This window comes from Vicia villosa, linkage group LG3, assembly GCF_029867415.1.
Source record: "Vicia villosa cultivar HV-30 ecotype Madison, WI linkage group LG3, Vvil1.0, whole genome shotgun sequence".
Classification (NCBI taxonomy): Eukaryota; Viridiplantae; Streptophyta; class Magnoliopsida; order Fabales; family Fabaceae; genus Vicia; species Vicia villosa.
The window spans coordinates 14,004,897-14,076,985 of NC_081182.1; the positions used below are offsets into that span (position 1 = coordinate 14,004,897).

Consider the following 72,089-nt stretch of genomic DNA (forward strand, 5'->3'; position numbering starts at 1 on the left):
GGTTACAATCAAGAGGAAGGTATTGATTATGAAGAGACATACGCTCCTGTAGCACGTCTCGAAGCTATTCGCCTCTTACTTGCCTATGCTTGTTCAAAAGACTTCAAACTATTCCAAATGGATGTTAAAAGTGCCTTTCTAAATGGCTATATAAATGAAGAAGTCTATGTTGCTCAGCCACCCGGCTTTGAGAATTACATGTATCCAACTCATGTTTATAAGCTGAAACGTGCTCTATACGGTCTTAAACAAGCCCCTCGGGCTTGGTACGAACGTTTGAGCAAATTTCTTCTTAGCCAAGGGTACTCTAGGGGTAAAGTTGATACTACTCTCTTTATTAAAAGAAAAGATAAAGATGTACTCTTAGTCCAAGTTTATGTAGATGATATTATATTTGGGTCGACTAATGCAAAACTTGTCAAAGAATTTTCTAAGCTTATGCAGAGTGAATTTGAGATGAGTCTCATGGGTGAGCTAAATTTCTTCCTTGGCCTACAAATCAAGCAACTCAGTCATGGAACGTTTGTAAGTCAAACTAAATATTGTACAGAGCTGCTCAAAAGATTTGGAATGAGTGAAGCGAAGGAGATTGACACACCTATGGCAACAAATACTAACCTAGACAAAGATGAGAAAGGTAAAGAGGTTGATGTGAAATTGTACCGAGGTATGATAGGTTCACTATTGTATCTTACTGCCTCAAGACCAGATATCATGTTTAGTGTGTGTATGTGTGCAAGATATCAATCTTGTCCAAAGGAATCTCACTTAAAAGCTGTCAAAAGAATTCTGCGATATTTACGTGGAACTACTACATATGGCCTATGGTATCCAAAGGGAAATGAGTGTTATTTGGTAGGATTCTCCGACTCAGATTTTGCTGGCTGCAAATCCGATAGAAAGAGCACCAGTGGAACATGTCATCTATTCTCAAATTCATTAATAAGTTGGCATAGCAAGAAACAAGTATCGGTTGCATTATCTACTGCTGAGGCAGAATATGTAGCTGCCGGAAGCTGTTGTGCTCAGATATTATGGCTCAAGCAACAACTTCTTGACTTTGGTATTAAGCTTGATCGTATACCTATCATGTGCGACAACACAAGTGCCATAAATTTGAGTAAGAATCCTGTCTTACACTCACGAACCAAGCATATTGAAATAAGGCATCACTTCCTAAGAGATCATGTAGAGAAAGGAGACGTTATATTTGAACATGTAGAGAGCAAGAAGCAACTAGCTGACATCTTCACCAAACCTCTAGCAACGGAGCAATACTTCAACATTCGTAGGGAATTAGGGATACTCGATATCTCTAATTTGGGCTAATTACATTTGTTTCTCTTAAAGTTATTCCTTTACTTTATATATATATTGATTATTCTCAAGTTAACATTTCTCTTAGTGTAAAGGTAGTTCATCATCAAGCCAGGAATCATTCCACATTGACTAAAGGCTTTCACTAAACGGTGACACCTACATATTGAGAAGGCGGTAACATGGTTGTTGTTCACTTCCAAAAATATCATTGATGCTATAATATGCTATCAATTAACATGCTTATAGTGACTTCATACATATATCTTTCTTACTCATGTATGTGTTTCATCTTTAATCATAGCATATCATATTCTAAACATACAAGCTCTAAGCACTTAGTTGTTTTTGGAATATTATGTATGTTGAAATGTACTTTTATACCTGCTTGGTTCTTATGCTATATCTATCTACCTTTTATCTATTATACTATGAATGCTAGTGTTTTATCTATTTTTATCTCGCCTCTTCTGTTCCGTTGTATTTCTTTTGATGTTGTCAAAGGGGGAGATAGGTGCTGAGTGTACGGGGGAGCTCAGTATGAAGTGTACGGGGGAGCTCAGTATGAAGCAACTTAAGCTCACGCATACAAGTCCGGGGGAGCCTTTACCACTTATTAAGCTCACACATACAAGTCCGGGGGAGCCTTTACCACTTATTGCCAAAGCTTCTACTACCGGTTTGCCATCATCAAAAAGGGGGAGTATGTGAATACAAGACCACACTCACAAAGATGTTTTTGATCCATGGCAAACTCCACAAGCAAACAAGCAACAAGGCACAAGCAGAAGAACTCAAAGAAAAGCAAGCATTGGTCACTCAAGACAGAGCAGGTCGACCCACTATGCATATAGGTCGACTCAATACAAGTAAAACAAGAAGAACTCAGAAAAACAGCAGTCAGGTCGACCTACTCTCAACCCAGGTCGACCTAAAGTGGAGAAATTTACACATCCTTCTGCTAGGTCGACCTACACAACAACTAGGTCGACCTAAACTGAAGAAAAGTCCCCAAAACGTATCTGAAGAGGATTCTGGTCGACCTACTTCCTTAACAGGTCGACCTAACTGGGAACAAATGTTATTCAAAGCAAATGCAGCTCTGTTAGGTCGACCTAAGCACTACAAGAGGTCGACCTATTTGATCAAAAATGCCAAAATTTCTGGTTTTCTCTGCTCCAACTGATAAGCTCTCATATATATTGTCCAAGGTTCATTATTGCAGTTTTCAACACCAACAACTGAAAGATACACAAAGGCTTCTCATCTTCGATCATCGACACAACTCCAACACAACTACACACAATCATTTTTGCGTTGAGGGTTTGCGTTCAAGATCGATAAAGTCCATGGAACGGAATTGAAGATTCCTAGTGGGTGAAGATTTGTGGGGTTTTTGGTGAATAAAATCTTAGGGTTTTGTCCTCCAAGATTGATGAATTTTGGGGGTTTTTATCAAGAGGCTTCATCAAGGATCCAGCTGAGTGTGAAGATTGAAGAACAAGTGTTCAAGCAATTCAAGACACTGCAGAAAGGGATCAAAGTGAAGCTCTTGGAAGACCTTGATCTGGCTCAAGATTAAGGGGGAAGAAGATTCAAAGGATCGATAAATTTGGTTTATTGTTTATCGCTTTGTTATCTTCTTTGTATAAACTGCTTTCAACATTAATGGAAGATTTCCCAATTTCAGTTTGGAATTGGGGGCAGACGTAGTCGTAGCGAGGACGATCGACGAACTGCCTAAACAAATATCGTGTTCTTGTCGCTTTTATCTTTTCATTTACGTTATGTTCATATTTGGTTATAATTGCAAATTGATCAACGATTCGAGTGTTAAAATTGTGAATTAAGAACTTGTATAAACATCACAATTCATCACACATTGAATCACCATCAATTTGATCATTATCACCAAGTGTTTGTGCTTTTGCTTCTTTCATTATTACTGCATTGCAAATCAAAGTTTATCAAATCAGAAGTTAATCGATTTTCTATAGTGAAACATATTGATTCGATAACATATCATTTCATTGTTAATCTCAATTATTTTGTGGTTTTAATCACATATACAACCCTTGCAATATCGGTCCGGAATAGACGCAAGTCGATTCAGAACCGCTTTAGCTTTAGTTCGAAATAATTCCGAAAAACTCTGAGAGATCTATTCACCCCCCCTCTAGATCCTTAGGCCAGCGTCTAACAGTGGTTTTTTCTTGATAGTTACTTCAAGATAGGTTGGCAACTAGGGAAAACCTTGCTAATTGTTAGATCGTTTCTAGTAGTAGGTTTGGTTGTGCAGTGTTTTTTTGTGAGATTCAGTTTGTAGATCATTTGTTTGTTTTGTGTGAGGTGGCCTCCTCGATCTGATATAAGGTCCTTAGTTTGATAGGTTTTCCTTTACCTCTCCAAGATTGATTCTAGGGGTGTTTGAGGTTTTACAATGTTTTAGGTTGGGTAATAAGACTCGTTTAGTTCTAGTGTCAATTTGGCATTTAGTGGTCTGGATAATATGAAAAATGCGTAAGAAAATATTTTTGTAGGGAAAACTTGTCGTTAAATCAATGGGTGACTTTGATTTTTGGTTTGATTTAAAAGTAGGCTTGAGCAAACTAACTTGTTTGAAGCATTTTAGAAAAATCGGTGCACTGTTTCAAGAAAACCAAATTATCTTATAAATAACAGAACAATTACCATTTTCATTAAATAATAAAAAAATCGATAACCATTCATATGAATCGATAACCATCCAAAACCCAAATTGTCATAAACTAGTGCCACTCTCTCACACAACTACCTCTCTCACCGGCAGAAAATTCTCTCGGGTCCTTTTAGAATATAGACTCATGGAAATTTACCTTCAGTAACACTTGATTGAATAGTCTGCTTCTAATTGAGTCTCAGAAAGTACATTATTATATATCCATATAAATCAAAAATGGTGGTGGTTCAACTAGGAAAGTTCAAATTTTTAAAAGTACATTATTGTATAATCAATTTCACAATAACTGGACAAAGACGGTGAATCTTCGTATCTTACAAGAGGTGATAGATTGATATAATTCTGTTACTTTCAACATACCATTTTGTGTTGAATACAAATGGGATAAGAAAGGTTCCGGTGATTTACTTTTGTTGGCATACTCTCTTCATGTTCAGCTTTTGCATGATAATAATATTGTTTTAAATGTTACTATTTTGAGTGGTTTTAAGTATCAAAGCATTGATGGAGAGCTTGTCGGTATCGTCGGTGATTCTTAGCTTATAAAAACTGATCCTGTTAATATAACTTGGCATTCTCCAAATGGTGTGAAAAAAGATTGAGTTGTTTGTTGTTCTCTCTCTAATTGGATTTAATATTTAGTAACAACACTCCACACAATTAACAAAATACTTTTCTATGGATTATATAAGACTAGTCAAAATGGTAAGTTGGTGAACATTATACTAGGTCTTTTTGTTTGATTTATTATTATTATTTTACTTTATTGAATATTCATAAAATCTGAGTTGAGATTTTTGTTTTTATTTACCAGTGAAGTTCACAGCGGATGAGTTACATCTTATGGACTACAAACTCAAAATTATGTTGACAACGGTATGGATTCACATGATTTTTATATTTGTGTGCAAATGTACTTTCCTGATTGTTGTCATGTTGCTCTCTTATCAATCTTTCTGGTAAGGATATAACTGAGCTTTGTTGTTTGCTTGAGAATAAATTATAAGTGTTATTAAAATAGATTCTTTTATTTCTGATATGAAAAAAAGCTTACAAAAAAGTGTATTCAATATTCATATATCTCCATGTTGAAGCATATCTTGGAGATACTCACATATCTCCGTGTTTATACACATGACATTTGATCAAATAGGAGGTGAGCATAATTTAAATGGCCACATGTCATGTTAATTAATGAAAAAAATTCTTTTAAATTGTGAGGTGTATGCTAAATATTTAATAGTGTAATGCCAATAGGGTGGAAATAGGCTGGGTGAGTCTAACCTACCAAAAAATTTAAAGTCTAAGTCTGGTCTGTAGCCTACCATAGGCTTATTTTTCAGTCTGAGTCTGGATTTTTCAAAGGCCTGATTAGTCTATTAGCCTGCTTAAAAAGCCTATATCATTTGAATATATGTAAATACCTAATTCAACTAATGTTTAAATATACTAGAGAATCAAAATTGCAATGAGATTAAATATTTATTTACATCGACTTATGTGAGCGTACATAGTAGTATAAGTTTTGTGAGATTATTTATTTGAGAGAACTTATGACTTTATCCATAATATTATTTCAACTTCTTTTTTTTACAAGTTCTTCAAGATAATTAGACTTCAATTTCGTATTTTAATATAAAGTACAAAATAAAATATAAAAAATAATAAATTTATTCATATTTATTAAAATAGGCTGGCCTGATAGGCTTAAAAGGTTTTTTCTATGGCATGCGGCCTAACTTATTTAACTAAATAGACTTATAAAAAAACCTAAACATTTTCTACTTAAAAAAAAGGTCTGGCCTGGCCTTGACTTGTGTAGGCTAGGCCGTAGGCCTCTGTTAGTTGGTCTGACATATTTTCACCCCTAAATGTCAAGCATGTGCACAAGCATAGAACAGAAAGGTATAGTCTTGAAGGATCATGCACTAAATACACTCCAAGACTTATAAAGGATCTTGAAGGATCTCTAAGATTTTTCTACCAATTATTTGATTAATTGCTTGTGAAAATTTATTATTTTTTAATTTATTTAAAGGGAGTTTAAAACCCTCACAATCTAACACGGCGTGACAAATTAGTCTACGTTAATGAAATTTAACGAGAGGTATAAAAATAAGGACGGAAAATGTTACGAGCACTATTGTTTGAAGAAATTTTTTTAAGAACTAAAATTGAAGATTGTCATATTTATAGGGATCCAGACATATTTAACCCTAAAAAATATAATTTGTGATTTGAATTTCCAAAAAAATATCCAAACTGAACCGCCAAGTATTTTTAATTAAGCATCCAAAACTGAGTCGTATCGTGACTAACTTTATCTTTGAATCAGATTAGTTTTTGTAAAAAAAAAATTGATTCAAAACGTGCCACCGACATAATTGATCCAAATTATATAATTAAAAAACAAATCTATTATTGTATGATCAAACTTACAAACAAAACAGAATATTGTGTGAGTTTTTTCAAATTGCATGATTAAAAAACAATTTTACTATTGCATGATTAAAAAACAATTTTACTATTGCATGATTAAACTTACTGACAAAATATAGTATTGCATGAAAGTATCAAAATTGTATGATTCAAATATTATAATAGAAAAATGTCACATATCCACCAAAAACTTTAAGACATTTCTTACATATTTAATATTTTACCCATTCATAAGTGATATGAGATTTAACCATCCATCCACCTACCTATCAAACAAGCATCCATCATGAATTTTCTTGTCTTCCATTATCATTTGCACACTAGTTTTTATATTTTAGAAGAACACAATTAATTTTCTTTTTCTAAGGTTTTTGGAATTATTTGTTTGGAAAGGTTTTTGATATTGATTTTAATTTAAATTTTAAATAACCTTTATATTTAAGATTAAAAAATGTATTGAAAAAATCATAATTATTAGTACGAAAATATGGAAATTTAATTCTTGTCACGGTGGTCAATTAAGTCCCAATCTAAAGCATTTTTAGTTTTAAGTTAGAACATTGAACCAATCTATATAAAACATCTTAGTGGTACATAAACCATTGACCTTTAGGCATGGTAAAGAGAGTTGTATATTTTCGTTAATAAAAAATTTACACTTTATTACTATGAGAGTCTATATATTTATTGAAAAATACATTCTTACCAACTTAATATTTCATACGGTGAACAATAAAATATTATAATAATATTTTTATTTTAAAAAAACAATAATTTATTATTTTTAATGGAGGGAGTAATAATATTTTTATTTTAAAAAATAATAGTTTATTATTTTTTTAATGGAGGGAGTAGAGAAACAAAATATGTGATTAACCAACTTTATAATATCATTAACCAACATTTTAAATTTCATTAACCAATTTCATAACTACTAAAAATCTAGGCAGTCAATTAACCAACTTTATAAATTTATTAACCATTTTTTTAAATTTCATTAACCAATTTCATAACTACTAGAAATCTAAGCAGTTTATTAACCAACTTTATAACATCATTAACCAATTTTTTATATTTCATTAATCAGCTTTCTTTTACTGCTAAAAATTATTTTTAATATCTAAGTGTTTATTAATTAATTTCATCACTTTATTAACCAAATTTTTATATTTCATTAACCAACTTTGTTTTGCCACTAAAAGTCACTGTTCACGGCACTGTTCATAAAAAATATTTTTTAAATAAAAAATATTATTCATCATATAAATACGGTAAACAGTATTTGGATGTTAAAATAACACACTTGAAACATAATCCCTCTAATAAACAGTCCTGTCGAATTTGTTATGTACTAAAGTAAAAAAACTCAATAGTTTGCAATGATGAAAATGCTTATAAATGGTTGGTTATTGAGATACACATGTCTATTGTCTTTTGTATTTCTAAATAGAGGTAGATTAATAGAAGTCATAATAAATAACCACCTGATTTAATCTATTGATGCTTGTTAAAGCCAAAGTAAGGAGAGTAATGGGTAATGTTTGACAAGTTTTCCATGTATTATGGATATTATGTTGCTATTTGGTTAGCCATCTCCACCTTGTAGAAAAGGCTTTGATAGCCGTAACTTGTCTCGAATGTTTTTATTCTTGAAAAGAAATAAAAAAACAATAAAGAATTTAACAAGAACTTTCCAACCTCAAAAGTATGGGCCAAATACACAACAACTATATTAATAAATTACTGGACTTATATATAACACCTACATAGAAATGCAGACCTTCGGTTAAAATCATTTGAACTTTTGTTAGCTCATCAGTGCAAGAATATATTACTATATCTATATATTGAGATAGAATTCAAAGGGAATAGTCAAATAAAGAAAATTAAGATCCGTTCAATCCTTCCATATTGCAATATAACTCATGTACGAGATATGGTTTCTGGCTAAGCCATGAATGTCAAAATTCTTAGCTGATTCACGTTGCGAAATCCTAACATGTGACATATAAATAAAAATAACCAATTAATCTTCCTCTTCCTTTGAGCAATGAGTGGAACGCAACATTTTTCTTACTGTCAGTGAATTCACTTCTTCAATTCAGACTTGATCTAGATTCTTGGAGCTTTTCCATTCATGGCAGCGTCTCCATTACTCACTATGAAATCTTGAACTTTTTGAGATTATACATTACTTCAAATTGGAATTCAAAAACTGATGAGCATTTCAGGCAACGTAACTTCCCAGTGATTTTAAATATCTGATTTTGTAAAGAACTAGATTGTGACCCGCGCGATTCGCGCCTATATATATTAATGGTTTCAAATTATTCAATCGGTCTTGTAAGTATTGAAAAGATAAGAAGCGTTTTAAAAGGTTATACTAAAACAATTGTGATGTTTAATAGTTATTGATAAATTAATATTGTCATAAAGAATCATTATTACAATGAAATTAAAAGTATTAAAAGAAATTAAAAAATATATATTGTTTATTGAAAAAGTAATAACTTTTATATTATTATTGAGAAGTCGTGGGTTTAATTTCTACTCAGATGTGAGGATCTCTCTAGTGCAGTGTTTTAAAAACCGGACCGGTCATCGAACCGGTGAGGGTGTTGTGTCACTGGTTTATCGGTTGAACCACTGGGTCACTGGTCGAACCACACGACCAAACCGGATTAAACCAGATAACTCGGTTGAATAGACTTGTCATTATATAGGTATAAAACCGATCGAACCGGATGATTCAGTCTCAAAAAAATATAACTAGCTTTTAAATTTTTTAAAAATATCATATCATAAATTCACAATTTCATAACTTAAATTCAAATTTTAAACAAAGGTATCACACATAACAAAATAGTAAAAAATTACAAAGTCTAATTGCAAACAAAGTATAAGTACAACATAATCTAAACAAAGTCTAATTACAACATAATCTAATTGAATAGTTTATAACAAAATAACTCCAATGTGTATCAAATTTAATTAAAAATAGGATCTCCTAAAAAGAAAATCAAATAAAATTCAATATGTTTATGCTATTTAAGAAAATTTATTAGCAAAGATAACAAATAGATAATAAAGTTTTTAATTTGTCACTTAAAAAACTATGTGAGAATGCTATTTAAGTAATACACTACTAAATGTATTAAAATAAAGTTAAAAAAAAAGTTTAAAAGAAATGTTAAAAAAAAGTTTACAAAAAAATTTTTAAAAAAAGTTTAAAAAAAAAAAAAGCAATTAAACCGCCGGTTTTTCGGTTTTCACCGGTTCCCACCGGTTTGATGGCATACCCGATCCGACTATTGAACCAGGCCGGTTACCTAGCCGGTTCCCGGTTCGACCGGTCCGACCGGGCGGTCCGGTCCGGTTTTTAAAACACTGCTCTAGTGTGTGATTCATAAATAATTTTATAAGAGTTCAGAACAATATGTTAATAGATTGGTTAGATGATCAAAATTTATTAAGTATTATAAAAATGCGACAGTTATGTAGAGTATTTTAAATATCTTTCGTGGAAAAATATATTTAAACATCATTTGGCCAAACAATCATCGCAAAACTAAACATTATGCAACATGGATATTTTGATTCCCACATCATTGCCTTAGAATTGATAGTTGATATATCTAATTTGCACATTATCTCTTTCTAGATTGAGTAAGATTTTTACAATTGATTTGTCGTTACAAATTTACTTTTTTATATTTATACTTTTAATTCCGGTGATAAAATAGATGATCAAAGATATAAAAAAAACTAAAATGTTTAACAACATCAAAATTATAAAAAAAAATTAAAAATTTATATCATGTCACCTTTTATAAGTGTCTTAAGAAATAACTTATAATACAGAGATTAACATTTTATAAAGGATTGTCAAATTGTTTAAATAGCAAATGATAAAATAAAATATTACATAAAACTTATATCATACAAACTCACCTTTTTTATGGGTAAAAGACTTTTCATTAAGGAAGAAAAGCAGAAAGAACAACAAACTGATACAATTCATCACAGGAAATGTCTCCATGTCAACTCCTAGACCCAACAACTTTCCCCACCCCAACCATCTATAGAGCCTCAACTAATAAACTTTTATTCTAATACATGAAGATGCTACTCTAAAATCAGCTAACAACATACGACAATCCTGAGCAATGTGGTCCATATTTCCAATAGACAAAGCAGAATGGATGCAATCCACTATATTAGCTTAATCTAATTGGGAGGAATGAATTTCCATGTGAACACTGCAATTTTATAAGGATTGCAAAATTGTTAAAACAATAACTAATGAAATAAAATGATACATAAAAAAAATTTAAAATGAAAATAAATATAGAATGAAAATGATATTTAAAAGAACATTGTTGAATTGTAGACTATAATGAGAGATAATAGGGACGAATTGATGAATGAGTTCATGAGTAACAAATGCTAAACATGTATAGTATTATATTTTATATGAAAAAATAAATTGGATAGCAATGAATTCAAATATAACTGCTTTTTCCATTCACAAATTTGTAACGCATAAATTTTAATAACATCTAATAAAGTCAATATAATAGAATGGTATACATAGTGTTTGTTACAAAATATAAAATTAAAATTAATTTATATAATGCATTAGTCTCTTAATAAATAATATGATAGAATATAAATAATGAAAAAAAAGTAACATATTAATAAAATAATATTAATATTGCTAGAAAAATAGTGGTATATAAAAAATTGAAAATTTTAAGATCATGTCACATAAACATTAGGGTTACGACAACTTTGAGTTTAGATTAAAGTAGATAGACAGATAGATAAATCTTACTTGAAAGAAATTTATATGTAATAAATGAATAATAATAATCAATAAAAAATGATTTATTATTTTTAATAAAATTTTCTATTAAATATAATATTTTTAATTGTATTATTGCAAAATGATGAATTGTAACGAAAAGAGTTATGGTTGAAGAATCTATAACCAATAACAAAACTAAAATTATCACATTAATATTTTAATATACATTAAATAGAGGGAGGAATAAAAAAAAGAAATATATATTTTTATAATATGTAGGTTACGATTGTATTATATATATATATATATATATATATATATATATATATATATATATATATATATATATATATATATATATATAGATGGCATATCATATGAGAATGCCTTCTTTATATGAGAATGTGAGAATGAATCTGAACCATTGGATTATAAAATAAATGGTGGAGATTATGTGTGAATCTTTTTTTATCTCTCTTCAATCTTTTATTTTAATGATGGAGGAGAGAGAAAAAAATATTCACACATAATCTCCACCATTTATTTTATAATCCAATGGTTTAGATTCATTATCACATTCTCATATGATATGTCCTATATATATATATATATATATATATATATATATATATATATATATATATATATATATATATATATATATGACTACAAAATTATATGCCTTAAATGGATAATTATAATCAATAATAAAGTGATTAATCATTTTTAATATAAGACTTTTAATTACATTATTTGTAACTGATCAAATAGTAATCAAAAGAGTTTTAGTTAAGTGATTTATTACCAATTAAAAAAAAATCATCATAGTAATATTTTAATGTACATTAAATAGAGAGTTAGAGATTGGATAAAAAAGAGAGATTTAAAATGATATTACAATATTAAGTTTTTAAATATATATTTTAACACGAATTTTAAAAATAGAGATTCACAATTTTATTAGAACTTTAAATTATTAAATATATATTTTTACAATATATAGGTTATGATTGTCTTATATACATACGATTATATTATTAGCAAATTATATTGTAAGTTAATAAAGTGTCTATTATAATGTAATTTAGAATTGAATATTAAATTATCAAATACATATTTTTAAAAGGAAATTATTATAAAATTATAATTGTCACACTAAATATTAAAATTCATTGATTGTGAAATTTTGATATATTTTTTTTCTCGAAATTAGAATATATTGAAAAAATATTATTTAATATAATTATAATTCAATAAAAAATATTTTTCAGTTATAGTTATGTAATTCTATTTAATAATAGTTTATATTAAAACTAAAATGTTTTTTTTCTAAAATAACAGTATTTAATGAACTAAAATTGTAAATTATACAAAAAGAATTAATATAGTTTTTTTTCCAATTCCATAAAGTTCAATACAATTGAATTATATATTATAGTTGTTTATAAAATTATTATAAGTTATTTCACATATTATCAGTATTTGATGAACTAAAATTGTAAATTATACAAAAAATAATTAAAATTATTTTTTTTGTCAATTGTTTATATACAATTTTATAAAATATAAAAAATTTAGAAAAGTTTAAGAGTTAATAATATATAATAAGAGTTATAAAAGTTGTAAAATGTTAATCGGGATATTAATTCTAAATAATTAATAATGTATTTGTTTGACAATTTTTAATGTAAAATTTATTTGAGATTTATATTTAAAATAAATATAAAATTCTATAAAATATAAAAAATTTAGAATTTAGTTTAGAAGGTTTGTGAGATTGCCACATAAGCATGTGGCTAGGGTTTTGTCTAGGGTTGTCATCATGACAACCTTAGATTTATATTAAGTAGATGAACGATTTGTCTCTTCTCGGTGTCATGTTTGAAAGGGATAGGGATTATAAGCAGCTGTTGTTGATAGTGGCGGGATGGTGCGGAATCTTCATGTTTCTTTGGAGTTGTAGGTTGAAAAACGTTCTTCATAGCTGGAGGGACTAGAGTGTGTGCGCAATGAGAGAAAATAAAAATAACTCAAAAGTGAAAGTGATATAACTACTTTAACTATTTTCCTTTTGTATAATTTATTCAACGAGTTACAACTGCATGGAACTGTATGCCAACCGGACCCAACTTGTATAACTGAACTATTATTCAGTGGAACCGGATGTAATTTCATTCATGTACATTACACCTATTTCTCGCAAGAAAGGATATAGGAGAATTAAATCAAAAAACTAGGAACAGGTATCTATTTTTTTTATATTTAATAATAATAATAATGTATACAATAATAGTAAAGATGAGATTGATAAAGGTAATGTGGAAGGGGAGGAGCATACCTCTCACTTTTAAAAAAACTTGTTAAAGAAGGCAAAACTCTGATGTATTCCATGGATTATTATGGTATGGAAAAAGTCCAAATAAATATGCAGAACAACGATAAGAATAATATTAGAAACTTGAAAGGGAACAATAATTCTAAAACGGTTGCTAATATGAGGCTTATCAAATGTTTGTCGATAAAAAGCTCGAAACTAGGATTGAGAAGCACTGTAGCAAAGATTCAAAAGGTCAACAGAGAAAAGTGAATGTGTCTCTGTCAAGGACGAACACGAAGCTAAAGGTTCAGTAAAACACAAGAAGGGGGTTGAATTGGGGTTTCAAGATTAAAATCTTTTTCGCACACCCAAACACAAACAACACAGGAGCAACATGGATAAATAACAAACGATTTTATCCTAGCTCATCGTTAACTAGGCTACCTCCAGTCCACCATACCCTAGTGATTTTGTCTAATCAACAAGCACTTAATCCACTAATCAAATAACCTTTTGATTACAACCTCAATGACACACCAGCCAAAGACTTCTCGAGGATCCTGACTAAACCTTTAGTCCCTCAAAGAAATTAACCAACCTGGTTAAATTACAAGATTTTGTGTGTATAAAGTGCTTCTTGAAAACTTGATACACACGGTTACAACACAACAGGATTTACAAAAATGAAAGTTATGAAGCTTTCAACGAAATAACAAATTTCTTCTTTGTGTTGATTTTCGACTTAGTGTTTCTCTCTAAATACGACTTGTTCCTTTTAAATGAGTATGAATATCTTCTTTCAGTTATCTGTCAACATGAAAACTCCATAAAACACATGATTTTCCTTATTCTTTATGCACTACTACAAGAGATTCCAACATATTCAGCACACAAAACACAACCATAAAGATTTTAATGGTTCATTTCCATCAGATTCCACACACAAATAGGATGCGATAAAGCGTGTTACTGAACTAACTCACCTCTTTGTCAAAGACACCATTTCAAAATGCTCATTGCTGTTTGATAGCACACTCCATTTTGATGGATTTTAACGAAACTTTCCAAAGTTCTTTTCGTCGTTTATGTTGGTAACTCTCTCTAGAGGTCTATCCATGGTGATTCGAAGGAAAACTGACGAAACAGAGATATTGAAGATGCAAAAGGAGGTTTTCAAGGCAAAAGGAGGTTTTCTGTGAAATGAAATATCGGTTTGGAGGGAGAAGGGAAGTAGGGAGTGATATCAGAAAGCAAGTGCTTTAGTTTGGAGCATAAAGTTTGAAGTTTGAAGTGATATGAGCAAAGGAAACACTGTTGTAACAGAGGAGAAAACTGTAACATTGGTACTGATGCAAAAGTTATGGTTCGATTACATTGCAGGCAAATTGGATATTGTACATTTGTAGGCCAATGGTAACACAAAGAGACCAAACTATTAGTTTGAATGTAGCTAAATTCTGAATTTAGTTATAAAAAAAATAATTTTTAGACACATTTTGCCCCAAAATAATTAGGGGTAATTTTTTTTAGCAAAGCGCAAATGAGTATTTTCCAAGTACATTTGCTTTAAAATAGATTATTCCATAAAAATTAATCTCATAATATTAAAATTAAGCGCTGTAAATTTTAATTAGAGGAGTATTATAATATAAAATGCAATAATCCTCTTAATTTCCTTAGTAGTCGGTGCCTTACCCACCCGATCTACGTCTTTGGAATACAAAGCACCGATGATCTGATTTTCGCGTTAGTTGAATCTTCTGCTTCTTCTTTTTCTTCTATCGGAGCACTGATATATTAACAACATTCACAGATCCCTGAGATTCTGCCACGCCAATGGCTCAGCAACTCGCCAAGAAGGACGATGACCGCGACGATGAAGGTTCACTTCTTATCTCACCATTTCTTAATTCCACCTGTTTTCTATCATCTTCTCGCTTAGCATTTATGTTTTGAATGATTATTTATCCGATTCGGTTCCAGATCCGTTTTCCATTTCAAATTCCCAATGTAGTAGTAGAATTCGCCTAGTAGTTACATCATCATCATCGGATTGAATTTAGTGTTTTTGAATTTGATTCGATTTGTTTTTGATCTTGCTTCATAATTCGCAATGTAGATCGTTGAATGAATGAGTTTTCAGTGATGAGTTGATAGTTTAGATCTTGCTTCATAATTAGCTCTGTCGCAGATTGTAATTGTTGCTAATATGGAGCACAGACACCACCGGAAACATGACACCGATGCTGACATGTCTAATAATTTGAAAAATAAATAAATTAAACGTAATTACAAGTGTCGGTATCTGTTTTGGACATTGACACTGACACACCTTTTTTTCCGAGGTGTCGGTGCTAGAGAATTTCTAATTGTGTTTTTTATGGATGACTAGCGGAATACTCGCCTTTCATGGGAATTGAAAAGGGTGCGGTTCTTCAGGAGGCAAGGGTTTTTAATGATCCACAACTAGATGCTAGGAGATGTTCACAGGTTTTTATCACGGACTTGAGGATTTCTTTGTTCTCTCTTTTTTTTATGCAAATTATTCCGGCAGTTGAATTGTGATGTTGTGTGTGTTTTGCCATCTCTTTTTTCTAGGTTATTACAAAGCTGTTATACCTGCTGAATCAGGGAGAGACATTTACCAAGGTTTTGAGAGACTTACAAATCTTCATACATTTTTTTTGGTTTGACATTGTGGATTTATGTTAGAGTCACAATTGATCCTTTTTATTATTGCTAGACCGAAGCTACAGAAGTTTTCTTTGCTGTGACTAAGCTTTTCCAGTCTAGAGATATGGGATTAAGGAGAATGGTCTACCTGATGATAAAGGAGATCTCTCCCTCTGCAGATGAGGTTACATTTTACTATGCAAAATTTCTTCGTTTTTAGATTCATATGTGTAGGGTTTAATCTGTATATTATAAACTTAGATTATATGACTGTTCTATTTCTTTGATATTGTAAAGGTTATTATTGTCACTAGCTCTCTTATGAAGGACATGAATAGCAAGATTGATATGTATAAGGCAAATGCCATTCGAGTGCTTTGTCGTATTACAGACGGAACCCTTCTTACCCAAATTGAGCGGTATATAAAACAAGCAATTGTAGATAAGAATCCGGTTGTTGCAAGTGCTGCCTTAGTTAGTGGCATTCATCTACTCCAGGTAATACCTGTTTCTATTTGTCATTCTGTATATTTTGTACATCCCATGTATGGTATATGCTTATTTGTACCCCCTCTTTACAGACAAATCCTGAAATTGTAAAAAGGTGGAGTAATGAGGTCCAGGAAGCTGTTCAATCAAGAGCAGCTCTTGTACAGTTTCATGCACTGGGTTTGCTACATCAGGTATGATGCAAGTTTGGTCTGGTTATTTTGTGATTCTAGATCATTCAGTGAATTATGGTTCGCTTCCTGGCTTAAATCTTTGCATTTCAACTGCACTTTCTTGAATGGTCACTGTACTTGTCTTATCGTAGCTAAATATCATGAATGATGAATGTTCAGCCCAAGCTAGTCATGATTCTTTTTTTTTGTTGAACGGAAAATAGGGATAAGGCAGCTAAAGGCCTGTCATAAGCTAGTCATGATTCTATTATTCCAACTTGTCATTTAAGTGCATTTCTTTAAGAGGTGCTTATTTTCTATTTGAGCTTAATTGGATGTCGAATTTGAGTAATACAAGAGAAATCAAAACTTCTTTGCTGAAGTTGTTATTTATTTGTCTGGTACTATGGTATTTGCTCTCTTTTATGGTAGTTACTATCTCTCTATCTACTCAGCCACAAATATGTCACAATCAAGGAACTAGAGGAGGCTGAGTTAGGTCTATAAATAGGAAGAACGTAATTCAAGAGAGACACTCATTCTCTTAGATTTGCAAACATAGAGACTTTTGTGTAATCCTGTACACTCTTTTCTCCTGTATTCAAATGTTATCACTCAAACAATATTCTCACATTCTTAGTGCACTAACAATAGCATTAGAGATAGAGGGATGGAGAGAATTAATGCAGCCCCCATTGTAGAAAATATGCTTGAATCTTGACTTTGGTAATTTGAGCACGTGTGGAGGAGACCTATAGATTCCATAGAAAGGAGAGTAGATGAAATGGAGGACATCCTAAACGTTAGATGTAGAGGAAGGCTAGAAAAAATATAGAAGAAGCTATTTAAGAATGTTCATATCTCTATCGTTGTTGAAGTTAGTAAAGTTTTTATCTCTTACCTTGTGGAAATCCAGTTTAAGCTGAACCATCTCTTACCTACATTGATTGCCATCTCTGTAGGCTATGGCATCATCAAAGTCTTTACATGTCTTATATATCTTGTAGAATTCCATTTTGAGCTGAACAATGATGGAAAAATAATGTTTAACTAGTTTATATTTTTGGTGTTAACCCTCCGGTTTCTATGGGAAGAGTCCCTGGTAATCTGGAGTTTGGCTGAGAGGTAAGTAAAGTCTGACCAAAAATTTTTCCACCCAGGATTCAAACCTGGGTTCTCCTGAACAATCTGTCTTTTTCTTAAGCAGTGAAGCTAAGTAATCACTTGTGCCCAATCACTTGGTCTTATTAACTAACTTTTATTCCTTAAAGTCCTTCTAAAAATGTTATACTGCACAATTTTTAGATTGTACCTTCTGAAAGACCTACTTTTTTTTTATCACACAGAACATAAGTATAAATTCTTAAGAGGGTTTGAGATATTTGGTGAATTCAAAATTGCAGATACGACAGAATGACCGACTAGCTGTTAGCAAGCTTGTTACCAGCTTGACAAGGGGAACTGTTCGCTCACCTTTAGCTCAGTGCCTGTTAATTCGCTACACAAGTCAGGTATGTCTTCATACAAATCTTGTTGTTGGGACGATATTTATTTACTTAATGTTTATCTTCTATTGCATTTGTAGGTTATCCGTGAATCAGGAAATAACACACAGTCAGGGGACCGCCCCTTCTATGATTATCTTGAGAGTTGCCTTCGTCACAAATCAGAAATGGTGATTTTTGAAGCTGCCAGGGCTATTACAGAGCTCAATGGTGTAACAAGCCGAGAATTAACTCCAGCTATTACTGTTCTTCAGTTATTCTTAAGTTCTTCTAAGCCAGTTTTAAGATTTGCTGCTGTCCGCACCTTGAACAAGGTAAGCCTTCAGCAGTCACTCAAATTTTAGCAGAAGTGATTTTTAACAGGCCTCTTAAGCATCCTCCCTATGGAATAAGTATTTTGTTTTTCCCTTCTATGATTTGGATGAGTTGATATAAAATCTAGATTTTCCGGGTTCTGAAATTTTCTTATGATATTTGCATTGGCTAAACTTGACCCTTATTATTTTAGTTCTGAGTGCGGCTATGAAACTTTGCAGGTGGCAATGATACACCCAACATCAGTCACTAACTGCAACATTGACATGGAAAGTTTAATCTCCGACCAGAATAGAAGCATTGCCACACTTGCTATTACTACACTTTTGAAGACAGGAAATGAATCAAGTGTTGACCGTCTTATGAAACAGATTACAAATTTCATGTCTGATATTGCCGATGAATTCAAAATTGTTGTTGTTGAAGCAATAAGATCATTGTGCCAGAAGTTCCCGTTAAAATATAGATCTCTGTATGTGAGCTGTACTATAGTCTTCATCTCCCCAAATTTTATACCTTGCATAATCTTTTTTCCTTAATGAATGGTATAAATTATTTGTTTGTGCTCTGCTATTATTTTCAGGATGAACTTCTTGAGTAACATTCTTAGGGAAGAGGGTGGTTTTGAGTACAAGAAGGCAATTGTAGATTCAATTGTGATTCTCATTAGAGAAATCCCTGATGCAAAGGAAACTGGATTGCTTCATCTCTGTGAGTTCATTGAAGATTGCGAGTTCACTTATCTCTCTACACAGGTATTTCTATTGGGGTCCTTCGTGATTCACAGTTTGTTTATTTTTCTTCTGGAAGTGTGAACATTTTGCTGTTAACCATTTTGTTCCCCTTGAACCATAGATACTGCACTTCCTAGGAATTGAAGGGCCAAAAACATCAGACCCCAGCAAATATATTCGTTTCATTTATAATAGAGTACATCTTGAGAATGCAACAGTTAGGGCCGGTGCTGTGAGCACTTTGGCAAAGTTTGGTGCTGCAGTTGATGCATTAAAGGTTCACTTTCTTTTGTTTATTATCACATTAGTGATTTTCTCTTTCTATTTATAATATTTTTGGGGAATATTTGGTGCTAACTTAATTTAAAATCACATCCTTTCTCTTTCAGCCGCGCATATTTGTTCTGCTGAGGCGATGTCTTTTTGACAGTGACGATGAGGTGAATTTCCGTGTCCTTTTTTATGAGGCATTTTATGAGATGCACTAGCTGTGTAATTTTTTGCACGTCATATTCAGGATTTGTTGCTTATATGTAATTAAATTTCCATTTTGAATTGCTTACTTTAAATCTTTCTATAATATAGTATATACATGTTTGTCTAAAAACTAATAAATATTTAAAATTTGAAAATTATGAATGACATCTCTCTTCTCACCCTCCCCCCGAAAGAAAAGGATTTTCTATTTCTGGATGTGTGTGAAGTTATCAACTGCTTTATTTTATGCCTGGTATTATGATTTATTTGCAGGTCCGTGATAGAGCAACCCTTTATCTAAACACACTTGGAGGTGATGGCTCTGTTGTTGAGACTGATAATGCTGTAAAGGACTTCCTGTTTGGGCCATTTGATATCCCACTTGTCAATCTGGAGACTAGTTTGAAAAATTATGTAAGTTTTGGTGTTTTTCTTGCATTCGATTAGTACAATATCTCATGTGTGTGATATGTTTACAGGAGCCTTCAGAAGAGGCTTTTGACATTAACTCTGTGCCCAAGGAAGTCAAATCTCAGCCACTTGCAGAGAAGAAAGCTGCTGGGAAAAAGCCAACTGGTTTGGGGGCTCCTCCAAGTGCTCCCTCATCAACTGCTGATGCGTACCAGAGAATGCTTTCATCTGTTCCAGAGTTTGCTAACTATGGCAGCCTGTTTAAGGTTTATACACTTGATTGTTCTTTCACAAATTTATTTTTGTGTTTTGTTCCTTCAATGGGTAATACGATATATATGTGCTAATGTTAAATTTTTTACCAGTCCTCAGCACCTGTGGAGCTCACTGAAGCAGAGACAGAATATGCAGTTAATGTTATTAAACACATTTTTGACAGGCATGTTGTGTTCCAGTACAACTGCACAAACACGATACCAGAGCAATTATTAGAACATGTAATGAGTTTCATAGAGACTTAAAATTTCATAAAACAATCCAAACTCAGGTCTTGTTTGTAATTATATATCCGTGTACACAGGTTATCGTATTTGTGGATTCTTCAGAGGCAGATGAATTTTCAGAGGTGTTCTCTAAGCCTCTCAAGTCTCTTCCTTATGATTCACCTGGACAGATTTTTGTGGCATTTGAGAAGCCCGAGGGTGTGCCAACACTTGGAAAGTTTTCTAATGTTCTGAAATTTATTGTTAAAGAGGTACTTAATCCTCTTTACTTTTATGAAGCTTTTGGGTTTTTTATTATTTGATCCAGCCCCAACATGTATCATTATTAAGTGTACGTTTCTAGTGCGAGGATTGTTTTTATTTCCTACATTTAGGGAATTTGTGGAAAACAATCTATAAAATATTTGGTAGAAAATCTCCATATAAACTGGATCTTCTTCAGGTTGACCCAACAACTGGTGAAGCTGAAGATGATGGTGTTGAAGATGAATATCAGTTGGAGGATCTGGAGATTGTTTCAGCTGATTACACGTTGAAAGTAGGGGTATCTAATTTCAGGAATGCATGGGAAAGCATGGGCCCTGATTTTGAACGTGTGGATGAGTACGGTCTTGGTCCTAGGGAGAGCTTGGCTGAAGCTGTAAATACCGTCACCAACCTTCTTGGCTTGCAACCCTGTGAGGTAAGCCAATGATGTTACCTGCTTCTTTTTTTACTTCGTTGAGAAAAAATTATTTAGCATTATGTCTGTGTTTGTCTAAAAGTGGTTGCATTAAGATATGAATCCATGGCCTCTTGTTAATTACCCAATGCCCTCACCATTAACAACCTTATTTCATTAAACTGAATACAAACAAGTCAAGGCTATCATGCAATTTTTTACTGTAACATAGTTACTGTTTTTGGACAATTATGCTTGTTAGATGCTTCCCAACATACTACATACTGCTTCATAAACGATCCGGCTGGTTCAACTGTGAACTAGGGTTGGTCAGGGTGCTTAAAACTGGTAGTCTGTACAAACCGAAATGAAATCATTCAATCCGCTTTGAACTGGACAGAACTGGAACTAGTTTTGGTAAACCGTCTGGTGCAGATAGAAATCTTAAAAGTATCTTAAAACACAGTAAGTTAAACAAAGTAGAAAGCAAAAGGATTCGCTCATCACGGATGTGACGCACCAATAGACACATAGCATTATATTTTACAAATAATAGGCAAAAATAAAAAAAAACGAAAGCAACAATAGCATTTTACTAAGCAATAAATATTAGATTTAATCTTTTCAAAAATCAATATTAAAACATTCCATGAATTATCTATGAAGTTTAGTATTGTAATTATTATTTAGTTTATTTATTTGTGTATGATCCGGTCCAACGGGTTAAATCAATTGAACCATGACCTAGAGGTTTCACTGGTTCATTCTCTGGTTCGGTTTTTAAATCACTGTTTTGTATCATGTTAGTATTTACAGATTTGCTTTCCATGAAGGATTTAGTAGAGTGCATAAACCAAAAGGGGATTTTCTCATACACAATTTTAGGTTTAATATTAAGAAAATATGCCAATGTAGTTGGTGGATATCAAGACTTTAACAGTTTAACTGAGTGTTTAGTTCAAAAGAAGGGAAGGAAGAGGGAATAACCCTCTCTTTGTTTGGGTTGTAAGGGGAGGGGAAAAAAACTAATTTAGTTTATACTTTTAAAATGGTATATATTTTTAAGTGCCTGTTCTACCAGTGTAACACCAAGAGCCTCGACAGCAGTGCTTATTTTTCATTCCCATTTATATAAGAAGCAAGAAACAAATTGAAAGGTATAATAACTTGCAAAAAAGAGATTACAGTAAGCTAATTTAAAAGTATACAGATAAGTAAAGAACATTAAAATTATGTAGTAGTCGGCCTGCATACCTGTTATTGTCTCCTTATTCTATTTGTATTGAACAAGTTTAAAAGTTGGTGAGGGTTAACTTGTTGTATCTGTTTACATATTAGTTGTTAACATGTCTTAATCATGTTGCTTGCTTGATAAATACATTAGTCAGAAAAGTTTACATGATAGCCAAAAGAATGGATACATGAACTACAATAACATGAACTCAAGAAAGGAATGAGAGGCTAGAAATATTATTAGTGCCTGCATGTTGGGTATAACTATTTTTTCAATAAAAGGTAACATAATATTATTAGTGCCTGCATGTTTGTGGCTCACGCAGGTAGTTTCAGCTGGTGGAATAGCACCTGAAATCTACACCTTTCATGTATAATCCTCATGCATGCCCTAAATATGAAAACAGAAAAATAGAAAAATGTCTATACAAATTCTATCAAAAATAATTTGTTGACTTGGGACCATCATCATGATTGCACAGTAGTGAAAAAATAGTTCAACACATTGACAATTAGCTTACCTTGCCATTAATTTGAAGCAATTCCCCTTCAACCTTGAATTAACATCTGATACTGTTCCCAGCCTTTACAATCCGCAGCCTGTTTGTAAAAGAGTGTAGTATTTGGGATTAGTTGCATGTTTTCAGAACAATCCAAGCGACAAAAATGAAATTCTCAGAATAGAAAACTAAGGCAAAGTAAAGATGCCAGCCAACAAAATATATGGGCTTAAAAATATCCAGCAATAAAAAAATATCAGCTACTACAAGAAAAGTGAAGGAAAAGCATGCTTTATTGGAAGTCACTGTTACTAATTTGTTTTCTATTCTGTGAATTGTGATGTCACAATGGGTGGGCTACATATACATACATACATGTGGATCTGATGCAGAATGTAATATTTTAGGGATGGCCCTAGTGATTAATGAATATTTTTAAACGGGCTTACATCTAGCGCCTGGCATTTCCAATCTCTAGCCAGCCACAAGGAAGCCCTTGCGTTGCGTGCATACACCTATTTGAAAGGCTTATATGTGCTATACACATGAACACTTGCACAAAGAGCCTATATGAACAGTTTGTTTGTGCTATACACATGGACACTTGCAAAGAGAACCTATATTGACAGATTTGTAGGTGCTGTTGTAATAACAGACTTTTTACTCCAGGACACACAGATAAATTAAGTTCAGGCGAGTTTGATATTTCTAACCAAGATGCAAACATAATTGGTGAATATGCACCAATTATTATGCTTTTATTCAACAACTAAGGTTAACATTATGGCGTTGCATTGCCAAACCCCAACCACAAGGTTGTCCATGCGTGCATGTAAAGTACTGTTGTAGATGCAGAGAACCCATTAGAAGAGGTACCTTGGTGCTTCTCTTATGTTACTTTTTGGTGCTTCTGTTATTCCTTGGTACTACGATCAAGCCTAGTGTAACATGATATAGACACTAAGCTTGCAAACTTTCCTTGAGTAAGACATTTCTCTCCATGAGAGCCTAACAAATTCTCAAATGAGAGAAATCTGGTAGGAGTATCTTTCATTGATGTCTGCTTTCAGTTATACTGTTATCTTCTGGAAGGTTGATATCTTATAATTTTTATTTATGGGTGTGCAGGGTACCGAGGTTGTTCCACCCAATTCAAGATCACACACATGTTTGTTGTCGGGTGTATTCATAGGTAACATAAAGGTGCTTGTGCGGTTGTCTTTTGGACTTGATGGTCCAAAGGATGTTGCAATGAAATTGTCCGTCAGATCCGAGGATGAAACTGTCAGCGATGCCATTCATGAGATTGTAGCTAGCGGATAATCCATCAAGTAGATAAATTTTGACTCAAGATGGCCCCTCTTTTTGTAATGAGATTGGAGTTAAGCAGGCGCATAGATATAGACGTGTGTAAAGAATTACAAAACTTTATTATATTTGGGACTGCATTTGTTTGTCCCTCACTGCATTCTTGGTAGACTAGCATCGATATTGGAAATATAATATTGAAGTACACTTACTTCCTCATGATTATGCTTCATTTTTCCTGGTAGTTAATGTAATATGAATTTTGAGGATTTTCTTTTATCAATGTGTGTTGTTGAATTGGATATTTGTTGAAACTGCAATTGTTTATTTAGTATAAAAGACAAGTTTCTTATTTGAGCATCTTGAAATTTAGGCTTTTCTGTATGTCACGAGGACACTTGAAATTTAGGCTTATTTGTTAAGTTTTGTTAGTTTGCTGCTGACTTGTGAAGTTTATTACATTTATTTGTCAAGTTGGCTAGGTTATTAAAATCATCTACTGCAACGGCTAAAATTATATATTCTCAGCAAATAATAATGTTGATTAAATAATTTGAGAATTTCAACCTCCTGCATAATGTTTCAAAATGTCAACATGGTATCTATAAGCCATATGTTTCTCACAACTCTCTAGCTTCTCTTCAACGGCAGAATCCTCGTTGCATGACGATCTTGCTTCTTTTGGCAATCTACATAAATCTACTATACGCCTCTAAAGATTCATCATAATTTAGACTCACTTTGTCTCGGGATCAAATAAAATGAGAATGCATTTTTGGTATGGAGCCGAAAGGTAAAGAAGTGAATTGAATCCACTCAACTTTTTCTTTCATGCCCTCTCTCAGGCAATTCGGAACTGTTGGATTAGTCTAACCCTTAAAAGATAACAGAGAAAATATAACATTTAAAGAGGAGAGATAAATTTCATTCTTTTATTTTCATGTTTTATGTTATTCCTTTGCATTATCATTGTTATGTTTTATTATCATATCAATCATTCCATTGAAATAAAAAAATAACAACACTCAAATTAAAGAAGCATTGCTCTACACACGCACATTTCTCATTACCGGTGACCACACACGGTGGTGGCAAGATGACCTTTGAATGTGTAGCACCGTGTTAGTAATAATGGTTGGCGAGTTTTCACCGTGACAGCGACATGATCTTTGTTGGGTTAATTTTTTTTTAAAGAAAACATACGAGGATTATATGGAATACATTTTTCGACATGATCTTATTATTTATTTAATTATGGTGGTTGTTCATGACGATGACTACATGATAATAAAATGATAAAATGGAACACTGCATTTTTGTTTTTAACACTATTGAATATATATTTTATTTTTTATGAAACTTTTAATCTTTGTTTACAGTGGAAGTAAAGGTTATTTTAAATTTTTTTTAGGTAATTTATAAATCTTTTTCATTTAGCCATAATTAGTGTGAGTTGATTGAGTTCAGCATCTTATAGGCATTGTTCATAGATTTTTTTAAGTTTATTTTTATAAGCTCTCAAAGATAATTTATAAGCTCTTAAATTTATAAAAACAAGTTATAAGCTTTGAAATTTATTTTATCTTGTTAGAAAAATAATTTATGCAAGTTTTTTCATAAGTGTTTATTTTGATTGTGTTATAAACTCCAAATAAATTATTTATCCAAACAGGCCCTTAGTCAGTGCCACATATTTCCATTCATTTTAATTTTTATTCAACAATGTATTTATGTGGTTAGGCATATTTTATATGTAATGATGTCAAATATATACATTTTTATAGATTTCAACACATGTTTAATTTTCAAAAGAAAATTTCTTTAGCCATCTCCCTACGGGGGTCACCTCCAGCGAAAATCCCAAAATACCCCTGCTTCGGAAATGAACTCGGAGCGCATGTTTTTTTTAAAATTTCCACAATTCGGAAGTGCATCTCCGAAAACACCTCATGGGGGGTGTCTTCGGAGATGAACTTCTGAATTATGCAACTGTGTTTTTTTTTATGTTTTATCTAAAACAGTCTCGCATTTTCAACGGCTCTCGCTCCTGTTGAAAAAAAAACAAATAAACGACATATATTAAATAAGCGACATGATCATGATTCTCGCGTAAAACGCCTTCAGATATTGCTTCAGAGAAATTTGAAGCATGTTTCATTTCATCGCCGCGAACACTATCCATCTTCTGAATTATAAACATAGAACTTTGACTTTCCCAGCGCACCCCTTTGTTTGATTTTTTTGTAATGACGTCCCCTGATGATAATGATAAACTATAGCTTACATTGATTGGCTCCTTTGTCTCGCGGAAACTCAAGTTGACAAGACTTTTAACAGCTTCATGTCTCTTACTTTGTTCCATTTTCAGGCTACAACATGCAAGAAAACCAAGAATAAGCTTAACCAACCCCTTTAAGTTGAGAATATTATTTGGATCAACATGCTCGAGTTCAACATCATCATTCACAACAGATGATTCTTCTTTGGATAGTGACTCAGAGATATTTCTAGCACCAACTTTTCTGTAAATACCAGATAGTTTACTCTTGAACAATGGTGTCATGTTATGCTTAGGATACCATACAAAAACTTTCTCGCTCTCAAAAAGCTTTTTTTTTATGTTTTTTCTTAAACAGTCTCGCATTTTAATTAAACGGAAACGGCAAATAAAATAAGCGACATATAAACAGAAAATACTAATATGATAAATAAAATCCAAAAACACTGTGCGAAAGATACAATCCGAAATCAAAACAAAACAAAACACGCCAAACAAAACAAAAACACGTTATTCTGCCCGACGAGCGTTACAAAATACACATCAAACAAAACAAAAACACATTATTCTGCCCGACGAGCGAACTCCTCCGAATGAAGATACTGATACCAATCCTCATCCCACTCAGTCTCAGAACCATCAGCATCAACCACGACTCTCACGCCAGATAGTTGAGCTTGAGCATCCGGGCCCCGGGCCCCCCTGGGAACGAGAAGTAGAGCCGGTCGAAACCTTCTTCTTCTCCTTCACCTCCTTCACTCCGCGAGAGCACGAAGTAGAGCAGGTCGAAACCTTCTTCTTCTCCTTCACCTCCTTTTTTCCCTTAGCGCCACCCATTCCTGACATGTTCCTGTAAACAATTGAAATCGATTAATATGCGAGACAAAATAAAAAACTAAAAAAATTTGAACTTCTGATACAATTCGGAAGTTCATTTCCGAAAACTGGGATGGAGGTGTTTTCGGAAATGAACTTCCGAAACACCCCTGCGATAGAGTTTCCTGAAACTTCCATGGCAGACCCCAAAATCAAACATAAAACCAATTCAAAAAGTTTCTAAACAACCTAAATACTACTAACAACCAGTCCATATATCATTTATGCAATTGAAACCCTAAATAACATGCATTTGAATAATGAATCTAACAAATTTAAAACTTACAAATTGAGTGATTTGTGGGCTTTTGAATGTTGTATAGCAATGTGATTGGAGCCTTGATGCAGCCTTGGAAGTGTGTTTGCACAAATTTTCGCCTTTGGTTGTTTTTTATTTGAGTTAGGGTAAATGAATTGGGGGAGGGGGAGTGTTTTGATAAATCTGCAGAACGCGCAGTATTTCGGAAGTTCACTTCCGAAATTATGTTTTCGGAAATGAACTTCCGAAATAAGATAATTTTTTCAAAAAAAAAGGCGTTTTCGGAGATGCATCTCCGAAAACACCTTTTTCTTGCATTTCGGAAGTTCATTTCCGAAGTCAGGGGTAGTATGGGGTTTTCACCAGAGGTGGACTAGAAGGTAGGGAGGTTGGCAAAGAAATTCTCTTTTCAAAATAATTCTCCATTTTTATTTTAAAACATGTTCTATTTTTCACTGTTTCTGATACTGCTTCTGAGTTGTGTGGTTCTAGGAATACATCTTCGTAATCACAGGATAGGTGGTTCTAAAAATGCATTTTCAATATTCTCCTTGTATAAGATAGAATTTTTAAAGTCCATACTGGCCTAAAACTTTTATTAATATGGGGCTCTCATCTCATATTTCTTATCAAATCACATTAAAGCATAATGCACATTAATTTGCATGTCACTCCTTCAACGGGGCGACACCCTCAATTGAATTTAAGTTCAATGAGTAGACTCCCATATCTAAAATTCATATTAGAGAATCTTCTACCATGCTCCACAATTGAAAAATTGTGAAGCTCGAGTGTCATTCTTCCTCGATTGAGAACAATAAAAATATTGAGTTCAACAACTTTGAGCTGAAGACAGGTGCACATGTAAGGGTTATATAGAATATATTTTTCAATTACGAAACAAAATGTTTGATCGAGCTGGATGCGACGATTTCGAGATCGATCAAAGATATTATGAAGATGTTGAAACGTCCACATGGATGTTGAAATGTAATGTTCAATTTATGTTAATGATTACCTATGTATCAATGTTAATTTTGTTTTTCATTCTGCAACTTTCTGTTTCTATGTTTATTTTTTATTCATATGATCTGAAAATATATCTCCGTAAGATTTACAAATATACATTTTTGGATTAAATTCAGCCAAATATTTGGAGCATGACTCAAGATCAAGATGTGTTGTGTGTTTGAGTGTGTTCAGATGCAGAAATTTAGGAATGTTTTTTATTTTTCACGAGTGTAGTAGCAATCATTAGGAATAGGATGCCTTAAGCAATTCTCTAAAATATCTAACATGTCAGGCTTTAGTTTGGTAAAATATATCTCGATCCAATCTATTTCCATCCCAAATAACCACTGATAGCCTAAGAGAACATAAACATGTTTCAACACTAGCTATAAAATAACAAAATCAAATAAAATATTACATATGTTCGAATCAACAATTAAAAACAATACAGGTAGTAGAAATTAGTGCTAAAAAATCTCATTACTTCTGCTACTAGATTGCATTTGTTATGCTTATTTATTGACCACAACTCAAAATCTCCCCTATTAATGTGGAACAATAATTTGATTCATTAAAAGAAAGAGGCAAACTTATAACCATTGATTAGAAACACGAGATGTCTATCATGGACCGGCCACTACTTGAACATTGCTAAAACATCAAAGATAAATTATGTTTAAAAATAATAATTGGGCTATACATTCTTAATTAGTAACAAATAATGTTTTATATATTTCTTAAATTATTAAATATAATGTGGCTTTCTCCTTTAGTTAGAGCTGGTTTTGATGGGGCAAAGTTGAGAAATTAGGACACTTTACCAAAGGTTTTTAATGTTGAATTTATTTTGGCCAAAAGTTACACAAGAGTTGCTTCAATAGGAGAAAGATTCGATTTTACAATGGAGATCCAAACACCTCCTTACCTGATCCAAATCTCATTCAACCACTGTAAACAATACATTTAGTTCTTCCAATGTTTCGGTTTTAAGTTATAGACCTAAATCACACACACGAACCAATGAGCATGGAGATAAACAAAGGCTGCACTAGTTCCACTGCTAAATGTTATGAACATGGAGATAAACTTTGCCTTCCAATTTTGGATCAAAGTCAATATCATAAGCATCACTGTTGGATTGTGATGAACCACAATACCCCCCTACAAGGGGGAAGCTCTAACAAAGGAGTCAAATCACCTTCCTATGCCCTCCAAATGCCCATATCTGCAAGATGCAAGTAATTATGTCAAATGTGTATTGTATTGAATACCACATCCATGAATTTAACCAATGAAATCCACATACATCGGATTTCCTCGATACATTATTTGATGTAAATATACATTGGTTAGCAATGCTAGTAGGATTTACCACTGACTGGAGATAAGTCCCAGCATAATGACCAGAAGATTCATTTATGAAAAGTCCTAGACAATCCTTAATAAAGTATGTTTTGGAGTTCTACTTAACATGTTAGACCATTATAAGCTGGCATGGCATCATAAATATATTGCTTTCAATTTTTGCTTGATTCCTGATTCTTTTTCAAAGTTTCCTTAGAGGAAGGAAAGCTTATAAACTAACAAAACACATATTAATAAAAACATAGTTCTTTTTAAGTTCAATCCTACAATCATCCTATGCCACATTTAACCTACAAGTTTTAATTATGAGACTAAAATGCTTGCTCACCTTTAAATTTGTGTCCCAACTTCCTGTACATAAAGCGCTTCCATCAGCTGACATACCCAAACAGGTGATCCTGCCCTCGTGAGAGTTTTGAAGAGATCCTAGATTCAAGACCACCTACAATCAAATGAAGAAGCAAGTATAGTTAGTCTTACCGACAAAAGTTGCAGTAGGCACAACCACGGATGTACAAGTACAAATAAGTGGAAAAAGATAGTAGTGTCAGAAAATATAATGCTATGACTAGATGTTACAAGACAGAATTCCATTTTATTTTTGTTCAGGTTTCTTCTATAAAAAATATGGCAAGTTTGCCAAGTCTGAGAATTTATATTAATAAGAACAATCCCCAACAAGAAGATAAACCTTCAATTTTCCCTTCAAAACATAAACATTAACTCCTTTTACTGGCCGGCAAAACAAAGTTTTAGGCAATGATTTGAGACAGAAACACCGTCCAATTTGGGAAGTAAAAAATGTGACATCTGCTACAGTTTTTAGAAGTACAAAACAAAATAAACAGCTTTATAACAACTCCACATCAAAAGGCATTATGCTGTGATAACGAAAAAGAATATCAGAAAGCTATGAGCCAATTTATAAACAAGATAATACCAAGTGAACTTATCATGATTAATAGACTCGGCCCTATTCCCACACAAACTCACCACAGGTTGAAATGTTGAAAGCAAAATAAAACCAGAATTAACCCCCAAATCGCATGTAGAAGTAAAGCGAACAACTAATTAATAAAGAACCAATGATGTTGTTATGTACCACAGAGAATCTTATTTTCTATATGAGCCAGTTCTTCTATGCCAAGCCAGAAAGATGATGTGCTATCTAACATTATAGAAGTTATGTTGAAAAGAAGAATTTTTAAACTTTTAAAGAACAGAATACATCACTTCCATGACGATATTTCTATATTTTCCCATCCAACTGGGAGTTATTATCATATTATATTAACTATCAACCATACAACATTCGATAAAAATTTAAATTTGTAGCTATGTAATCTTACAGTGAACATTTACTTATACTTTTGAAAAGCTTATTACACATCCAACTGAAGATAAAGTATCAAGTAGTTTTGAAATTTTATGACAATTTGTAAAATTGATCTACTCAATAAGAAATTTTTTGACAGTTGGATTCACAGTGAAAATAAACAACCATAAAGAAGCATATGTTTCATTAAAAAGCTAAAGTTTCAACTACGGTAGGAAGCAATAAGTAGAAACTAGAAAGAAAATATCTTACTGTTCTTTTGGATTAAACTAAAGCACCAATTACCTTTCGCAATAAAGTTTCCCAAAGCATTATAAGTAGAAATAAAACAGGCTGCTGTCATTTTAGGTTAAACTGAAGAACCAATCACTTTTGCCAAAAGTGTCCCACAGTAATCCCCAGTTTACAGTGGTGTGTGAGGCTATACGAACAGAAAGAAAACACCCTAATTTTGTTTTACATAATACACGAAAGCAACAATTACCTTAGCCAATAAAGTATCCCAAACATAGCAATCGCCATTAGTATAGCCAGCAATAAGAAGTCTTCCAGATATGGAAAATGCAATGGACGTCACATGTGCCATTTCGTTGTCCTGGTGTTGCTGTTTATATACTTGAAGTTGGTGTCCAGTCCTAATGTCAAACAATCTGCAAGTTCCATCCTCAGAGCCAGTTCCAAATCTATTTCCATCAGGAAAGAATTTGACAGAATTAACATCTCCCTCATGCCCATGAAATGTCCGCACTGCTCGACTTGCCACACGAGTGTCCCACAATCTAGCAGTCGCGTCGCAAGAACCAGATACAAACAATTTGGAGTTGGATCCATTAATGGAAATGCTGAGAGCGGACAAAGAAAAAAAAAATTCTTAGCAATGATTCCATACTAAAAAAAGACTATGCTACTGATTTTCATCTCATATATAGATTTTGTTATTATTAAAACAACATATACAGCATGTCATCCAACAAATTACATTCTATACTTGCAACAATATTTTATGGCAATGGAGGAGAGTAGGATAGGGGTATTCTATAATTTATGAAGATGGTATAGTTTTAACATTTAGCGAGCACGCTTCTTACCAGTGAGATTACGTTATTTTATCAGTGTGTGAAGATTATTAGAAACAGTTTTATTGACATTTATACAGTCTCAATTTGCTACTCAGTTGCAAATAGTTGTCTAAGAATTAAGAAACAAATTCTGATTCAAATTTATCCAGTAATCTCCTAATGTACCTAAGTACATCTGCAGTATGTCCAGACTGAAACTCGCCTCCAAAAACAGATGTTCTAAGGCCAGTAGTAATATCCCATAAAACACATGTCTGATCTCCAGAACCAGTGATTAAGTGAGTGTCTTCACCTGGAACATACTGACAAGATGAAACATAACCTTTATGTCCACTAAGCATCCGTGAAACATTTAGATTCCCATCCCTATCAGTGGGAGAATTAAGATTGAAAATAGAGCAAACACTGTCAAGGCCCCCACAAGCAACAGATTGACCAGTTGGTGAGAAAGCACATGTCATGACCCATGCACAAGGAAGCTTTATAGCATGCGTTTTCTGGCTTGTTAGAGCATTCCACACTATTAATCTTCCATCTTGGGATGCACTAACAATCCGATTCTTTTCTGAAGTCCAATCCAATGAGTACACCTGTAAATTTTACATAAATACAAAGTTAATTAGTTATCAATATTGCTATGTAGTAAATAAAAGCAAACACGCATATCACACAATTAACCAAAACTCAAGCTATCCTTACTATCTATCAAAAGAGTGATCAAAATAAACGACCCTTGCTCAGGCGAGATGACTCCAAAAGCTGACAATTATGATTTTTAACATTTATACTATATTACCATTTATAGTGATTTATATCTTTTTAAAACCGTTACAAACAAGGCGTACGTGTCTTGTATTCAATGTTCTCAAATAGCGACGCCTATGCCATGGCCGCTATGGAGGATATACATTGTGGTTTTGGGCTCACAACAATGATAAATATCGGCTGACATTGTGAGTTTTCATAATCAGTTATAATGGCACTGCAAAGCGGCCGTTATGACAGGATTTTGGCTCTCCGTCATGAACCGCCTTTCTTCGGCGTCGAGGATCTGGCCGCAGATGATGGAGAGGCGTCGAGGATCTGGCACTTAAATCTGACAATCATTTTTTACATTTCCTGTCAAATTGTAATGGAGAGCCGTCGAGGATCTGGCCGCAAATGATGGAGACACTAGACAGATTGTAGCCATATGGAATCCGTTGAATTTAAATGCGGTTGCAGCTGAGGACTTTCTTCGGCGGCAGAGAAAGTTGGTTGTTTGGATCCATTAGCAAACAAAGTTGCGTTGAAAGAGATTGAGTGCTTTTAGATAAAGCGGGGATTTAGGGGTTTAGATGTTGAAAATGAACACCACCCCAAACCTGAGCGTTAATATGAAGTTGAAAACGATAATCTATCTCTAAATTGACAATAAACACTAGTGAGGGTTGTATTCAAGATTTTAAAAAACGGACCGTTACCACGAAAACGACAGCGATAAAACGGTATTGGAAGGTGGTGATAACGATACGGTTATTCATTGTTTTTGGGATAAAAAATAAATTGTTATTAATTCATACAGCAACGACCGCAATCAATGTCACGACACTTGTACCGACCGAAATCGCAAAGTCTTTAAGCGACCTTTATTTTAAACCTTGGTGGACCGCGACGACCGCAATCAGTGTCGCGACACCTGTACCGACCGAAATCGCAAAGCCTCTACGGTCGGTTATTTTAAACCTTGGTTGTACTAATCTTAATCACATGAATGTCTCTTAAAGTTTCAGTTACAGTGAACTAGTCAACTGAATACTAATGTTTGATACTAACTAACAAAATTTCAATAACCAAACGAAGTATTAAAAACATCAAAAAATATTTATAGAAATTTAAAAAATTTGGAATTGAATTGAATTGAATTAACTTGAACTGAATTGAATTTACCTTTCCGGTATGACCTTGGAGCGTTCTACAGCAAAGAATATCAGTAGGACCAAAAGTAACAGGAGCTCTACCTTGAGACCTAGCATATCCAGCAACTAGGGTTTATTCAGTTAGATAGATCTAATCAAAATCGAATTAAGAATCAAAACCAAATCAAAAACACAAAAACTCACTATCAGTATCAAGCAACGAAAGCCGTCGCTGCTTCAACTTTTCTCTGAGATTGTTAACCGTTTCCGTTGCAGCTATGTGACGTTCTTTGAGCTCCGCAACGGACATTTTGTGAAGTGATTGAATGAATGAAGAAAAAGGAGGATGAAGATGAATTTGACCTAATGAAATGATGAATCTACTACTACATCTTCCATTATTGTTGTTTGATTTTTGGATAGATAGAAACAAAAACGGTTAGAGAAAGGTGAATGAAATAGCGTTGTTGTTGTTGATGTGTGAATGAATGAAAGAAAGTGTGAAAAGAAGAAGGAAGAAAGAAAGGTTGGGTTGAAATGGAGTGTTGTTATTATTTACTGACGCCGTCGGGTCCACTTTCTACATCTGTCACTGCAAAAGCATTATTGTATTATTGAGATTGGACCGGTTTATTTATTTACGGGTTATATTAAATCGGTTCAAAATAATGAGTCATTTAAAAGAGATTGTATTATTGAGATTGGACCGGTTTATTTATTTACGGGTTTTATTAAATCGGTTCAAGAGAAGGAGTCATTTAAAAGAGATGGAAATGAAAAAATTCCGATGCCGGGAATCGAACCCGGGTCTCCTGGGTGAAAGCCAGATATCCTAACCGCTGGACGACATCGGATGCTTGTGATGGATTCGTACAATTTAAATTTATATACCCGTACATCATTTTCTACAATTCAGATCTTGCTATAATAATATTAAATTTATTTTGTTTAAAAGTATACTAAATAAGACTTTGATTAATCTAGCCTCTTAAGTTAGAAATATAAACAATTTGGTTTATTTGCTTTCTTCGAATTTTGTATCATATATCATAATTGTAAAAGTGTTAGGTTTGTTTTGATGGAGGACAAAACTATTTAAGGTGACATATTTTGATAAGTATTTTGTTAAGTGTTTTGAGAGGATTATAAAGAAAGTGTCTAACATTTTTTACCAAGAATATATAGTTTCATTGGGAGATTATATTAGTGCTCACTAAATTTTTATTGTCTTTTGATTTTGATTATTATGATATGTAAGGTCCTTTTTAAAAATTAAATTATGACGGTTATATCTAAGTAAATATGAAAAGAGTATGTTGATGAAATTGTTTTTTAAATTTGTAAAAAAAAAAAAAAAAAAAAAAACTCAATTTAACTAAGTTATTAAAGCAATACATTATACATATATATGTCAAGATCTCCTAAAGATTTCCTTTTTCATTTTAGGGTGATTATGTTAGTGTGAAGATTAGCACCTAAAAGATAATTTTATTAATGAACTTAAAGTGCTCTATGGCTTAGAAAAAACGGACTAAAATATAGGACATGTTGCCCACTATCTCAGATTCTCAGCTAATGACTATTATGACTTAATAGAATTTGATTTTAACGAAACTCATGTTAATAGGACATGTTGCCCACTTATAAGTATTAATATAACGTTAGAGACACAATATGTCAATTATCAAAATACCAAATTCTTGAATAAATAAACTGTTAAAATCAAATAACTAAACTCATATTAATCTCTTTAATATTTTATTAATTTAGCTTTTCTCACTTTCTTTTCACAACCAATCACACCCTAACAATGAAAGGCAAACTTATAAATATTGATTGAAAACACAATATGTCTATCATGGACCAGAAAATACTTGAATATTGTTCAAAACCTCAATGATAATTATGTTAAAAAAAATTTATTGGGTTATATTATATCTTTTTAATCTCCCTTAACTTTTTATCTATTTCTAAAATTATTAAACATGTTAGGTCTTCCTCCTTATTCTCAAATTTTAATCACCACTAAACTTTGATTAGGTCTTAATTTCAACAAAACATAATCTTAAAAAAATAAATCGATATCAATGGAATAAATGATAAGCTACTCTATAAATTGAAAAGCCTAGGCATGCAATATACTACGAAACATAAATGCAAGAGTAAAAGGTAGAGAGATGACACTGGAGTTTATAGTGCTTCGAATCTATCGTCCTCGCGTTAGCCTACATGCACTCTTCAAGAGTTTTCCATCGGAACCTTCATAATTCCATTAACTTAACAAATATTCAAAGAGTTCATACAATCACTTATCCACAATAATGCTGAAGAAAATAAAACTTTAATTATTGATTTTGACTTGTATACAACTTCAAGTCAAACTCTTCTACGCAATCTTTATTCGATCGACGCTTCAAGAATCTTCCAATATCGCTGTTTTTCTCCAAGCCTTCATATGTAGCAATCAACCATTTTATTCGCCCAATTCTTTGAGCGGTGAATTGTCTGAAGATTACTCCTCATTATCCGTAGTCTTCCACACAATCACTACTAAGATAATCTAGAAAAAAGAACCCCCTTCTTTTCAGTGAAATTTGTTAGCACCAGTGACTACTCCTGAATATTGAAACAAACTAAAAAAAACCTTTAACCATTCTTCAAGAACAATTAGTTTCAAGAGAACATCTCCCCCAATCATTCAAGGATCTCTCATGATCAAGATCTGAAACATAAATCGGGGTAGAAGAAGAAAAACATTCAAGTGCTAGAACTTTACAAAGTGAGAGAGTTAATTTCACATAAAATCACAAATGATTATGAAATTCCACATATGTAAACGTTTTGACAAAAAAAATTATATGTGCTTGAGTTTAAGCACAAAAATGAGTGGTAAAAGTTGATTAGATTTGAATCAAGAGTAATGCATGTATTGAGTCAAATGAGCAAGTGAGTAGAATGAAAGAAATTATGAGTTTTGGCCCATTTTTCACTTGATTTGAATCAAGCACAATGTATGATTTGAATTAAAGACCCTATGATTTGAATCATGTACAAACTGTGACTTGAATCAACTACTAAAGGCCCTTAAAAATGCTGAAAACTGCTTGATTCGAATCATGTAAAAAACCTGATTCGAGTCAAATTCCAAGGGTGAAATAATCAAGCATAAGATTCAATTAGTTGCAAAGGAATTTTTGCAAAGAGAAGACATAAACTTTGAAGAGTTATTTGCACCATTTTCTAGAATTGAAACCATAAGGCTAGTTGTTGGTATTACGAATAACAACAATTGGTCCATCTATCAAATGGATGTCAAATCTGCATTTTTGACCTATCCGCTTGAGTAAGAAGTTTATGTAGAGCGACCTCCTAGTTTTGTTATAAAATATCAAAAAGGAAGGTTCTACAATTTGAGAAAAGGGTTATATGGTTTGAAACAAACTCCAAGAGTTTAGAACAAAAGGATAGACGACTTCTTAAAGAATATTGATTTCAAGAAATGTGTATCCGAACACGATATATATGTGAAGACAAATACAAGTGAAGGGATGTTCATCCTTTATCTATATATAAATGATTTATTGATCATAAACATCAACTAAAGGTGTATTTCTAAGTTCAAGAGTGAACTTATGAAAGAATTCGAGATGACCGACCTTGGTCTCATGACATACTTCTTTAGCATTTAGTTCCACAAGTCCAAAAAGGGTCTGCTCATGCACCAAAAAAGTTATGCTCTTGAGATATTGAGGAAGTTTGAAATGGAACATTGTAATACTGTCATTACTCTAGCTGAACCAAGGTTAAAATTGTCTAAGAATGAGGGTGAGCAAGAGGTAAATCCAACTCAGTATAGGAGGTTGATTGGATCCTTGTGTTACTTGTGCAATACGCGATCAGATTTGGCGTTTAATGTCGGTATTGTGAATAGATTTATGGAGAGACCGAGGGTGTCTCATTTGATAGCAGTAAAGAGGATTTCAAGATATGTCAAAGGATCTATTGGCTGCAGAATTCTCTTTCCCGCAGTAAACACGGTAAGAAAATGCAATTTACTCGATTTTATCGATTCTAATTGGTGTAGATATAAAGATGATCGAAAGACTACAACTGAATACATATTTATGTTCGGTGGAACAACAATCTCATGATGTTCGAAAAAGGAATCAATAGTAGCATTCTCGTCTTGTGAAGCCGAGTATACTACCACCTTGTTGTGTGTGTGCCAACTCGTATGGATATATTGAAGTAGTTGGGCAGCAATGAGGATGAGGGTGTTACACTCTTGGTTGATAACATTTCCGCTATTGATATTGCTAAGAACCCACTTGCACATGGGAGGAGCAAACATATTGAGAGGAAGTTTCACTACTTGAGGGAACTTGTTAGTGAAGAAAAGTTGAGATTGAGATATTGTAGAAGTGAAAACCTAATTGCTGATTTGCTGACCAATTGGGTCACAATTAAAATGTTCAAAAGATTGAAGATGAGCATGAAAGACTTGGAGCACTTGAATTAAAGTGGCGTGTTAAGTGAAAACCCAATAATTCAAGTGTTGTAACCGATTACAACAAGGGCGTAACTGGTTACAGTTGGGAGAAAATCACTTCTGAGCAGCAGAAAATAGAAAATCATCGCAGGCGTAACCAGATAACATAACTGATTATCACTGAGTTGGATTGTTTTTATGTCAACAGTAACCGGTTACATGTTGGAGTTTTTCAATTTTCTGTTATTTTAGTGTTGTTGTATCCCAATCATTGTATATATAACCTAGATGTATCCTTGTTATGTTTATGGTTAATGAAATTTGAATAGAAAATTTTCACTCTGAACGATCTCTCTAACTCTCTTCTTCATTTTTTTTATTACATAACTCTCTTCTTCTTTATATTTGCTAGTACTAAAACTGATATGTTGATGTATTGATTAGGTGCGAATTCAAATACGAAGGCTGATCCGGTAATTCATTCTCATTAGTCTAAAAGTGATTGCTTGAGACCATCCACATGTTTTTCCAAGTACAATCAATATACATGTTTTTTCAACAAACAAGTCCATCGTATGGACATTCGTAAATGTACTTGACATGAGTTTGGTTTGAATAATTGATTACTAGAGAAAAGCATTTGTGTACGTACAACGCTGGCAATTAAACTCAAATATTGTTGCTAAATTATTTGATATATGAAACTTATATGTTACTTAACAAATAAGTCAATAATTTGAATATTTATTTTCCCAGTTAACTCGCTAATAGATCTATAATCTATAATGGATTGCCAATCACACATTATAGAGCAGCATACATAAAACCCAAATATTATAAGAAATAGAATAAGGCAGAATCGAAATACCTTTACAACTAAAGCCATACTAAATTAAAAGGTTATAAATAAAAAAGGGCCGAGGATAAGCCCTTACTTGTTGATTAAAACTAAAACTAAAATTAAAATTAATACTTTATTTAGACAAAATTTATTAACTATGGTCAAACTGAAACATCTGATTTTCAGGTACTCCCACCAATATAATTGCAAGCATTGTAACCTACAAAGAAAAGAAGAAAATCGAGTTAGACAACAAAATTTATGATGTTTTTTTTATTGGTAACCTACAAAGAAAAGCATCATTGAAACAAAGGAAAAAAATGTCAAGAGAAAATATTTACTTGGATTTTGGGATGTGAGTGTTGCTGTTTGAGAAAAATCACAGTTCCATTGATTTCTACCAAATGTTTGGTAATAGAGATTCATTACATAAGCAGCATGGGATTGTAATGTGTTGGGATCAAAACATACCCCTCCTGGTTGTATTGGTCTACAATCTAACCCTTGGCTACATGCATAATCAATATTGGCCTGTAATTGAGCATCAGAAACTCCTGCTTTTGGAATACACCATGTAGTGCTAGGTGCTGGAGTAACTGGACTAGTTGGCGGTGGTTTCTGTGAAAAATAATATACGAAATTTCTAACACTCAGCGGCCGAATTAGAAACGAACATTATATGACTAATGACTTAAAGAATAATGATTTGCTCACCAGTTGGCTAGATTTGGCCAAGCCAACATCATATGACATGGTAAGATCAGTTTTGAAGAGACCAAAGGCGCGTTCGGATCCCGGGCCAGATTTAAGGTTTTCATCATATAGTGCAAAAATGTAAGTGTCAACAGACTTTCCAGGCATCAAAGGTGTACCAACTAATGACCTAAGATGAGTAATAAGGTTGCCATTATAGGCCTTGGCATTTTCAACACTTGGTCCTACTTCATGGCTGTCCCCACTAGAAGGCCATCCTGTTTCAGCAACCACAATCTCAATGTCATCGTACTTCATTGCACTTAGAGCAGAATGCACAGCATCAACCTGCTCAAAAAAATCAACAAGCAAGTTAAATTCCTTGTTTCTCCAATATACCAAAAATCAGAAGAACAAGTGGACAAAAACTAGGGTGTTAATTTGGAGAGTAATAGTACTAATACTTCTATTGGAAACTTGTCTACCTCTTTATTCAATGAGATGAAAAAAGGGTAAGGGTCTACCTACCATTATTACCATATTGTTTACTACTAGTATTACTATGGGTCTATTTTCTTTACTATGTCTAAACAATTATTGAAAGTTTGGAAGGATTGGTTATATTTGTGACCACTTTATGTGTGCCAGCCTGTCTACAATCAAAGTTCATGACATGTAATAATCATCTATGGACTCATTATTTTTCGGTGGAAAACCAAACAAATGAAACAGAAGACAGCATTCTCAATTATAGATAGATAGATAGATAAGAATAATTTCTTTTCTTATTTGAAACTAGGGTTACACTAGACTACTAAACAAATAGTAGTATTTGTTTGCTTTATGTCCACATCTAACATTTCCACAAGTTCAATAACAAGAGTTCAAGTCATCTAATCTCAAACAAAACATATTTTGGAATAATTTATGACTAATGAGGCCTCTTCATATTCCAAAGCATGTAGAAACGTAAAAATAAAGTGCATGTGCGCAATTTTTTTCATTAATTAATTCTATATAATATTTTTTGTTTAATTACACATTTATCATGATCGTTATCCAAATAAAAAAAAGACCAAAAAGAATATTAGACTTTTCGTAATTCTAGCAACACGTGCGAATGTAGTGTGGAAAAACAGAAAGCTTGTCTCTTCGATACTCTCACGTAAACTTTTCATTTAAGAACATTAATTAATCAATTAATTAAACAAAGAAAAAAAAAAGACTCAATTTGGAAAAAGGAAAAAGAAGAGACATCGTGTACCTGAGCATCGAACATATTCGTATAAAGCTTTCCGTTACCCGAATCAACCCGACCCGAGTTTGGTTGAAATAAACAAAACGCAAGCGTTTCGGGTCTCGGGTCACTCTGATAAGCGAAAAACGGATACGGATTAACCGCAAACGGTGATTTGTTATCCTTCAGAAACGCTAATAACTGATTCAGTGTGTTTTGTAAACCCGGGTTAAACGACCCGGACGAAGGTGGATCGGAGCGTGACAACACCGCCATTGAATTCACGGTGGACACCTTCACCTTGCCGCCAAGCGACACGGAACTGAGGGCAGTTTGGACATTTCGAATTGCTGGCACGAGCTGTGACACAAGTCCTTGATCACCGGAGGTTAAAACCTCATTACCGACGGTGATCAGAATGATGTTACTGGCAGGGTAATAAGGCAAGACGTTCGTGTTCACCCACTGTTTTGCTGCGTTTTGATCAGAAGCGAGAATCGGAATGTCGCTGTTTGCGGTTCCGATAACAATTCCGATGCCGGTGTTAGCAAGAGATTTAATGATGGCAGGATCGGCGCCGTAAATACGAACTTTCCCGATGGTGGTGGATTGGAGAAGTTTAGCTGAGACTTCCGGTGCTGGAAGATTGTTGGCGATCTGACCGTAGTTAACTCCGATGAAGGATTGCGAGTCTGCAAGAATATGAAAAAAAGTTAAAGAAAGTTAGTTTTCGCACTTCCCGAGAAAAAATCCTTTAAAGAAAGTAACACCAGCTTTTAGAAACCAGTCTCATTCTAAGTCGCGTAAAAGCTTTAGCGATTTCGGCTGGTATAAATGTCGCGACTCAGACATATGTTACACTCTTTTACTTGAAAAGAAAAGAATGATAGAAGTATTGTTAAACCGTTACTAATGGTTAGAAAAGAAAAGAAGAAGAAGAAGGAAGTAACCTGCAATTGCGAATAGAGTAAGGAGAAGAAGGAATGAAGGAGACATTGCTAGTAGTAATAATGTTGTAATTGTAATTGGAAGGAATGGAAGATGGTGTTATAAAGGTAGCTTAAAAGGTGAAAACAAAAAGGTTTACTGTTTTTAAGGGGAAGAAATAAAATAACGGATGGGAAGACAAAGGGAAGAATTGTAATAACGGTAGAAAGAGTGTGTAAGTCAAGAGTAACTTACTCAGTCCAAATGCTTAAAGTGCATTCATGTTTGACGTGCTATTATTCTACTATACTATTCCCTATGTTTTTTTTATAAGAAACGTAATTTACAGAGTAATTAATTAATAAGAAAATTTTGAATATATCAATAAAAATTAATGAGAGATTGACATCAGATTGTCTCCTAATTAGGTTGTCTCCTACTTAAAAATCCACTTCATCCAAATTGAACTAATGCACCTATTTGATGGCTCTTAGAAGGCCTAAAGTCTCTTTTGTATCAACCTTGATAATAAGTGACATACACTCTGTTCGAGCTACCACAAATTTCCTTTCTTCATCTCGAACACAAATACCTATACTTACATTGTTAAAATTCGTTGAGAAAGATGTGTCTATGTTACATTTGAGACTACCCGCATAAGGCTTTCTCAAGTCAAATGTGTTTCATTTTGGATAGAGCTTCTCGCTTGGAGATATTGAGCATTTCTCCATCCTGATAGCGGGGTAAGGGGCACGATCATAAATTGTTTTCACCGACTCTTCAATATGATTCCAAATATGATTATCCCTACCCTTCCAAATACTCCAAATAATTGTTGATACCATAGTTTGTTGGTTTTGACCTCTGGAAAAGAGAGAAAACAATAGATGTGAATAAGATATTATGTCTCGCCACCTATTGAATAATATACCATAATCTTACTAGTTCCCAACACACAATACTTTTTGGACAATATAAGACAAGGTATTTATCATCTTCTAATCCTTCTCCACAAGCACCACAATAGATCGGGCATTGAACACCTTTATCTATCAACCACTTTCTAGTTGGCTCACAGTCCTTACAAGGACGCCAAAGAATTTTTTTTACCCTTGGAGGGGTTTTAATTTTCCAAAGGAGATGCCAATTCTCACGGACCCTAAGATGATTTTTTTCAATAGCCCCTTCTACATAATAACAATAGGAACTACGAACTATATACATGTCATTTTTTTCAAACTTCCACACTATTTTGTCCACCTAAACCACTTCAAAAAAGAAAGTTTTAAGAAATTTTTCCGCTTCTGCTTCACCAACAAGATTATGAATCAAATTAGAATTTCATCATTTACCATCTGTATCCATCAAATCAGAGAGCTTTAGATTTTTCTACTATCTGCATGGATCGCTAATGATTCTCCAACAATGAATTATCATACAACCAATTGTGTCCCCAAACCACAATATATTCTCCCAATCTAATAGTCCACCTATAACCTCCTTGCACAACAAACTTAGAACTCTAAATACTTCTCCATACATGATTGGGGTTATGACAAATAGTTGACTAAAAAAATTACATCTAGAAAAATATTTAGCTATGAATAAATGTGTGATCAAATTAATTGGACTCGTCATAAACTTCCAAGCTTGTTTACTAAGCATAACATAGTTGAAGGTGCTTAAATTTTTGAAACTCATGTCTCCATCATTCTTATGTATAAACAAAACAATCATAAGACAACCAATGAATATCCTTAGCTTGAGTCCTATTGCACCCCTACCTATAAGAAAATACACATGACATAAGAAGGAATAAATTGAAGAACATATTTAATAAGAGTCTCCCTTCATGCTTGAGAAAGGCACTCATTACTCCAAAAATTTATCTTTGTTCCAAACTTGTTCTTGTGTAAAAACTTAAGGTAGGTAGAGCTTGCCCTTAGAAGTAAGGGAAGTTATGGAACACAATGATGTTGTGATTGACTTAGGGGATTTGAAAGCAGTGTACTGTACACTTTGTTCCAAGAGAAGTGTTTTTCTTAACCCTTTGGTGGGAGTCCCTTTTTATAGCCTTAGTATAGTCCTTAGAACCTCATTAAAGAGGTGTCTTTTGGACTTCTCTCCGTTACAAACACTACGCCAAATTTAAGCTGTAGCAGCGCAGCTACTAAAGCGCTTTTAGCAAAAGCGCTCTCGTAGGGCTCGCTAAAAACAAAATTAATAAACAAGGGAAAATGATGCAAAAAAAAGCGCTCTGGTAGGGGGGGTTATGAGAGCGCTTTCAAAAAGCGCTCTGGTAGGGGGGGTATGAGAGCGCTTTTAAAAAGCGCTCTGGTAGGGGGGTTATGAAAGCGCTTTTAAAAGCGCTCTTATAGGGTGGGTGCTACGAAAGCGCTTTTGGGATAAAAGCGCTCTGGTAGGGGGTGTTATTAAAGCGCTTTTGAAAAGCGCTCTGGTAGCCCATTTAAAAAATTATATATTTTACAAACACACGCGTTTTGTTTCAGATCCAAAACACGCGAACCTTCTTCTTCCTTTCGTTGCTCCGCCGTCCTCACTCCCTCTCCGCCGTCCTCACTCCCTCTCCAGCCTTCAACCGACTCCGCCACCGCCTTCCTCACTCCATCGCCACCCTTCAACCGTCTCTTCTCTGTTCAGGTTAGGGTTTTGTGCCGGAAATTTTCCTTCTTTTCATTGTTTGCTTTCAAAAATACAAAATTTTATTTAGGGTTATAGTTAATATTATTGGGGCTTTTTTAATTTATCAGTGATTTAGGTTTTATCAGTGTGATTTAGAGTATTGAAGACAAAGTTTGTTAGGTTTTTATCACTGATTTAGAGTATTGAAGACAAAGTTTGTTAGGTTTTTATCAGTGATTTAGAGTATTGAAGACAAAGTTTGTTAGGTTTTTATGCAGAAAAAAAAACTCAAGTAATTTGTTTTTGGAATAAAAGTTTCATTAGATCCGTGAAGTTAGTATTTACATCTATAGATGTATTATCTATAGTTTTATACACTTTTTAATTTAGTATGAATTGATTTAAAGGGCCTCCAGGATTGATCACTTTTGAACTCTTTTAGCTTTCACATTCTAATTTTTTTTTCAATATAATGTATCTGGAAATTAACATGATTCAAGATTTTCTATATGTAGTTAGTAATAATCACGTTTTTCTATTGTAGGTTGAGCTTCAAACAGTGGATGGACTGGTAAAGGATAGAACACAATGTGCCCCTGCCGATTATGTTCCACAGAATACGAATCAAGTATTGTACCCCGAAGTCTTCTGTGGCAGGATCCTTCGGGGTACAGTTATTTGATTCATATTCTGTGACACAAGGATAGAAATGAGGCGATGCAGGTTAAGTCCAACAAAACCTTCAAATTTCTAGTCCAACAACCCCTTCTCATTATTGCAACATTTATTGATTGAGTAAACATACACCCCTAGCTTACACCAACACCGTAATTTTCTACATACAAGGTATACAATTCAATTTTTATTAATTTATTCTATCTTAATTTCTGTGCACAAGTATCTATCTGTGTTAAAATATACGGTGTAATATACAAGTGTAGGAAAATAAGTGTAGATATAGCATAGCTCAAAGATGAAGGAAAACGCTGAAGGGTAAGTAGTAGTAACTAGTTGTCATGTATTATTTGTCATAGAAATTAATATTCAACTTTTATTTGTGTCTAATTTTTCCTGTCAATTGGTTGTGAACTTTACATTAATTGTTGTTGCAGAGAAACTTCTTATATTGCTAAGAGATAGTAGAAAGCTCACAAGGATACTGGGCTCTTTTGATCAATTTGGTAACAACTTCTCAAATTCTGTAATTGTTTGACATGCTGTTGGTTGAGTTTCTAATAGTGTTCCTATCAATAACATGTAGCTAATGTTGTTCTTGAGGGTGTCTGTGACAGGATTATTGTTAGTGATCTATATTGCTTTATCCCTCTGGGCTATATGACGTGGCTGTGTTAAATTTAAGGTAAACTTTATGTACAAAATTTGTTGAACTAATTTACAATAAATGATATTCCATTCCATGTATTCAAGTTAGATATATAAAGTCCTAAATATTAATAAATTAATTTGTATTTATTGATATATTTAATTTGATTATTCTTTTTACACGACATATATATATATATATATATATATATATATATATATATATATATATATATACTCGTTCTACTCTTTACCTTCTTATTTTAGAGCCTTTATATAATAATAATCTTATTTTGATTATATTATTTTTATTTTGCAGATTGTGAAGATTTTCAGTCATTTGAAGATGTTCAGACTTTGCAGGACTAGGACCGATTTAGTTGATTTAGTTGTTTAGGGATGATTTTCTTATTGTTATAATGTCATGTGAATTGGTTTAGTTGTTTTCATGTTAGAAATATGTGAATCGGTGTATATATATATTTTGGATTAATTACAATGGTATAATTATAATGCATGTTTAGTATATAATCGAAATCGCTTCTTTGTTGAAATAATGAGATTACTGAAATAATGGGATTACGATTGTAAATTATAGGTTTATGGGATAACAATGGTAAATTACAGGTTCATGAAAGAATGCTGCCATAAATGCAGGTTTAGAAATTATAAAAATAATAGGTTTATAAAAAAAAAGCATAAAAAATAAAATAAAAAACGCAACCTACGAAAGCGCTTTTGGAAAAGCGCTCTTATAGGGGGGGCTATCAGAGCGCTTTTTCCAGAAAAAGCGCTCTAATAGGGGGGGTACCAGAGCGCTTTTTCCAGAAAAGCGCTCTTATAGGGGGGTCTACCAGAGCGCTTTTAGAAGCGCTTTTGTTACCTATGCCAGCGCTGGCTTTCACAGCGCTTTAAAGCGCTTTTAAAGCCCAAAATAAGCGCTTTCGTAGGCCTTCCGTGTTGTAGTGAAACGTTCCTACGTCTTTATGATCAAGCCAATCAATGACATATTTAAGCAGCAGTTACAACCTGGTTGTGCTTAACGACTAGGAATTACGTCCGAGTTGTGTTGTGACCACTCAGGTGCCCTAGGTACGCGACCTTCTTATATACACGGCTTCCTCTTGCCATCTAACTAGTGTATCGAACGCTGCCCAAAGGGTAGTCCTCGGTTGACTTTCGTAGATGTCTTTCAGTCCATGGTTCAGTCCAGACCGCGTCTTAGCATGCATCCCGGGTATGGAACAAAACTCTTTGCTTAATAATCTAAAATGTGACTTTTCTACTTCTTTCAATCACGGAAAAAGACCTGGATATTTGCTTATTCCTAAAACTTGTTGAACCCCTAGAATATCAGCTACCCCCTTGACATTATTTGAGACATTTCTGCTACATAATTGTAACTCGGTGAACTGACTTTTTATCGATCGAAATGTCGCGGTTAAGCATGAGTCGCCACCGACTTTTATTTTATCCAATTTAAGGAAAGGCTAAAAGAACAGAAAAAGACCTTTTAAAAGATTTTGAGTTCGGGGGGTAAGTTATGCAAAGGGAAGGTGTAAGGCACCCTTTGCATCCATGGTTATCCATGGGCTCTTAATTGCTTAGCTCACTTTTGTTTGTTTGAATTTGTTTTAAAAAAAACAGTGTATGAATAGAAATTTTGAATAAAAACTATAGCTTGTAAATAAGCGTAGTCTTTTTGAATTTGATTTGAAAAGAGTGAGAAAATAGTTTTTGAATTTAGAGCAAGCAATTAGTAGCAACTACCCTAAGTTTGAAAATTCGTTCTTTTAGCTTTTCGAGGCGAAAGGATCTATCCATACCATGAGAGGGCAAGAAGTCTTTCAATTGGATGTGTAAGGGTCATCGAGTTATCATTCACCATAAGACTGTCCCATGCCATAAAGAGGGCAGGTAGTCTAAGGGAAGGATATAATAGTCATTAATCTTTTTAGGCATCATGCGAGGATACCTTAGCAATAGGACAATCATCCTTATTTTTCTGAGGCAGCATCGAGGGACAACATTGATGATAATGAACTGAGGGCAACATTTGTTTTGCTTTAGGTATCCTCGGAATCGAGGGACTTTTGACTATTTAGTACACTTAAAGGCAACAAGGCAACAAAGGCAACCAGAGGGATTACCCTAAAGGTGTGTGGGTGCAACAATCACGTGGTTAACTTCGATTGCATTTATCTTGTAGTTAGGTGATCTATGTTCAATTCATGGTTTGCACTCCCTAAATTACTAACCACGCAGTAAAAATAATATCACAATTTAAGTGCCTTCAAGGCCAATCAATACAACCAGTAAACAGTTACATAATAATGGGGAAGGGGACAATGAAACCAGCGGATCCCTTAATAGGGTTTGACATAAGTAATAAAAAGTAAGGTTTAGGGTTACCAACGTCTGTAGCTTTGGCAGTTTGACAAACCTTTGGCTTTGATTGATGAAGGTTGATGGGCAGAGGTTTGCCTTGAGCATGAAGCATTGACCCTGACCATTAAGGAAAAAAAGAAAACAGTGAGTGCATTGATTGTTCGAACCAAACCTTATTTTTGGGCAAAAAGGCAAAAAATAATGAAATAAAATAAAGGTCAAATTGAATAAGAAAAGACTAAAAACTTAGCTTTTGATCAGTGGAGCGCATGGGCGGAGGCTCCTGACGATAAACCTGAAAAGTTGGGCATAATGAAAAAGGATGTAGTGAGTGTATGGCTAATTCATTAATTATAGAGGCAAATCTTATTTTAATTTGAAAGGCAGAAATAAAAATAAATGACTTTAAATTTAAATGAAAATAAAGTAGTGTTAAATAAAAATAAAACAAGTTGGGAACTTAGCTTCGAATTTGATCTGATATGGTTGGCGGGAAGCCTCGGAGGTAAACCCTGAACAGTGGCAAAGGCAGAGAGAGGGGGTGAATGTATGCACAGTTCGTTTAAATGATGAACCCTAATAAAAGGAAACAAAATAGACTTTGAGTTAAAGAGAATACTTAGCTTTTCGATTGGCATGGCGCATGGCTGAAGGATTTTGGGTTCATGGTAGAGGTGCAGCTCTTGGACGTTAGATCTGGATTATTGGAGATCTCGTGGCGAAAGTGAGGATGAATTTGCGAATACCCCGAGAATAGATAAGCAGTTCGAATGTATCTCGCAATAAACAAGAAAATGTTAGTAACCTTGTATATATATAAAAAATATATATATATATATATATATATAAGCGATGATAAAAATATGAACAAGTATAAGGACAACTAAATTTAACACATAAAATTGAAATAATTATTTGTGGTATTTTCATAGAAAAAATCTAATTAACTTAATATCTTGTATCCTTTTTTAACTTGCTCCTAAAAACATAAATAAAAATACTTTCTAAACAAACTATACTTAAATGGGTGTGTAAAAAGGAATTGAGGTGTTTGTTAGTAAAATGCTAGAAACATAAGAATAATGGCCCAAGGCCCATATATATATATCAAACCCTAATATTACACACAAATGAAATGGCAAAATATAATCACCACATGGGGCTGCGCCCCTTCATGACCTTACCATCCAATTTTTTATTATAAAACTCACGGCCCAGTAGGATGGTGACACGTGGCGAGGCTTTTTAATTAACAAAAAAAAATTGAGATACAACCAAACTTTTAACGTGAGAACATAAGTGCAGAGTTTTAGTTCATCTTCTTCTTTCCACAAATCCAGATCCCAAATCAAAACCAAAAATTGCTTCTCAATGGAATCAAACAATAAGAACCTCCGTAAAACCGATAAATCACAAAGGCATAACAGTTACCGATTTAGGGATTTCAAGGAGGAGCTCGCGGTCGGAGTTGACGTCTGATGCGGTCCGGTGGCGGCGCTACAATCGTTGACGCGGTGGTGGTGCGTTGATTTTGGAGATCCAACGCAGATTCTTGACATTGCTTTTGATTTGTGGTGGCTTATGATGCATCGGCTGAGTTGAATGAACACCTTCGATGATGATATTGCATTTGAGTCGGTCTTCGACTCTATCTCTTCTTTTTTCTATAAACAAAAACATATAACAATGTGCTGTGATGTTATTTCAAGATTATTGAATTTGTTGTGAATTGCCTCTGTTTCCTGTTGTGGTTGAAGCGTGAGGCGTAATGTAACAAGTGCGGTGCCGCGTCGGTGTTGTGTTGCTTCAGATCGAGTTGATGATGATGGATGAGCACTGATAGTAACCTCGAGCAGATGAAGGTGTGATTGTTGGTGGCGATGGTTCTTTTTTCCTAGACGCGATTTTCTGCACCAAACAAAAACAACAACAAAATAATTCAAGGACAAAAATCTAGCATTATTTATCACCTATGTTTATACTCCGAATTTCTTTGTCGATGTCAACGGAGATCGGTTGTTTTCACTCTGAATTCCACCTTGTGTGCTTCTTCTTGATAACCTGTAAATATATGAGAAACAATAACCATGATAAAAAGTTACGTGATTTGTCCCTTTATTCTTCCTTCTGTTTTTTTTTTAATACTTGGTTGTTGATAGCTTGGATACAGGTTATTGAACAATCATGAAATTGGTGAGGTTTGAAAAGGCTTATGGTGGATTCCAATTGGATTCGGATCTTGGAGATGGCTGTGACGAAATTTTGTACAGGTTCTGAAACTTTTTGTCTTGAGCTAATAAGAATAGGCTAAGATTGACCTTGATGGTGTTCGAATGAAATTTGCGGCAAGGTTTTGTATAAAAATAAGGTTTCAGAGACCAAGAATAAGGGTTGTTGGCAGGTATCAAAAACGGGCCCTTTTCTCTATTGTGTTCCATTCCGGGAGGGAGAGAGGTTAACCGTATAGAACGTGAATGCCCGTCCCCTCCTGAGAATCGGTTAGGCTTTCTTTTTATAGCATTCAAAATAGGGTTTTCACGCAATGGGCCTTCTACAAAATGGACCAAGGAATTCCTCTATTGCACCACCTAATTGAAATGAAAGAAACCCAAAACGAATAATAAAATATGACAAAAATTATTTATTAATTTTAACTCAAAAATTCAAATTAAATTTAAAATGAATTAAGAACAAAAATTATCAACCTAAGAAAGTTAGTAGAATATATAAAAAATATTATCAAATTAAAAAACCACTAAATGCGTAACATGAACCTAAATATTTTTTCGGTTTTCTGAATAAATGCAAAATTAAGTAATATCCTAATGATAAGATGCAAATGACATGCAAAGCTTACGCTAATAAAAAAACAAAATCTGGAGGGCAAATTTTGGGGTATGACAATAATATTTCTGACTTTTGAAGATTAATGGCTTATCTCGAGGCTTCTTCATAAGTTTCAAGAACGTTTTTCAACACATTCGCTTCATTCACACCTGCTCGAAAGAAAAGGAAACGATCATCAACAAATAAAAAATGAGATGTAATAAAAGCATTCTTACAAATTTTGATGTCATGTATCCCCCATAGCTTAAGATTTTAAAATGAGTGCCGAGAGACATTCAAAATATGGAATGAAAAGATACATAAATAATTAATTTCCTTGCTTTAAACCATGACCCAAAATAATAGGTCCTACCATAACACCATTCACAGTCACATAATAATCCACAGTTTCCACATAAAGCATAATCCATCCTATTCACATATGACTGAAACCCATTGTTATGGGAACATCCCTAAGATGATCCCAATCAATTCGGTCATAAGCTTTGCTAATATCAAGTTTAAGAGCCACCTCTCTAACTTTGCCTCTTGTTTTAGCCATCATATGATGAACCATTTCAATAGCTGTCATATCATTGTCAAGAATATATCTATCTGGAACAGATTCAAGTTGGTTTTCAGATATGCACTTGTCCATACCTTTTTTAAGTCGATTAACAAGTACTTTAGCTATTACTTTGAACAAAACATTACAAACCGCAACCGTTCTCCAATCCTTCATGGAAATATGAACTTCACCTTTTCGAATTAAAGAAATGTTAGTCATGTTGAGACTTGTTGGACAAACACTAGATTCCATCCATGAACAACAATAACAAAAAATTTCGGGACCATAAGTCATAGAAATGCTGATAGAATTTTGGATTGAAACCATCTAGATTAGGATATTTGTTAGCCTGCATAGAAAAAATGGCATCCTTAAGCATTCAACATATCATTATCTCCTTCAAAGATGGTAGAACTCAATGCATGAAGAACATGCTCTCGTTAACTCAATTTTTTTTAAATAACTCCATAAAATAATCGTTTGCAATCATGCACATACCACCATTTGAAGTACATACTTTCCCATTTGAATATGTCAAAGAATGTTAAATTTATTTTTGAAGTTGTTGCGGCATAATAAAATCGAATATTCCTATCCCTATCTTTGTACCAGTGTTCCTTTTCCTGTTGCTTCCAAAATATATCATCTTTAACAAGAAGTGAATTCATGTGCTTTTAGAGTGCTGTAAAATAATTGATATCCCTTCATTAACATGCAGAAGGGGCATAGCAATGGGTTTCAGAGTGCTATAAAATAATTGATATCCCCTCATAGACAATGTGGGACTTTAATCACTCACATTTGCACCTAATATTCTTCCCCACAAGTGTGAGTCACCCACATCCTATAATAAGATCCTACACCAGATCCACCTTCCGCTCCCCAACAAAGTTGAACCAAGCTCTGATACTATTTGTTGGCGCATCAATGAGGGGGGTCAAACGGGGAGCATATTTATCTTTGAGGGACATTCCTTTGAGAAACACACCTTTGTGGAAGACACATCACTTGTCCACCTACAACCTTAAGGTTAAGGGTGAGTATGTGACATGTCTCTCACAAAGGTGTTTCCTAAGTTAAAAGTGTTCCATCGTTGATCCCTCGAGTAGCCTCCAACAGTGGTATCATGAGCCGTTGGTTTCGAGTGAAGGGATCAGACTGACTTGTATTAAAAGTACTCCCCACGAGTGGTGGATAGAAGGTGTCCCGTTAAAGAGTATTAACTACAGTGAAAATGTATGTGGAAGAGCTTCTACTTGAGGTCTACAAGGCCAAGAAGAAGATTCCACTATCAGTAGTACTATTTTATGCAAACAACCCCCGGTTTACAGATAAACAACCTTCAATTTACCTAGTCACTGCCCAATGAAACCTTTATCTTAGAAACCCATCCAAGACAAAAGAACCTCCGCTCATTCCTTAGTGATACCTAACTGTTACAACCCAGTAACAACTATTTAAATAACAACCGAAAGACACACTTACAAGACAATACCTAGTCAAGCCTCTAGACTAAGAACACTAACTTGGAGTAGCTTAAAATCTTCCTCCAAGAACAATAAACCTTTTGCGTACGGGCTTCAAGGGGAACAATATGTCTCTTGCTTCATAGCTTCGAGACAAACATGGTGACCTTCCCCTAACCCGAGAGGTTCACCCTTCCAAACCCTAGGATTCTACATCTTTAATCCTTATCGACCTAGGTTACAACTCGTTATATTAATAGCTTAAACATAACCTATACCCAACTGGACTTGGCTTTCTAATCGCATCATATTTGCTGTTACAAATAAGTAGTAACTTCTGCTACAAACAAGGCCTTCAATCTTTAGATTCCTAAAATGTCTCCATATTTAGAAACTCTATATTTTTCGAATATTCTGATTGATTCTTTGGACCTTTTAAATAAATCATGCCTTATATGATTTACACAATATTCAGGAATATTCTGCACTCTTTTGTAATAGTTAAATCATAACAGATTCAACTAAAACTCTTCACTCCAGCTTAGGCATGACGTCGTGACATCCCATGTGACATGTTATTCCGGATGTTGAAATACTTCAACATAACATGTTTTAGCATTTCAGTGGGACTTCTTATTGTACCTGTTCTTCTATATTATAATTTACATTATATTATTCCTGCTTTTATTTATTTTATAAAAATTACTGCCAATCCTAAAACACAAGAGCTAACAACAACACCACCCCATTCACAAAATTCAATATTCTTTAGAAATTTGAAGGCTATTTTAGTCCATTCTCATACACTATATATGTAACACCCCAATTTTACCCGAAAATATAATGCGAGAAATATCAGAGTATTTAAAATTTCAAATAACAAATTGGAGTATCACATATCAACTTAAAACTTCAACTTGTATTTCATTCAACAATGATACATAACATTCTAATAACAGTCAACTATCAGCTTTATTCAACTCAAACAACTTGGAAGTATAACAAGTACTTCAGATTATTCAACTTGGATTCAATGGTTATAATAACAACAACTAAAACATTAACAACATAGAAACAACAATATAAACAACCCCCCGAGTGCTACGTATCAGAGCGACACACCAACAGGACTCGATGAAGCAACAAACTTCCACAGCTATACTTGAGTACCTGCCCATTTCCCATGGTAAAGGAAATATCAGCAAAAGCGGTGAGATATCAAACAATATAAAGGAAAGTATGATAATAGATATAGCAAGATAAAATCATACACAATTCACCACTTCTCAATATAAGCAATTTACATCACGACAACAACATGGTTCATATATTCCAACTTATACACATATATCATTAATACATATATATTCACATTCTCATCATATATGTTTCATTCACGTACATCATATCTACAACACATCAACAATCCATATCAAATGAATTCAACTTCACAAGCTATGCATCCACACATCATAACAATGAATCGAATGCAACTCGGTATACAAACTCGAATGCGACTCAAACTATGCATATGCATGTGGTACCAATCAGAGCTTCAGCCCCCGTCACCAATTGCCCAATTTAGAGGCACAAGGCATAAGCCTTCGTCACTAGTTTGCCAATCCAGGCCGTCACAGAGTATGCATATGAAATGTGACTTGACAAACAAGACAACATAGCAACTCATCATAATCACATATCATCACGAGGCATAAGCCTATATCACAATCAATTACTATTTATACGAGGTAATTCACGTCACCATAATATTTCATCTTCACTTAGTCACAAAATCATCCTCACAAATATATACAACATCACGTATTCACAAAATTGTCATAAATATACAATTCGCATAACATCAAGATCATTACAATTATCATCATGTTTCGACACATCGACACAATTACTCAATTTCACATATCAACACAGGCATCACAATTATCATCATAATCTACTAAACTAACGACAATTAGCTAGGATTCATACGATAAGTTTAATCACATAACAGTGCACAATAATAATCATATTGGCAATCACAACATTATTCGCAACAAAGGCATCCAAACCGAAATCACGATTTTTGGTCAATTCTCAAAATAATCTCAATATGCCAATATGTCAAGCAAATCAAATCGACTTTTAATCATCAACTAAATCAAGTATAAATAATGTTAATTATCAAAACAACATCATTGGCATAACAATATATTATTCTCAACTTGAATATTCAACCAAAACACAATTACGGTCAATTTCTCAAAATACCGTAATTTACCGATAAACCGAATAATTGGTCCAAGTCCAAGTATATTCCAATCACATAGACTTAATGGAATTAATTCAACTAATAATTTAATTATCCAATTAATAATCAAACTATATTAATTTCAATTCAACTATTATATTTTTATTCCATTATTTTCCAATTCTACAATAAAACTCATTATTTCACTATCAATGGTTTACCCACAACAAACACAACATTCTAATACACATAGATTATCAATTGCACACAACTTATCACATTTATATCATCACATTCCAACAAATCATCAAATACCCAAAATTGCAACATAGAAGAACATGGATATTAAAGTATAGAATCAAACACACCATAACATACTATCATACAACCCTTTAGCATGAAAGAACCCCACCCTTACCTTGGCAAATATGGACTCTTTCACCATAGCTCTAAGCTTTTCTCCAAAATAAATCCTTCAAACATAATTTGGAGACACACCTAAAAACCAGTTCGGAAATCGGCTTATCAGACAAACTTAAAACCCTCAAAATCAAAATCGCTCCGGTCAGAACTTACCTCTATGAGTCAGGAATGTTGTGTCAAAACCACGTGACGATCCAACGGTTGGATTGAGAGATACATCCGTTTTGCTAAGGTGACTCTTTGCTGAAACATAGCTGCGAAATATGAGGTTTCCTCTAGCTTTTCTCTTCCACCATTGTTCTCTCTCTTTTGCCTCTTTTATCTTCTTTCTATCTTTTCCCCCAAATGAAAAATAGTAACCTCTAAAACCCTAACTTTCTCTTACTATCTCACTTATGTTAATTGGGCTTAACCCACCAATTCATCCATTATGTTTCTATCACTTAAGCCCATTTAGTTATATCTCTCTAATAACTCAGTTAAGTCAAACAACACAAACACACACATAATTAAATACTTAAATAATTATTATTTCACATAATAACTAAATAAATAAATAATTATTAAAAACATCAAATAATATAATTACTAATATAATTAATAAAAATATTAATTAAAATCGGGATGTTACCTAGTCAAGCCTCTTGACTAAGAACACTAACTTGGAGTTGTTTAAAATCTTCCTCCAAGAACAATACACCTTTTGCGTACGGGCTTCAAGGGGAACAATATGTCTCTTGCTTCATAGCTTCGAGACAGACATGGTGACCTTCCCCCAACCCGAGAGGTTCACCCTTCCAAACCCTAGGATTCTACATCTTCAATCCTTATCGATCTAGGTTACAACTCGTTATATTAATAGCTTAAACATAACCAATACCCAACTGGACTTGGGTTTCTAATCGCATCATATTTGCTGTTACAAATAAGTAGTAAATTCTGCTACAAACAAGGCCTTCAATCTTTAGCTTCCTAAAATGTCTCCATATTTAGAAACTCTATATTTTTCGAATATTCTGATTGATTCTTTGGACCTTTTAAATAAATCATGCCTTATATGATTTACACAATATTCAAGAATATTCTGCACTCTTCTGTAATAGTTAAATCATAACAGATTCAACTAAAACTCTTCACTCCAGCTTAGACATGATGTCGTGACATCCCATGTGACATGTTATTCCGGATGTTGAAATACTTCAACATAACATATTTTGGCATTTCAGTGGGACTTCTTATTGTACCTGTTCTTCTATATTATAATTTACATTATATTATTCCTGCTTTTATTTATTTTATAAAAATTTATGCCAATCCTAAAATACATGAGCTAACAACAACACCACCCCATTCACAAAATTCAATATTCTTTAAAAATTTGAAGGTTATTTTAGTCCATTCTCATACACTATATACACTACAATACAATCTATTAACCTATTTCATACACTTTTCATATACTCAAAATTATTATATTTCCTCCATTTCAAATTTCAATATCATTCACTTTTCTTTTGCATTTTCTTCTCTCTCTCTAACAAATGTATTTTTTGTTTGCAGGAAAATTGAAAACTCTTCTCTATATCAAATCTAACTAGCAAAATTAAAGGTAAGTAAACAAATACTTATGTTACTTATCATTTTTATTTCTCATTCTTATCTTCCATGTTCTTCTTTATATTATTTAATTATTTGTTGCATTTTCTTCTTCTAATTTTTGTACCCTTCTCTCATTCTCATTTTCAATTCTATCTTCTCTAACAAATACATTATGAGAGATTTGAAGAGTTGGAGAATCAATACCTGAACATAGACATCAAAAGAAGACATCTTTTTCAAGCTTGCTCTTTTAAAAAATATACTTCTATATAATTTGTTTTAATCAATATAAATTATTTCCCAAACCGAGATTTTTTTTTTTTATCTCTTTCTCCCTTTTTTTTCATTCAATTTTGAGTTTTTGATATTAAAAACTTCAATTTATATTATTTATAATAATTTACTAATAATAAGTTTATTTTTTAAAACGAAATTACTATAATTTTCATTTTAAAGAAAAATTCTTTCTATTTGATCACTGTATGCATAATAATGATAAAATATACAAAATAAAAATTAATTTAAAAATAATTATACAACCTATTGAGATAATTATAATATAGTATAAATACTATTTAAATTAAAAAGATGTAATATCTTAGTAGAGAAAAGAAAACTTATATTTTGAAAAAACTCTAAATGTATTTTTATTAAATAACACTTAAGTTAAAAAGTATTTTTACGAAAGATAATATTCTACAATTCTCTTACAAAATTTCACTAAAATCGCCATCAATAAACTTGTAATAATAATAATAATAATAATAATAATAATAACAATAATAATAATAATAATAATAATAATAATAATAATAATAATAATAATAATAATATTTGTATTTTTTATTTTTTATTGAATGAAATATGATATTAGACCACTGTCTTTTATGTGTGAAATAAATATTTTTATAAATTCATATATGATTTTTACTATACCTAATAAAGGTTTAACATTTTAACTTAAAGTGTCATTTAAAAAAAAAATACATTTAGAGTTTTTCCAAAATATAAGTTTTCTCTACTAAGAAATTACATCTTTTTAATTTAAATAGTATTTATATTATATTATAATTATCTTAATAGGTTGTATAAATATTTTTAAATTAATGTGTGACCCGGAATTAACTTCAAAAAGTTTCATTTTGATTCATATTATACCTAAAATATAACTTAATATTTATGAAATATTAATATATATATATATATATATATATATATATATATATATATATATATATATATATATATATATATATATATATATATATATATATATATAAACCATCACTATATTATATTTATTTATTATTTATAAGGATAATGTGTGACCCGTACAAACGCAAAGGTAGATGACGACTTACTTATTTCCTTTATTCTTTTTTAATAAAATATACTTTTTTACTTACCGACACTACTTAATTTGTATAAATTAATATATTTTTAACCTTCATTATCCTTTCATTTATATATTTTCTTTGTTAATTAAATTAAAATTTTTAAACTAATAAAAAATTTTAAATTTATTAATACATATGAATATATATATTAATTCACTATAGAAATCATTTTTTACTCTATTGTTAATACTCTTACGGGTAAATATGAACGTATCTATAAAATATCCGCTGTAGGATGTTAATTTTAATGTTATCTTTTAAATTTTTATTTTCCTTCTATTTTATATAATTGAAGTTAGAGAATCAGATGTACATTTTATTATAAGTACAAATCAATTATTCGCACGAGTTTCTTACTAATATATATATATATATATATATATATATATATATATATATATATATATATATATATATATATATATAACTCAACTTATATTTTAATTATTATTCATCCAATCAAAAAATTTAATTATTTATATAAAATATATATAAAGAAAATGATAATGAATCGTGTAAACAATTCTTTTTCCAATTTCACCTTTCTTTTATTTATATCAATATTAAACCTTTTATTTATTAGTTTATTTTCTATATAGAACAGAAAATAAAATTGAATGTCCGAAAAAAATCATGCACATTATATATCTATATGCTAATAGTATAAGATTATAAACAAGATTGCAATTCACAAGAGAAAAATACTTAATTTTTGAATATATGAAGGCAACAAACTTGTTTATTTAAAGATGAGTCCATCCAAATACTCTTTGGCTTTATTACAATGAGAGAAATTGACTTGCATATAATAATAATAATAATAAAGGATCAAATTCCAGCAAACTTTTCCAATGGAGCCTCTTGTGTTCCAGTTGTATGTTGATAATGAACATACTCATCATAGTTAAATGGACGGTAGCGGCGAGGGTAGTTTTCATCATCCACAAGCTCAGATGGCCCATCAATGATGATACCTTCCCTTGGCACTGCAAAAAATACAAATGCAAATCTCACTTCATCCTTTGCAACCACTCTGTGTGTGGCTGCCTCAAGTCTCCCATTAGTCCATGCCTGTATTAAGCATTCAAATTAAACTCATTCTAAATTTTAATGAATTTTTATAAATTTTATAAAATTATAAAATTATAAATGAATTTCTCTATTCTAAGTTTATATTCATTACCTGCAATATATCACCAACAACTACCACAAAGCCATTGGTGGGAATATTTACGTCAACCCAATTGCCTGTTTTGGGTAGCAACTGCAGACCTTGGACTCCATTGTCACATATGAAGGAAATCGTTCCTTTATCGGTGTGAGTTACCAAGCCAATATCAGAACCTTTGGTCTCTTCAGAAGTTGAGTACTTAGTCATTCGTGCATCATTGTAGCGATTCAACTCTTCAACATCTAAGTTGTAATGTTCTGGAAGTTCAAAGGCTTCCACAACCAATTTCAAGATAAGTGAACTTAGTTCACGAGCTTTTGAAGTATAGGAACTTAGCGCCGCACTGCATATATATCACCGATTTTTCACATTATACAACCAACTAATAAATTAACTTGAAACTAAACATGCTAATGTAAATTAAGAATATAATTTATAATATGTAAGTGAAATTATATAATCAAAAGTCCTACATGCCTAGCAAATTTATACGTGTGTTGTGGGTGTATGATATATGTTAACAAAATAAAATATTAATTACTTAAGAGTTGGATTTCCTTCAGGCCACATGAGATGAATGAAGTCTTGTAGAGCCGTTTCTGGATTACGATCATTATCAATTCCAAAGCTTTCAGAATAGGGAATAACACGAGTTTTTGCAGTGTATCCCCTATAAGCCCTTGGGCTATAGAACTTCTTCTTAGTTTCTTCAGGTAAATCAAACAATGATTTCACGTTTGTGAAAAATTCATCATGTAAATCATTTGAGATATCATCACACCTTATGAGAAAGCAACCATGACTCTCAAATGCTTCTTTCACTTTCTTGCTCATTTCTTTCCATCCTTCACCCCCTTCTGCTAACTTCACTCTAATGCTCTCACTGAAGTCCAAAATTGGGACCTCATTCTCACTACCCATTTTTCTTTTCTTTTTTTCGTTTGCACTATATATTTTTATTTAGATTGTATCAATAGAGGCACACCTATATATATATATACCGAAAAGATGAGTCACTTATGTAATTTGATATCAATGTAAGTCAAATTTTATTATATTTTTAATTTGTTTTATTTAAAAATTCTAATTAATTTGTTTTTATCTAGAAGCTCTAATTAAATTTTTTATCTAGAAATTCTAATTAATTTATTTTATCTAAAAACTCTAATTAAATTTTTTATCTAGAAACTCTAATATATAGATTAATATGAAATTTGATATCAATTTAAGTCGACTTTTATTTTATTTTTAATAAATACAAAATAGATAAGAAAAAAAGGAAATTATTTTGTTTTTTATCATTAACATGCACACAAAAAGATTTCATACTCAAAAGAAGCGTTGTAAGACGGAAGAATTTGCACTAAAATTTTGAAACTGTGTTGTGAAATGACAATAAAATTGTGAGAACCTACTACTTTTTTTTTTTAATTGAACCATGCATGGAAGAAAGATAAGTTTCTGGTTAATTGTATTAGTATTGGATATGAAAATAAAAATACCTTTCTTTTGAAATTGGGAATAAAAATTTTATTAGTATTAAAAATAGAAATAAAAATCAGATGATAATAAAAAAAATTGATTTAAATTCACTTTTAGCTTACTTATTTTAATTTTCTAAAACTTTGAGTCATCTTTTTAAAAAAATTCAGCCTTTCAATTTATCTATTTAACTTTTGTTTGGATTATTTGGGTTAAATATAAAAAATCCCCTGAAATGTTAGCGAGTTTTATTTTTAGTCTCTGATAAAAAAAATTTTGCAATCCCTTCCTTGCAATGTTCAAATTCCTTCAAATATCCCCCTGACTGTCACATGCAACAAAGATTCTCTCTTGCTGCCTACGTGGCAGTCCACATGAATTTTTCTTTTTTTATTTAATTATTTTATAATTCCACGTGGAATAAATTTTTTTCTTAAATTTTTTTCAAAGAAAATTAATTTTTTTAAATAATTTTGTTACTGCTTTTATTATGAGAGGTAAATAAAAATTCGCTAATATTACAAGGGGGTGCAGTTACCGTGCATAGATAAAAATCTATGCACCATGTATAGATCATTATGTACCCTTGGATCAAATTCTAGACATCAATTGTTATTACTCAATACTCAATACTCACCACTTAATACTCAATACTGGATTAAAAACATGATCCAATGACTTATGTAGGCTTATGCATGGTGCATAAGTGAATCCTTATGCATATTAGCCAAAGCTCTTAGGTATTCATAATAAAAACAGTAATAAAATTATTAAAAAATAAATTTTTAAAAATAAAATTATTTTTTTTTTAAATATTTAAAAAAAAATATATTTTCCAAGTAAAATTTTAAAAAAATTAAAATTAAAATGAAAAATCCATGTGGACTGCTACGTAGGCAACAAGAGAGAATCTTTTCTGTAATGTGGCCAGTCAAGGGTCCCTAGGGAAATCTAGAAATTACAATTTTATTTGCTTGACGTCTAATTTTGTGACGTGCCCCCTAACATGGCATTGTTTATATTAGTATGTTGACCCGTACATTAAAATCTTATTATATAAAATTATAATAATATGAATAATAATTAATTACATGTTTAAATAAATTTATTATAGGTTAAACTCAGTATTTATAAGGTTCGCTCTATCTTATTTTCACCTTTAATTAAGAGTTAGTCAGAGAGTTTATAAGTCACTCAATATTTAATATATATTAAATACAATAAATGAATATAAAAAAAGAATAATGCTAAATGTTACAACAGTATTTTTCGTGGAAACCACACGACCGTGTATTCAACCATGCAGTTGTTTTATATTTTTTTCATTTATTATAATTAATATTTGATTTAAAATAATAAATATTTAGTCAATAGAAAGAATGTAAAGCTACATACATATTCGTTGCTTTCGTTGATGAAATATTTCGCACACTATAGCATCACTCATAAAAAAAATACTAAAGTAATGCCAAAGTATAAATATAAATAAAGTAACCTTATATAAAATAAAATAAAATTTATAAAATAAAATTTATAAAATAGTATTTATTATAAGTTTTCAAGTTAAAGTAAATTTTTCGGAAATAAAAAAAAATTATAGAAGTTTATGGAAGAAAGTTAGTTTTAATTAAATAAGTAAAATAAATATAAAAAAATAACTAAAAAGTGTTGCTTTTATTACTATATTTTAAAAATAAGAAATTAGTGATAAAATGTTAATTTTTGTTAAATGATTATAAAAATAAAATTAAAAAAATATAAGACGTAATGTTTATTATAAGTTTGCAGGATAAAGTTTACTTTTACTCAGAATAATAATAAATAAAGAAGTTAGAGGAAGAAACTTTGATTTAATTAAATTAATAGTAAAGTAAATATCAGAATTTATTGAAAAAAAGTTTCTTTTATTATTTAATTTCAAAATTAAAAAGTTTGTTTGGGAAAATTAATTTTATTAAATAATTAGAAAATAATTAAATAAATATAAGAAATTAGTGAAAGAAAGTTAGTTTCTTTCTACTAATTAACTAATAAAATACAATAAATTTTTTGGTGGGGTGGTTAGGTTCGTTTTATAATACGTGCAAAAAATGTAGGTAAATATTCCGGTACCTTTGAGTTTAGTTGAGTACCGGTACCTCCAACCAATCAAATAGAGGAATTCAATGCCACGTCACTCTTATATTTTATTTTATTTTAAAATAAATTAAAATTTAAATACAATTTACACTAAGGGTACTGATACCCAACTTAAACTCATAGCTATCAAAAAATTTGCCAAAAAGGTATATATAAAACGAAGATGGTAGTTAAGTTTAGGACGATGGTGGTTAAGTTTTAAGAAACATGGGTATGTTTAAACAATAATTAAATAAAATAATAATAAAATTAATAAAAAAGAAAAGAGTTAGCTAATAAAATACATAAATAAAATTAAAATTATGAAATTATAAAATTACCCTTAATTTTGACTCCAAAATTATGAAGAGACTTAACAACTTTAACTAATAGGATTAAACGTCCACCCGTACATCGTGCGGATGAGTTTTATTAAATGAATAATAAATATTATAGTTTAAATTAATAGTTTAAACTATAGGTTAAAAATAAATCATAGATTAAATATAGTAAAATTAATAGAGTAAAACATATTTAAAATATTTTCGTTGCTATTAGTATAAAAAAAATCTATATACTACTTAACAACCAATGATTTAAAAAAAACAAATGTAGATATTATAGGTAGTATATCATAATAAATTATGAGTTTGTAATAATTTTAATAACTTGAGTTATTTGTTATCATAATAAATCATAATTTTAATAATTCAATTTGTTGTTGTTCTTTTTTACTTTACATTTTAATAATTTTAAATTATTTCAATTTATATTTGATCTTGATCCGATAAAAATATATGGTCTTCTATTTTAATTTAATACATAGATAAAACAATAAAAAAAAGAAATTAAAAATAATTTAATTGCTTGTATGTTTAAAAAGGATAACAATATATATTTACACTAAAATTTAAAAAATGAGGGAAAAAACCATAAAGTAGATATAACATAAGAGAAAAAAATACAAACAATAGAAAATAATTAAAAACATATTAAATTGATTAAATAAAAATATTAAATATCTCTTGATTTCATATGCAAATTGCAATTCCTTCATCCATGTCATGCTTATAAATGATGTAGCACCACCACCAACAACAAATTAAAGAGTATTATAATACTGATATAATAAAGCGTGCGATTTAATAATTTTCCATCCATGAAATCTTTATATCTCTGCAAAAACTAAAAAGAAAAGAAATAGTTAAATATAAATAAAATATAAATAAAACAATAAAAACAAATAATAATAAATAATTGAATAATATAATAATATAATAAATAGGATGTGGATTTTCATCCTTTATAATTGTAAAACATGGTAGAAAGATTTAAATCAATTTTTGAAAGCTAAGGTGTTAGCATTATGAAAATCAATAGTCAGTGGAACTATGAAGTTTGTTAGGTTGGAAGAATTTTGATAATAAGAAAGACAGGAGTGAAGAGTCTAAATAAGGCATCTCTAACCTTGATGTTTTTATTACTTGGAAATTTCTCAAGTCCACTCATAAAGGCATATCTAAGTGTGTTTGGAAGAAAACTATTCATATGTGAGGCTGGTCCAAGAAGGAGTACTCTATTTTCAAATAAATTTTTTTGACATAAAAGTGAAAAGTTTTTTTATGAAAAAGAGCATTCTTTTTGTTTCCAACTTTGAAGAAACTTGTGTTTTGATCTATTGTGAAGAACTTCTTATAGCTTTTATGTTCCTTTGAAGGCAATCCTACTAGTTATGTTTTTTAAGGAGAAGATTGGACAAATGTCATGAACATTAGTTCTAACATTATCATGTCTATGTTACTCTAGATGAAGCTGGAGCTAGAGGTGGAATCTAATTAATGTCAAACATTCATTAAAGTGAGTGTAAATAACTTGGATTCTTTTTGGAGCAGAATGTCCTACCTATCTCAAAGAACAACTGTATGTGTTGATTATTTCTTGGTTTAAACGAGGGATGTGTTCCTGATTTTATATCTACCAAGGATGTTACTGGTATGACTGGAAGATAGATTTCTAATAAGGATTTTTGTTTTGAAGATTTCTTTCTTTACAAGATAACTGATTCATTTAAGATTTATGCATCCAGCATAAAAGGTTGTCAACCATGAAGAAGACTGGAGGTGACTAATTCTTATCTTATTCTAAGAGAAGAAATATTTGTCTACCATCTCTTTTCTACAAGATGAGGTAATTCTATCAACTTTCATACTTGGTATCTTAATCAGGCCAGTAAGGATAGTATATCTCAGGCAAAGTAAGTTTCTCAAGTGGAGAGATTATTGGAAACCTAGAAGGAAGTAGGTATTCAAGCTATTATTAACAAGAAGAACTCATGTGATAAAAGGTTGTTCTCATCAAAGGCAAGTTGAGTAAAGTATGTTGTCAAAATGTTGTAACGTTGTGCTAAACATCTGGATACTCTAGCTATATATAGATACTTGCACTGAAGAAATCTTCTTTCTGGTAGGAGGAGTGCAACAGGTTCTTTTTCAACTTCTCTAAGGTTAAAATCAGCATTGTTTAACCAAGCAGTGGTTAAAACTTGGAGAAGTAATAATTGCCTAATTTCCCATACCTATCTTGGATCTTCATCTAAGATAATTGGTATTGTGACTCCGTCTTCTCCAAACACTTGACTGTAGTAAAAGTGTTTAACTGGTGGTTGTGTAGTCTCAATCTACCAGTTTTTATTTGTTTTGGTGATATTGAAAGGGGAATTAAGGGCATTGGATGACTGAAGATTACTGAATGGAGTATCTAAGTTTTAGTAATGATCTTCTCACTAAAGGACTAATGACTTCTGTGATAAACGTAAGTTAACTATGTGAAATCCAAAGGTATTGTCATCATAAAAATGGTGTTTTATCTCTGATGAGATATATGGAGCTCTTGAGAGGATTTAAGAATAATTGCTATTTGTGTTTATCACAAGTATTTAGTTGTTTATTCTCTTACTGGGTGTTCAAGGAAGATGAAGTAAAAAATATTACACTAAATGGTGCAACATCAGACTATTACAAAACTGTAAGATCTACTCTAATGGATCTGACCAAGTCTAAGGCAGGGTAAATACCTCGCTGGATAGAAACATGTATATTCTTTTTCTTGTGAGTTTTATGAGAAAAAATATATTATCTAAGAAGTTTTTAAAGATTATCATTTTATCCTAAAAGGAGAATAAAATATGCTTCTGAGTTATTCTATTGAGAGAAGTACTCTTAGTGATAAACCCGGTTGGTGAAGAAAAAAATAGGTTGGTTTTCAACTAAGCGAGAAAAAACCCGGTTGGTGAAGAAAAAAATAGGTTTAAAATTGCATAACTAAATGAAAATCCATTTTCAAGTGATAGTTTGGTTGGAAAAAGTAACTTTTGGACTTAATTTATCCCTATTTTGGAGATGTAGCCAAATCAATGAGAATGAGAATGGTAGAAAAGAGTTTTCAAAAACAATTAATTTTCTTATATTATTGATTATTGATTGATTATGATGAGGTAGGATGCTTACTTTACAAATTTATTACACCTTAATAGTATAAATAGTAAGGTAAAAAATTGTAGTGGGTATACAAGATCATTGAATAAATAATATAAGCAATATTGCAGCAGTAACATCTTTGTTTTTATTTGTTTTGGTGATATTGAAAGGGGAATTAAGGGCATTGGATGACTGAAGATTACTGAATGGAGTATCTAAGTTTTAGTAATGATCTTCTCACTAAAGGACTAATGACTTCTGTGATAAACGTAAGTTAACTATGTGAAATCCAAAGGTATTGTCATCATAAAAATGGTGTTTTATCTCTGATGAGATATATGGAGCTCTTGAGAGGATTTAAGAATAATTGCTATTTGTGTTTATCACAAGTATTTAGTTGTTTATTCTCTTACTGGGTGTTCAAGGAAGATGAAGTAAAAAATATTACACTAAATGGTGCAACATCAGACTATTACAAAACTGTAAGATCTACTCTAATGGATCTGACCAAGTCTAAGGCAGGGTAAATACCTCGCTGGATAGAAACATGTATATTCTTTTTCTTGTGAGTTTTATGAGAAAAAATATATTATCTAAGAAGTTTTTAAAGATTATCATTTTATCCTAAAAGGAGAATAAAATATGCTTCTGAGTTATTCTATTGAGAGAAGTACTCTTAGTGATAAACCCGGTTGGTGAAGAAAAAAATAGGTTGGTTTTCAACTAAGCGAGAAAAAACCCGGTTGGTGAAGAAAAAAATAGGTTTAAAATTGCATAACTAAATGAAAATCCATTTTCAAGTGATAGTTTGGTTGGAAAAAGTAACTTTTGGACTTAATTTATCCCTATTTTGGAGATGTAGCCAAATCAATGAGAATGAGAATGGTAGAAAAGAGTTTTCAAAAACAATTAATTTTCTTATATTATTGATTATTGATTGATTATGATGAGGTAGGATGCTTACTTTACAAATTTATTACACCTTAATAGTATAAATAGTAAGGTAAAAAATTGTAGTGGGTATACAAGATCATTGAATAAATAATATAAGCAATATTGCAGCAGTAACATCTTTATGAAGACTGATAAAATTGATTTATCATGAGAGATATTACATATTTACAAGGCTCGTTTATTCACAAAATACTGAAATACAACTAAATATATTAAGATCTAAAGAAATATAACTAAGTGGTATAAAATATGCACAATAATGGCTTCTGACTTTTTTCATAACAAGTTGAACATCACTAGAACAAGTAATTCATAATCCACGGCTGCCATGACCATTTCAACAGACAATCATCTCCAGCTCTCTTTATATACGGGCTCCACGTGCCTTGTTTGATACAGAACCTTTTTCGATTCGTCTGCCTGAGAGGGAACATAATCTTTCTCCCTAGTTCGAAGGTCCTATCAACAAGGATGAAGAGTCAGCAAAAATTTATGGCATTGAGTTATTGACATTAGAATATGGCATTTAGTTTCAAAACTATGTATGTGCGCATAACTTATGTGCTGTCTTATAATATGAAGAGGCTGAAACTTAAGGCTTACAGAACGAAAAGGAAAATCATCTGCCTCGAGCATATGAATAATTTGACCCATCTTTGGTCGTTTATTGGCATCCAAATCTATGCAACGCAGACAAACCAGCAAAGCACGCTTCAGAGATCTTGGAGAGGGCTGAATCTCAATCAAAGGATCAACTAGCTCATCGCCGCGACGACTTGCTACCATTCCTTTGAACCAATCAACCAAGTTCATCTGAAACACATTAAACAAATAGAGGCATAAGACTTGTTACAATATCATGGGATACTGTAACAAAGAAATCATGGATTCACCTCTGCAGGTGGTCTAGAATAATCAATGGGACTTCTTCCTGTAACTAGCTCCATGAGTAGAATCCCAAAACTATATACATCGCTGCTCTCATTAAGCATTCCCGTGCTTGCATACTCGGGTGAAACATATCTGCAGAAAAGTTGTTTGTGGAAAGAAATTATTTAGTAAAATATCACTCATACACAGTTAAGAGATTGTTACAAAATAACTTAGGTCTAAGAAAGAAAGAACTAACTAACCCAAATGTCCCCATTACACGGGTTGTAACGTAGCTTTTGCCAGAGCCTAAGAGCTTGGCAAGTCCAAAATCTGATACTCTGGCATTCCATTTTTTGTCCAAAAGAATATTGCTGGATTTTACATCTCGGTGGACGACTTTGGGTTCTAAGCCTTCGTGTAAATAGGCTAGCCTGTTGTAAATACATTTGACGGTAACATGGGTGATACTGATACTTTAAGACATAAAATCAATAAAATAAACAGTGAACTCAACAAACATACCCTTTTGCAGTGCCAACTGCAATCTTCATTCTTATATCCCAAGTCAAGGGACTAACAGGTCCTACATCACCATGCAACCACTGCTCTAAATTTCCGTTGTCAACATATTCATAAACAAGCATCCTGTATAGTCAGTGAAATCGCTTTAGACAACATATGTAAGAATTGTCTTCATTTGAAAGACCTTAAATCAAAAGAAATACAGTCATGTAAACATAATATTTACCTTTGAGCACCTTCTGCACAATATCCAACTAACCCAACCAAATTCTTATGCCTCACTTTTCCAATGGCTTCAACCTCCACCTTAAACTCTTTCTGAGCTTGACCCCTTAATTACAATACAACAATAATGTTTAGTAAACGTTTAATATACCATAGCAGAGCAAAATATTATCAATATTTCCAGGTAAATAAGTTTATGAAAAATGACATAAATTGTTTTGTTAAGATCTCCCAAACAATATCAAAGAATATATGTTAGTAAATAAGTTTAAATAAGTCAATCCTAACAGACTCATAGTATAGCAAAGTATGTAAAATAAAAATCTGCACAATTTCTTCTCTTCCAATATTTCTTATTTTACCATGGAGATTTCAAGTGTTAGCAATTACACAAGCTCAAATTTCAAGTGAGCTAGTGAATCATCAAAAATAAGAAATTCTTGTTTTTTTTTTTAATACTTCACTCCTATACCAAGTTCAATGACAGTGACCGACATCGATTTATGCAAACATAACTCATAGTGTGTAATAATAATAATTATTCTAAAGTTTTCTAGGAAGTAAACAATATTAATATACTACCATGTAAAGAAAAAGTTGGATATAAAAATCATGATAAAATAAATATACTACTACTAAATAAATATAAGAAAAGTAAAAGTATATAAAGAGAGAAAAGTAATATAAAAAAAAATAAAGAAGAAGAACTATTCCTAACCACCTTATTATAGTAACTGTTTTTGCTAGAAGTTAACACGTAAGCAAATTATTAACTATAAGCAAATTAACCATAAAAAAATGAACAGAACAGAAATAAAATTAGGTAAATTCTTTGGTACCCTTGAGTTTAAGTTGGGTACCAATACCTTTAGTACAAATTGAATTTTAATTTTAATTTATTTTAAAATAAAATAAAATATAAAAGTGATGTGGCATTGAGTTCCGCTATTTGATTGGTTGAGGGTACCGGTACCCAACTAAACTCAAGGGTACCGGAGTGTTCACCATAAAATTAAGCAGAAGAATGAAAATGGAAAATGTGATTTGTTACATACTTATTGTTAAGAAGATTCTTCACAGCAACCACAGAACCGTCATGAAGAATTCCTCTGTACACAATTCCGTAACCTCCTTCTCCGATCACGTTCCCTTCAGAAAATCCATCCGTCGCATTCTCCAATTCCTTCAAACCATACCACCGCCCCCAACCTATATTCTCCGACGAAGACGACGGAGACGGAGACTCCACCGACACACTACTATTCACTTCGATCTCACACTCCATTTGCTTCTGCATCTTCGAATCATCATCAATAACATTTCCGATCTTGATCACTTCAACGATCTCCTTAGAAACGAGCGGAATTGTGCCGGAGCTATGCTTCACTTTCACTCGCATTTCGCTCTTCTTCGAGTTTCGGTTGCGGCGAATGCAGAGAAAAGTGAGGAGAGAAATCGTAACTGCGATCACGATTGCGAGGAAAATGAGGATTAAGACGTAGAGTTTGAGACCGGCG

At 32.3% G+C, this 72,089-nt stretch overlaps 5 protein-coding genes and 1 non-coding gene across 6 annotated transcripts in view; 1 reads left to right on the top strand and 5 right to left on the bottom strand.

Moving 5' to 3' along the window:
* The first annotated feature begins 15,269 nt into the window (after positions 1–15,269).
* On the top strand, positions 15,270–24,878 carry LOC131660375 (coatomer subunit gamma-like). The gene is made up of 18 exons (XM_058929615.1): positions 15,270–15,481; positions 15,992–16,089; positions 16,198–16,248; positions 16,343–16,456; positions 16,570–16,770; positions 16,854–16,955; positions 18,338–18,445; positions 18,520–18,753; positions 18,976–19,226; positions 19,338–19,509; positions 19,610–19,765; positions 19,878–19,928; positions 20,239–20,379; positions 20,445–20,642; positions 20,742–20,873; positions 20,957–21,130; positions 21,322–21,561; positions 24,402–24,878. The coding sequence occupies exons 1-18, from the start codon at positions 15,436–15,438 to the stop codon at positions 24,594–24,596; spliced, it is 2,664 nt and encodes an 887-aa protein (XP_058785598.1). The 5' UTR covers positions 15,270–15,435; the 3' UTR covers positions 24,597–24,878.
* Positions 24,879–29,863: 4,985 nt separating this feature from the next.
* Positions 29,864–35,215, bottom strand: LOC131660376 (guanine nucleotide-binding protein subunit beta-1). Its single transcript, XM_058929616.1, has 6 exons — positions 34,888–35,215; positions 34,715–34,809; positions 32,951–33,375; positions 32,191–32,548; positions 30,699–30,812; positions 29,864–30,230 (listed from the first exon to the last, which is right to left on the bottom strand). Exons 1-6 carry the CDS (start codon positions 34,991–34,993, stop codon positions 30,195–30,197), a joined length of 1,134 nt encoding a protein of 377 aa, XP_058785599.1. The 5' UTR covers positions 34,994–35,215; the 3' UTR covers positions 29,864–30,194.
* Positions 35,216–35,465: 250 nt separating this feature from the next.
* Positions 35,466–35,537, bottom strand: TRNAE-UUC (transfer RNA glutamic acid (anticodon UUC)). Its single transcript has one exon. It is a non-coding gene; the product is annotated as a tRNA-Glu (tRNA).
* Positions 35,538–39,936: 4,399 nt separating this feature from the next.
* LOC131660377 (glucan endo-1,3-beta-glucosidase 7-like) lies at positions 39,937–51,721 on the bottom strand. The gene is made up of 5 exons (XM_058929617.1): positions 49,253–51,721; positions 41,971–42,635; positions 40,728–41,054; positions 40,355–40,631; positions 39,937–40,233 (listed from the first exon to the last, which is right to left on the bottom strand). The coding sequence occupies exons 1-5, from the start codon at positions 49,347–49,349 to the stop codon at positions 40,196–40,198; spliced, it is 1,404 nt and encodes a 467-aa protein (XP_058785600.1). The 5' UTR covers positions 49,350–51,721; the 3' UTR covers positions 39,937–40,195.
* Positions 51,722–60,472: 8,751 nt separating this feature from the next.
* Positions 60,473–61,855, bottom strand: LOC131654947 (probable 2-oxoglutarate-dependent dioxygenase AOP1). The gene is made up of 3 exons (XM_058924870.1): positions 61,464–61,855; positions 60,935–61,265; positions 60,473–60,822 (listed from the first exon to the last, which is right to left on the bottom strand). The coding sequence occupies exons 1-3, from the start codon at positions 61,841–61,843 to the stop codon at positions 60,580–60,582; spliced, it is 954 nt and encodes a 317-aa protein (XP_058780853.1). The 5' UTR covers positions 61,844–61,855; the 3' UTR covers positions 60,473–60,579.
* Positions 61,856–69,068: 7,213 nt separating this feature from the next.
* The window catches only part of LOC131660379 (probable receptor-like serine/threonine-protein kinase At4g34500), a 3,410-nt gene continuing 389 nt past the window's right edge, over positions 69,069–72,089 (bottom strand). Inside the window, exons 1-7 of the mRNA XM_058929619.1 lie at positions 71,628–72,089; positions 70,574–70,678; positions 70,348–70,470; positions 70,086–70,256; positions 69,846–69,975; positions 69,556–69,765; positions 69,069–69,411 (exon numbers count right to left, since the gene is read on the bottom strand). The exon at positions 71,628–72,089 is cut by the window's right edge and continues 389 nt beyond it. Of these exons, the coding sequence (XP_058785602.1) occupies positions 69,301–69,411; positions 69,556–69,765; positions 69,846–69,975; positions 70,086–70,256; positions 70,348–70,470; positions 70,574–70,678; positions 71,628–72,089 (1,312 nt within the window). The 3' untranslated portion in view covers positions 69,069–69,300. The remainder of the gene's footprint in view (positions 69,412–69,555; positions 69,766–69,845; positions 69,976–70,085; positions 70,257–70,347; positions 70,471–70,573; positions 70,679–71,627) is intronic.

Excerpts from the sequence above, each read along its gene's own strand:
- LOC131660377 (XM_058929617.1), bottom strand. The coding sequence starts at position 49,349 with ATGGTCAGGGTCAATGCTTCATGCTCAAGGCAAACCTCTGCCCATCAA. Across the intron at positions 42,636-49,252 it reads AAACTGCCAAAGCTACAGAC|ACTCGCAATCCTTCATCGGA; the intron begins GTTGGTAACCCT and ends ATATTCTTGCAG. Across the intron at positions 40,632-40,727 it reads TGGCCAAATCTAGCCAACTG|AAACCACCGCCAACTAGTCC; the intron begins GTGAGCAAATCA and ends TATTTTTCACAG.
- LOC131660375 (XM_058929615.1), top strand. The coding sequence starts at position 15,436 with ATGGCTCAGCAACTCGCCAAGAAGGACGATGACCGCGACGATGAAG. Across the intron at positions 15,482-15,991 it reads CGATGACCGCGACGATGAAG|CGGAATACTCGCCTTTCATG; the intron begins GTTCACTTCTTA and ends ATGGATGACTAG. Across the intron at positions 16,956-18,337 it reads CACTGGGTTTGCTACATCAG|ATACGACAGAATGACCGACT; the intron begins GTATGATGCAAG and ends TCAAAATTGCAG.
- LOC131654947 (XM_058924870.1), bottom strand. The coding sequence starts at position 61,843 with ATGGGTAGTGAGAATGAGGTCCCAATTTTGGACTTCAGTGAGAGCATT. Across the intron at positions 61,266-61,463 it reads GAAGGAAATCCAACTCTTAA|TGCGGCGCTAAGTTCCTATA; the intron begins GTAATTAATATT and ends ATATATATGCAG. Across the intron at positions 60,823-60,934 it reads TTGTTGGTGATATATTGCAG|GCATGGACTAATGGGAGACT; the intron begins GTAATGAATATA and ends TGCTTAATACAG.
- LOC131660376 (XM_058929616.1), bottom strand. The coding sequence starts at position 34,993 with ATGTCCGTTGCGGAGCTCAAAGAACGTCACATAGCTGCAACGGAAACG. Across the intron at positions 33,376-34,714 it reads TCCAAGGTCATACCGGAAAG|GTGTACTCATTGGATTGGAC; the intron begins GTAAATTCAATT and ends TAAAATTTACAG. Across the intron at positions 30,813-32,190 it reads GGGATACTTTATTGGCTAAG|GTGGTCTTGAATCTAGGATC; the intron begins GTAATTGTTGCT and ends ATTTGATTGTAG.